We start from the raw sequence: 69,102 nt of genomic DNA on the forward strand, positions 1-69,102 counted from the left end.
CTCTATATTACATTCTTTTTTTCAATATCATATGAATGTGTTGGTTTAGAAATTATATTTTTAATTTAAAAATAAATACATTTATTAATAAATAAGATTTTTATACGGAAATATATTAAGTCAAAATATTTTTTAAGGCTTTTTATTTATCAATTCCTTTTTCTTTTCTTTTTTTAAATTTTAATGAACATATCTAATTACCTAATTTCAGAAGTTAACATGATTCAGACATGGTACTTTTATGCTTAATTTAATATTACATTGTAATTTTTGTTTGTTTGTTTTATCGGCATGTTGTAAATCTTGTAATAGAACATATAATATACTTTTTTTTTAATAATACTTGGTAAAAAATAGATACTTTTATTATAGTTAAAAATGGTAATGGAGGTTACACAATAAATAAATAGTGAGTGGTTTGGATTTTGTTATATTACGAGGGAGAAACAATAAAAAGCTATAGACAGTAGAGAAAGTCATAAAAAGGTAAAAAAAATTATAAAGAACAGAAAAAGTAATAGAAAAGTTATAAAATTTAGAATAAATATATAAATTAAAAATTGACAAAAGTATAAAATTTTAATTTTTCATAGAACTGTATAATCTAAAAGTTCTTATTAAGTTGTCTTATTATAGATAAAAAAAAAGACATGTTAGCTGGTAATCCTAAAAGAAACTAGTAGTACATTTCTAACTTAGTTAAACTGCTGTTTTCAAAGTGCTCAATGTTTAGATTCTGATAAGCTTTTGTTGTTGCACATTCCAATAGCTTATATTGTGGTGTCATATTCAGAAAAGCTTCTTTTTGCACGAACAAATATCAACTCCACCATGAATAATTGCTGTTGAGTGTTCAAACGATGCTTATTTCATTTTCACTCTTACTAAGGTTTGCTACTATATATCTTTTTGTCAATATTTGTAGTCAAGTAATTTTTTTAATTTTTTGTAAAATTAAAAAAAAAATGAATGAAGAAAATAGAAATATGATTATTGAAAAGGAGAGCAGAAAGGAAATTATAAGGGTGAGATAAACAGAAAAAAAGAAATATAAAGGTATGGTGGTGGATTTCGGTTTTCCACAGCGTTAGAGAAAAGAAGAAAAGCGATTGAGAGCGAAGTTTTGAATCAATTATTGTTATTGTGAAGCAAAAGTGGCCTTAGACTAACTCACTCACTTCTCTAAGGTCCACACACCCCACAAGATAGAAATTGTATGCCTCCACTACATTTAGGTCTTCTTCAACAATTTTTTATTTTTATAACACTTTTTAGTAAAAAAAAAAAAAGTATATTTAAATGTTACCGAATAAAAGTGTAGATGTTGAATGTATACTTGTATTTGGTAGCAGTGAAACACTAAAGAAGATTAATTATCGCATGAAATGAGATGAGATGAGATGAGTCTCTTGATAATATGTATGTATATATTACTTGTTTCTATTCCTTTCTTCTTTCATGTGTAACAAACAATGTATGTGTAATAAGTAATATGATACAGAGAGAAATAAAAAAGGAATAATATGATTAGTTGAAGCACTTAACTTAACCCGACTGCTAACGATGAAAAAAATGAAAAGAAGAGGGAATTAAGATGAAGTGACAGTGTACATTATATATTATATATAGATGGTAGATGCAAGGGTAGGCTAAGGAAGTAGATAACAGACAGACATATATGTTGTTTATAAATACTTTAGCTTAATTTGGTATTGAAGAGCGTGAGGGTCATGGATGCTTTTGTGCTTAAAACACTTATTTCAGGCATTGTTGCCCTGTTAGTGTGGCCTTTGTTTTATCAATTTAAGAAAACACTTGGCGGCAATAGAAAGATCTGTAGTGCACCTCAAGCAGCAGGTGCATGGCCTATTATTGGCCATTTGCATCTCTTCGGGAGTCATCAACTTACGCACAAAACACTTGGGGTGATGGCTGAGAAACATGGACCAATTTTCACAATAAAGCTTGGTTCATACAAAGTTCTGGTCTTGAGTAGCTGGGAGATGGCCAAAGAGTGTTTTACTGTCCATGACAAAGCATTCTCGACCAGGCCCTGTGTTGCAGCCTCAAAGCTAATGGGCTACAACTATGCCATGTTTGGCTTCACTCCTTATGGTCCTTACTGGCTTCAAGTACGGAAGCTAACGACCATTGAGCTTCTGTCTAACAATCGGCTTGAGCCCCTCAAAAACACAAGAACGTTTGAGTTAGATGCTGCAATAAGGGGGCTCTACCGGTTATGGTCAAAAGAAGGGTGTCCGGAGGGAGGAGTTTTGGTAGATATGAAGCAGTGGTTTGGAGATTTGACACATAATATTGCTATCAGAATGGTGGGAGGGAAGCCGTATTGTGGGGTTGGCGATGGTTATGCGGATGGTGAAGCAAGAAGGTATAGGAGAGCTATGAGGGACTGTGTATGTTTGTTTGGGGCGTTTGTGCTGTCTGATGCATTTCCATTTCTGAGGTGGCTAGATATCAATGGATATGAAAAGGATATGAAGAGAACTGCTAGTGAATTGGACACTCTAGTTGAAGGTTGGCTAGAGGAACACAAAAGGAAAAGAGCTTTGAATGTGAATGGAAAGGAAGAACGGGATGATTTCATGGATGTCTTGCTGAATGTTCTGCAGGGCACAGAGATTTCTGGTTATGATTCAGATACCATCATCAAGGCCACTTGCCTGGTACGTAAATGTTTTGCTATCTTATTTTCACGGTTTCTTCTTGCAACTATAATTCCTGCATGTTATCCGATAAACATACAATTGGAGTCCAAAACAAATTTAGGACTTCCTGCTATAAATCTTATAATTTAGGACTCGCTAATCAGGAGCCTCTGGTGGTAAAATAAGAGAAATTATACCGTATCTCGCAAACCACCCTTATGGATCAATATTTAAACCACTGCAGTCTTATGTCTGCCTTACAAAGTAAAAAGTTCAAAAGGATTTATTCCTACAGAAACACTTGAGTACAAGACATAAATTTGGAAAAGATTCACTTATAATATTGTTTGAACAGTGATTCTTTAAATGCTAGAAGAGTACAAATTTGTGTTGACTTAAACCATTACCACCATCACCGTGACCTGTGTCAAAATTTCCCCACTTTTTAATTTATTGTACAACTTTGCTTCTAATTATTTGTAAGATCAAACAAACTATTGATATTTCGGCTCGTCTATTCAAGTCTTTTCATAAGGGACAAAACAACATGTCAAAAGCTACTAGTTTTTTTGCAAGTCCAGTAGGGTCCACTTCCTTAAAAGAAAAACTCTCTTCTTTAAGCACCCTTCTGTCTTGCAAATATCCAAAGCTATTAACGCACGTAACCAAATTCCACTTCTCCAATTTTTACGTTATACTTGCAATCCGATTCAGTATAACACCCTTCTTCTGTTCACTAGAAGAAAATATCAGCTTTTGGTGCACATCACCTTTTAGTTTGACATCCAATTTTGAATTACAACCATGGTCTTGTATATCTTTTGCAGAATTTGATTTTAGCAGGAACTGACCCCACCATGGTCACGCTAACATGGGTGCTGTCTCTGCTACTTAACCATCCAACGGAACTTAAACGAACCCAACATGAACTGGACACTCTTATTGGGAAGGAAAGGAAAGTTGAAGAATCTGACATAAAGAAGCTGGTGTACCTCCAAGCCGTTGTGAAGGAAACTCTGCGCCTATATCCACCCAGTCCCATTATCACCCTTCGAGCAGCCATGGAAGACTGCACCTTTTCATGCGGCTATCACATTCCTGCGGGCACACAATTAATGGTGAATGCTTGGAAGATCCATCGGGATGGTCGTGTTTGGAGTGACCCTCACGATTTCAAGCCTGAAAGGTTCTTGACAAGCCACAAAGATGTTGATGTAAAGGGTCAAAACTATGAGCTCGTCCCTTTTAGTTCTGGAAGGCGGGCATGCCCAGGTGCCTCACTAGCTCTGCGTGTAGTACATTTGACCTTGTCCAGACTCTTACACTCTTTCAACGTTGCTTCTCCTTCAAATCAAGTTGTTGACATGACAGAGAGCTTTGGACTCACAAATTTAAAAGCAACCCCCCTCGAAGTTCTCCTAACTCCACGTCTAGACAACAAACTTTATGAGAACTAGATTATATTATACTAGTGGTACACGAAGCCTCTAGATTCTGAAATCCGGGCTATCTATCTTGTAATAACAATAGCCGTTAAGTTGCACTGTGTTATAAAAGCTGGTGTAATTTGTAGAACTCTGATCATTCTGGACTTCAAGAAAAAATAAATAAACGAAAGCAATGCAAGGCCTTCACAAATATTATGTCATCTTTATGCCATTCACAATCAGGATAACGCCATAAAGCCTAGTTAAAATCTTAGGCTTGAATGAAATATCGCCTTAGTACGTGTACTGCACACAAAAGCAGGTTTGCAACTAAACACAAGTTGACAGACTGACAAAATATGATATAAAAATTCTATCATAAAGATGTTACCTAACCATATGAAAAATAAAAAATGAATTTGAACATTACACATTGATCTGTGGTATGTGCTGACTGACTCACCAGCATACTCTCTAATTGCTGGAAACCTTACCTACATGTTATCTACTGAATCTTACAAGTGGAGATAACTAGTACAAGGAACGATCCATTTTACTCCTAGTTAGTAATATGTACACGAACTGATGTCAAGCCATACACAAGTATGAGTAACAACGCTTGCCTGAATCAGCAATCAATGAGAGAATGAACTCGCTTCCGTGCTATACATTGAATATTCACTCAAGCTAAAGTTTGGTCTCTCTTCGTTCCACTTCAAAATCTCCTTGGCGTATTTAAGCGCCGCATCCACACTACCAGGCTCCAACCCCTTCACCAGGGACACATACAACTTTCTTCCGGTAAGAGATGAGTAAAGCCTTTTAAACTTAACTGCTATGTAATGGGAAGCCAGCTGACCAAGGGAGGGATTACTATTAATGCTGTTGCTATTGCTGTTGGGACGGTTGCGACTGATTATTGGATGGAAATCAGAGAACCATTCACACTTGGTCAAAGGAACTTGTTCAATTTTCTCCTCAAACAGATCAAATTTGTTTAATATCAACAAGAAGTCCATTTGCTCAAAGGTTGGATGAGTGACAATGGTTTCAAAAAACTTCCTGCTCAATATCATCTTGTTAGAGGGACAACCATTCCCATCGACAGAAACCTGATCGTAGTCACTCAAGGAAACACAGAAGATAACCATTTCAACATCCTCAAACATATCTAGCCACTTGCAATTTTCTCCTAGTCCCCTTGCATGCACTCTAATTAGTTGATACCTGTTGAGCAGAAAAAAAGTATGAATCAGAAACATCCGATAAAAGCACGTGGTAGGGGACACATAATAAATATCCTTATGATTCAAATTCACAGATACGAAAATCAGCAACATCATAGGATATTTCTGGCATAAATAGATATACATGACAGAACAGTCATATTCCGCCCATTTGAAACAAATATACAAAATGGCGACGCATCTTCCTCATAAGAAACAGAGTTTGCTTTTAACAACTAAACCAAACTATAAAATCTCTACGATAGCCATTAGAGTAGTATGGGCACTACTATCCAACGAATATACAGATTGATCTAAAATATAAAAAATAGAAACACTAAAATTAAAACGTGAGAGCACTTCATATCCATATCCAGAGATGGAAAAACCCTCTACCGTGTTTCTTAAACATCAATACCAGCGAACAAAATATTTCATCAAGCCATAAGCTCCTTACTACAATTCTAGCACACTTATCCTGTATTTTGTTTATTTTGATATTTTTCACCAATGCTATTATTTTGTTGTTTATTTTGGTATTTTAACTGATGCCACTATTTTCCAAGAGAAAACAATTATAAGATCAATTGGGTTTAATCAGAACCAAAACACAATTTTGGTACATAATAGGCGCAGAAATATTTTCACCTACCTAACAAAAGAATCATGGAGATCGGTAGTGTCAACGGTTTCCTCAGAATCTGATTGGGGAAATGAAAACTCCGCACAGGCCACCCCATTAGATGAAGTAACTCCCTCTGCATAAAGGATATCTAAATCTGAGGGTTCATAGTCCGTCCTTAATATTTTAACAGCCTGAAACAGAACAACTTGTCATAGTCAGAGACGATGGTGTCCATGAACAGCACAACTAGTCAAGATACTAGTCCAACCATTTTTTTTCTAGAAGAGGAAATATAGAAATGGAAACCTATAAGAACAGAAGATGGAGCAACAATAAAAAATAATATTGAACAAGCATTCTAATAATGCTTAACAGGTGAGGAGCAGTATTATCTTGTTCTCACAAACTGCTGACTTTGCTAGACTGAAATTTATTTGTTACTCTGCAAGTTTAAAGCTTCTATCCTATGTCCTTTGTACAATACTCGCTACCTCTCCCTGAGAAATTATCCCTTTTTCGAACCAAGCTTCAGCACCAGTCAAACACCTACTAATTCTTAAAACTTATCAAACCGAATGTACAAAATTTTATTCACCCCTCCATTGTTTTCCCAGTACTTGCAGAAGAAATTGACTATAGATAAAAATCCCTTTTAAAAATGAAAAGCGGCCATTCCATAAAGAATTCAACTACCTACTCTTAAAAACGGTTAATGGGTTACAGATAAAAGGGTTTTACACAATTAATTTGATAGCAGCACAAATGCTAAATAATAGATTAAAGAATTATCTTACCCGCTCTAAGAAATAACTGGCAACACTAGGCAGCATTTCCAACTCGCTTCTTCTTTCGTATGTGGCCTTAATTGCAGCATCACCCCATAATTCCTCAATCAGTGGTGCATACTCACGTGTAGCAGCTGGAAAGATAGCATCAAGTTTGCCAGATACCATAGTTTTCAGTAACCAATCAGAGAACGCTTTCAATCTTGGGCCAATGGAATATACAGTCTTGTCATCATGTTTTGGACTACTTCCTGTAGAAAACAATAATTGTAAGACTCAACCTTTAAGTATTAAAAAGCAGAAGGACATATAAACATAATTATGAACTATAACTCCACTCAAACAAACAAGTATGCTGCAAGCCATTTAGAACAAGCTCTTGGCAACTAAATGGGGCGCCATAGGTGCTTTAAAAGAAAGATAGCCAGGATAACAAGTCAAACCTCAATAAAAAGCACATATTTCTGAGGATAAGGGAGAGAAAAAATGCATCCTACCTGTGCTGTCAAGTACGGATGACTGTCTTTTTTTCAAATCCCCCAAACTTTCATCTTCAAAACGCTCCCGTCCCTCAAGTAGTATGCCAAGGTAGGCATAAACATTGCTCTGAATGGTCAACTTTATGTTTTCATGCTCATCTTCCGAGAATGGGACGCTTTTGTATAAAATCTTTGCCTGCAACAGATATATGCTATTCTGTGAATACATTGACTAGTTCCAGCATCTCTATTGCTGACTTTGTTTTTACATTGAGGAGGGGCTTGTCAAAATGTTATTTAAACAATTCTTTAATTTCCCATGAATAATCGCCTACCACATCCAACTTTGAAGTCGGTTATCAATTACTCCTAAAAATAGGCTTTTCTGAACGAGGAAATGCTAGATGACATAATGAGAGTAACATAGTTGTGCGTCCAATTAAAATATATAGCAACCTTTGCAGAATTGACAATATTACTGCGCACAATATATTTTGATTAACTAGGTTAATACTAATGTTTATAGCTTAGAAAACACAGAAGTTTCTTTTCTTTCATTTTTCTGAGTGAATGAAGGTTATACTAATGTTTATTCCTGTAGCAGTTGCCTACAGACCATATTTTATCCAAGTTAATGTAACTATCAATTCAATGAAAATATTAAAACATGACTTAATTCAAAGACTCAATTATCAAGTAAAATGTCACCTGCTTAAAAATAGTGCTCGTTCCAGATCCACTACAACCGACCAAGAGAAGCTTCTGAAGCACCCCATGCTCCAGGTAGTCAGGAATTGTTCTGCTAGCTAGGCTGAAGGGTTGTTCTCCCAAAGAATTTGAAGATTTAGAAGGAACTGGCAAAGACAGGAAAGCACATACAAGCTTCGTTCCAGCCTAACAAGCAGAAATAAAGAAATGCATAGTAAACAACCTTTGGCAGGAAGAACTGGAGGTATTTTCTTTCCCACCTCAAAAAAAGTAAGAGGTTACCTTGCCCCATATATATCCTCTAGTATTCCTCTGCCCCTCTTCTTGGTAGGAACCATCCTCATTGACCCAAAAATGTGGGTTGCCAGCACACTGAACTCCTGCCAACTGCACAACCAAAACAGAATCCTTTCAACGCTTTTGTTTAACAATAAACAAGGTATGATTATTAAGACAGAGACTTTCGGCATTAATCTTCGACCTGCAACATTCGAAGCTCAACTTTTGTTATTTCCCGACCATTGATGAAAACCTGAGTGTTTCCATTACTAGCATCCGGTTGGATGGGGCCTCCAACATTAAGATGTGGACTTATAATTCTGGAAGGCTTCTGTCCCTCCTGTGAAATCATAAACCAGTCAGCACCCTAAATGACACTCAAACTATAATTCTGCATAAATCACAAATGCACGAGAAAAATCAAATAGATAATAATAATAATAATAAATACCTTCCCCCAAAGACCAGATACTTTATCATACCAATAATTTCCCGGCTTCAGCTTCTTCGGAGGGTTCGGGCAGTTCTGCAACGTAACCAGTTCCTCATAAGAAAGCGGCTGGCCATTGACGCAAACATACTCAGGTGGAAGCTGATTGGCTTCACAAAATCTCTCCGCTTTCATTATCTGCCGAACTTCCAATTCGTTAAGCAATCGCTTGAGCATCCGAGAGCACTTCCCCAGACTCCCTCGTTTGGTCTCATCAATCGGGAATCCAATGCAAGTCACACATTTCCTCCCCTCGGGCATAGACCCCATAGCTCTGAGCACGCAATTACTACAATATTTCGCATCACAAACAAGACAAACTTCTTTCTCAGTAAACCTATTCCCCTTGAAGCACCTATAACAAGACCCTTTCTTCCCCTTCGTGAGAGGTGCCCTTTTAACAGGTTTACTCACAGTTTCCTCCACATCAAACTCCTCATCCAAGGCATCGTCATCAGAGTCCACATCAAACTTAACAACCGGGGGGCGCTTGGAATCGATATCCTCAGCCTTCAGCGAAGATACCCGAGTTGACGGATACTCCAAACTCAACACTGACTCGGTGGATACCCAATCTTGCTGATTCAACTCGTTGAAATCCAAACTCTCTTTTCCATCCAAAGCCCTCAGCACGCCAGAACTTCTCCCTGACTTGTCCCAAAACTCAGCCGTACTAGAGCTTCTAGTTTCCTCTAGCACTCTCGAACTTTCGCCCAAATCCGACAGGTCACCGGAGCCGTCGTTCCCGGTGGAGAACTCAAACGCGCCGGAGCTGCTCAGCTCGCCAGAAAGCTCCCCGACGTTGCTCTCCGAAGCTCGGTGCTCGAATGCGATCACGGAGGTGGGAGAGACCGTCGTTTCGGACGCTAACTTGGAACCCCTAGGTTCGGAGCCAAGGGTTCTGAGAGGGGGCTGCGGCGGTGGCAAAAGCGGCTGCACAACCGGCAATGAGAGAGCGTCGGAGAGAGGAACCTGGGAAACGACGGCAGCGACCGGAATGCTGTCGACACTGATGGGCACCGCCCGAGGAAGGTCGTAGGTTAGCGGCGGGCCATCGTACTCAACGGCGAATGAGTAGTCGGCAGCTTGGGGCGCCGCCGGCGACATGGTGAGAAACGGTGACGCGGGGAAACCCTAATCTAATGAGAATCGAAATATAAGAAAAGCATGAAAGCAAAGAGGAAGTAGTGGTAAATGATGATATCGAGAAGGGTTAAACGAAAGGGAATAGTAAGAATAACGCAGTGTTGAGTGTTGAGTGATGAGATTGGGAAAGGAAGGAATGAATGTGTGTGTGTGAGTGTGAAGAAAGCAAAAGGTAATTTTAGGTGAGGAAGGCAGAGAAAGAGAATAACAATGATATTATTATTATTATTATTGGAATATAATAATAAAAATAATAATAATAATAATAATAGAATATGAGAGAGTGGGTGGGTAAGTGTGATTGGAGGAGAGTGAGAGAAGATGGAAAAGGAAAGGGAAACAAAAACGGGACGTGAATTTGGGGAATCTTTCTTCTTTTTTGCGATTAGGAGGGGCACGTGGGGTCTCTGCCGGTGAACGCTTTGTCCTTTTATGCTTCCCACTCCCATTCCTACTCTATCCAATCTAATATTGCTTTACCACACTAACTTCTTCCATTTTATATATAATTACTACCTAATTTTATATTTATAGTTTTTTTATTAGAATTGGTTCATCTGTCATTCAAATTGACTTAAAAAAAATATTTATACGCATAAATTGTATTTTAATTAGTGATAAATAATTCATATTTAATCTATGAAATGACCGGATATTACTTTAGGTTCTTGTAATATATGCGTTTGATTTTCCTCTTCAAAAATACGAAATCGTTGCCAGAATTATGAGTGGAAAGCATATAAACATAAATGATGGAAGAGAGCATATAAGAAAAACCAAACCTGTTCATACATGCTAACTAATTAACGAATCTATGACACAGATAATTATGTCGTTGGAACTAGAATCTCTTGGACCCCACTCTCTTCAACGATGAAACTATAGGGAAGTGATCAACACTATGCCGTGGTGGTTGGTGGTTGTGTTGTGCAGTTGAATTCTCGGAGACCTTCCACATCTTAACGGACTTATCCAAACTACCACTGTACAAAATCCACCGTCGCTCGTTGCACATGCCGTCGAGATCCCTCTCCGCCGCCAGACACTTAACCGGGCCACAGTGGCCGGACAAAACATTAACACACGTGTGCTCCTGACTCAGTGACCTCTTCCACACGCATATGGACATGTCAGCAGACCCACTGAAGATCAAACTTCCTGCAGCAGCCAAACACAAAATGGCCAACTTGTGCCCCCTTAACGTCCCCCTGTGCTCCCAATTTGTCTCTCTCACCCAATAATTCACCAACCCATCGGAAGAACCGGCGTATAAAAAATTCCCCTCGCCGCTCATCGTCAGCGCCGTCACCGCACACTCTTGCTTCAACAACGTGTGCGAGAAAAAATGTTTTGTCCTTTTCCCGTGAACCTCCCGCCGCCAAATCTTAACCGAGCCGTCAGCTGAGCCCGTGAAAACCAAGTCATCCAACCCCACAACAAGCGCATTAACAGCATCCTCATGGGCTATCACAGACTCTAGACACTTGAAACTGGACGCTCTCCACACTTTGAAAGTTCTATCCCACGAGGCAGAGTATATATAAGAATGATCCTCTGTCACGGCCAGACATGAAATGGCGTCGTAGTGTTTAATCCACAACACGTTACGGTGCCGTTTCACTTCCACGTAATTACTTGGTTTCACCGAACATTTTATGTAGTTTCTTAACGTGGGCAACGTTGCCACACGCTTGTGTTGTTGGTCGTTTTTCCCCGAAACTTTCCACACTCTTATCCTTCCATCTTGGTGTCCCGTGAGGATTTTTTCCCCGGCGATCACGATCGCTTTCACCAAGCCGCTGTGGCATTTGAACCCCGTGAACTCCTTTTGGTTCTTCCACACGCGAATATTTTTACTCTCTGAACCCGTGTATAACAAGTCTTTGGTTGCAGCCAGGGAGTATATGTGACCCTCTTCTCGGACTAAGGACCCTATCAGAGCCTCGTTGTCGTTGGAGGTGGAACCTTCTTCGTTCATGTGAGAGGACCATGGCGATTTCGATAAGGGAGAAAGAGAAGGGTCGTAAGCAGTGTGATCTATTGCCATTTGAGGATCCAAATGAGGTGCGTCCAACGTGACAGGGCTATTTTTTCTTAGATGGTTATCAGAGTTATAACCATCGAATTCGTCTTTGTTTAACTTTCCATACTTTTTTCCATGGGAGCTTCCTTCCTCGAACAATCCTGTCATCGTTCCCATGCAAGGGAATGTAGCAGAAGCTTAAGCTTTTAGAGAGGAATTAGCATTGAGGATTTTTGCAGTTAATTAATGTTTGGTATTGGGGTCGTGGTGAATTAATGAGTAAATGTTAATGTTAAGTATCACTTGAGTTACCAAACCGCCCAACGTCGTTGAATAAACGTTGGGAGGTTTGGTATTGAGGTTGACATAGGACTTTGTTTGGGACGCAGTTGTTGTTTGGTAACCTTATGCATCCGATGTTGTTGTCTAATTATGTTGTGCCACGTTTTCTGCGTATATGACTATGACTACGTGGGTTAACTTCCATGTCAACCTTTAATCAGGTAACCAAAGAATCATGTTATCATTAACTTACATTGCTATAATATGAGGAATTCCACTCTTTAGATATGTTGAACCAATGAACCAGATTATTTGACCTGTTAAACGAGTTTTATTTAGTCAATAAACTAAAATTGTACTTTTCACCCACTTCCAAACAAAATTAATTGGTGCTTATTTTTTCCCACAAATAATTTACCCTTTATTTTCTCAACTTTTGCCAAAACAAGAAATTCTGCGATCAATTTTAGTTAAGTCACCATTTGATTACTAGAGAATATACTGGGAACTATTTTTAATTTATTTTCACTAACCATAACAGGATGACCATTTTAAAAACAAATACAAATATTTTTTAATCAACAAGTCTTTGTGACATGCGATAGGAAGAAATGAAAGAGATTTTTTTTTAATCTTATTTTAGTTTAAAACTTTGTAACATATAATAAGAGAAATGAAAATATTAGTAGCTCGTGTTTTTCTTCACAATTATATTTGTTTTCATATTTTCTGCTAAAATAACCAAAATTACACAGAAGTTGATAGGTTGTTGTTTCATGTTTCTTTTTTCAATCTATGGTTTTAATTAAAAGTTTAAAATTAAAATAATATATGTTGGAAGTCCACATCGATTAAAGATAAAGTCAATTTATAATATATAAGTGAGGTGCAAACTTCATCTTAAAAGCTGGTTTTGTGGAGTTGAATTAGGTCTTAAAGACCCATTTTCTAATATATATCAAAGTCATGGTTAAACTCTATCCTAACGAGTTTTAAGTGAATATTTCTTTTTATATTCCATCCGTTGTCGAACTGTTATTGGACCACCCAATTTTTACTACCACTTACAAAATATCTGAGTTAGACTTGAACTCCACATTCTAATAATATATTTTGTTAAAACACTTTTTTTAACATTGTTTTTCAATGATTGAAATTTGTTGAAAATAACTTTCTTTTCTAGGTCACCTCTTATATAGCAATTTCTTTCTTTCAATCATAAACAAAAGTGGATAAATTATTTATTGGTGATAGTCACAACCCAATTTTTTATCCAACCATCCTGCCCCTGTTTTTAGCAATCTTTATAACCAATAATATATCAATTCTATCATGCAAATCTTGAAAAGATTAACTCTAATAGTTATCATTAAAATCTTAAACTTTTGTTTGAGTTGAGTTGTGAGAACTGACAGAAGCAAAGACAGAGCCATTAGTTTACTTGAAAAAGGAAAACTACTAACACAGCCCATTGTTTTTCTACCAACACGTTCCCATCGAAAGAGATCACTGTCAACCATATCTTCAATAATTATAGCTACTGCACTCTACTTCCTACATCTTCTCTCTCTTTTCTTAATTTTTTTTACAGTCATCTGAGTGGCAAAATTTGAATTATGATCCAATATCTGAGTAAGATTCCAAGTTCCCATCTTAAAAATAAAGATAATGAATTTTACCTACAAATTGGTAATACAATAATAAGAATTACTCCAAAGCTTATCTAGTATCATATAATAAACTGGACACGTATTTTTAATTTTATATATATATATATATATATACACACACACACACAATTATTTTAAAGTAAAATAATCATAAAAAAAGTTGCATAACATGACAAACACTCTTAAAAGCTACGTGAGACTTTTGTGTCTATTTTTTGACATCACAGAATACAGGCAGCAGAATATCTTTGGTGGTTTGATGAAAATGCGGTGAATGTATGAAAAACCTTTTATTAGTTAACACGCAGTTTTTGTCTCTTGGACGATACTTACGTCTGCATCCCTTGTTTGAGAAAAACAACAGGCTTTGGTTTGAAGAGAAGCCTGAAAGTGAAGCCCTTCTTATCGGTGATCTGTCCTTATATATTTCAATGTCTTCCACCACTTTAACATTCATGTCCTGGGTTTAGCAGCATTCTAATCAAACAAAAACCTAAACCAAAATGGATTTCGAGATTTCCAGACCCGAAGCAGAGGCTGACAAGTCTAGCCGCAGACACGTGCAAGACAGGGAATGTGACCCAGTTCATGGTGTCTCAAGCCAGCTCCAGTTGAAGTCATCCTTGTCTTCCAAAGCCTCACCACAGACCCTTAACAAACAAGAAGTTCTTCATCGCATTCGACACCGCAAGTCCCTAAACAGAATCAAAGGCGCTTTTGATGGTCTTTTCGGCAGCTCCAAAGGCAACACACCTTCAGCTCAAGAACAGATTTGGCTCCAACAATATGATGTATTCTCTGCTCCTTGAAATACATGCAACCCATCACGCTGAGATATTCCCTTATATTGAATGTGGAAGTACTGAACTACGGTATATTATCATTGGTCAAATTACTAGATTTGAATGTTGAAGAAATGATTGTGCCACTGTAAGTTAACAAGATTTAATTACCACGATCAATATAGATCAGATGTTTGGCAGAACTTTTACTCAAAACATCACTTTACGTGTGCCTTTTTCTTTGTCCTTATTGTCCTTGAGACAGAAACTTCAACCATTTTATGTTGTGTTTGATTTCCATTTTCAATTACTTTATTTAGCTTTTGAAATCCATAAACATAAATTCTTGACTGCAATCTGATAGAGCAAGGGAAAAGTGCGAATTGAAGAGGGTGAAAAGCATAAAAGGAACTGATGATGAGTTGTCTGCTTCTATTTTTTTAAGTTTTGAAACATCTATCACCAAAACCAAAGTTTGAGTTTTTAATAAGAAATTAATAAAGAATAGAATTGCTTAAGATAACAATTTTAATACCAGAGGTGATAAGGAAATCAGACAAGCCCTTGTGTTATTCCTACATCTAAAATAAAAGAAAATAGGAAAACTTGCTATTTGTTTTCAGTACTTTTTACGCGGATAAATAAACAAATTATTTCTGTTTGATTCACTAATGAAAATGTATTCCCGATTTCCCTCGAATTGACATAAATCTCTAAAACAGATTATATATTTGCATACGAATAAAAAAGTTGTTAAGCAGCAAGTTATAGAGAAAAAAAAGAGTTTTAATTCTTATTAAGAAAAATTAATTAATATAACAAGAAAAGACACACCCTCCATTTTCTTCCTATTTTTGTACAATAAAATAATTTTTTACTCAACTTCGATTTCATTTTGCCTTTCCTATTTTTCGTTTGTATCTCACTTATAATCCAAACAAATTAGAATATCTATAGATTACAACTCAGTAGGGTGGACCAACAGCAGCACTAATCATGATAGCTTAAAAGTAAATATTGCAACAATAACCTCACTGGCCAAAAATTTAGACAAATCAATGAACATTGTCATTTCCTGCCAAGAACCCCTGAACGAGAAAGAAGACTGAGTGCTCGCTTGGAATTGTTCAAAACTGAAGACGATCTTCGAACTGACATTTTCCTTTCTTTCAAGAACTCCAGGGCACTGTTTGAGCATTGAGGAGGACCTATTTTGCTCAAAATAACAGGTTTCAAACTGCAAGTCACGATAGGAACACAATAAATACAGGACAAAATGTGACACGAATGCATCGTCACAGAAATGAATGCAATAAAAAAGAATGAAATCTCTAACCCTGACTTCCTTGATTTTCTCTTCCTTGAAGTGGTAGACTTTTTTTCATCTTTCTCCTCCTTAGTGTCAGAAAATGAAACATGACTGCAAGCGAATTATAGCATCTTAGAGATTTGTTCCAATAAAAATGCACATATCGCACAAGAGAAAAAAAAAATGACAGATCTACATACTTCTCACGTGCTGCAAGCATTTGGACGATGTCCTCGGGGAGAAATCCATCGGCTGCTTTCGGTTTTTGCTGAGGTTCAGAGTCTATTACAATTTGAGATTTTTTACCAGCTTTAGATGGTCTAGGAGTTATGTTTTGGGCCCATTTCCTCCTACGCTCTTTTGCTTCGCGTACAACCCTACCAATCAAAGACGTAGAGTCATTTAATTGATGGTTCTGCAGGAGACCAAAAATATATCCTACAAGTGACTAACAGAGCTTAAGAGCATACAAGTATATCACAACCTATAAATGTTCAACATATATCAATCCATAGTTTAAGAAACAATTGATAATATAATATCCTTCCATGAACTTGCAGACTCTTATTTCACTGGTATAGAGCTAAATAGCCCTTTTATATATACCTTGAACAGGCCCAAGTTTGCTCAGTTCTCTTGAGTACTTTTTCAAAAGCATTAAGAACCTAAGTGTTAATCAATGAATAACACTTAACAGCAAAATGAGAACCTCTCAAACTCGTGTCTTGCAATAAAAGAAAGCTAGTGAATCTACTCCCCAACATTTGTAGTCATACTCCCTCCTTACACAACCAACCCCTCAATGGTATTTAGACCAAGCTTGGAATTATCCCAGAATCTATATACATTGGCGAGTTTTTATTCAACTCTACTGAACCATGTTTCAATAAAAAAATTAGGGAAGTTTACCCGTTTTTTATTAAAACAAAAAACTTATTTTTTTCAGTTTTACTCTAAACAACTTAGATTAATAAACAGAACCTCATAACAAATTTAAAGAAATACCTGGATTTGTTTTCTCTTTGAACCCTTTGAATCTCTTCGTCTTGCCGTAAACCCTGCGATGGTCATGCTTGTGTTAAGTATTGATCTTGTTACCAGTCAGGTCACAAAATTGATTGGATTAAGTGACGAAAAAAAGAAGAAGAAACCAGATACCTGTTCTGTTGTGAATTCCTCAGGGGCGTCGGAATCGTTGTCTTCTCTGTCCGACATCGATGCTCCTCTGAGAATCTCTCTCTTTCTCCTTTGAAATCGAATCAGAAACTCTTTCTAGGGTTTAAGCAATGCATATTTTATGTTTTGTACCACGCCGGGAGAGTGAGTGAGATATTTTATTGGGCTATTGGGCTGTACAGGTGAGGCAAAAGCCCACTGAAATTCTCTACAATGGCCCAAAACTAAAAGCATTATAATGTTCAATAAATTAATATTATAATTATACATGTTAACTCATAGATTATTCTACGAATAATTTTAAAAAAAATACTCTTCATTCCAAATATTTATTTCCTTCAATTATAATGATTGTAGAAGGTAAAAAAATAATTTACATTTTTCACACCCGAATTATTGTGCATATTCTAATAGCTTATTTCTTAATATTTGTTAGTTCTATTTTTCTAATTGTGAATTAATATCAAAGGAAAGTTTAAAACGATATAAAATATTCATTCTTCACAAAGAGACATCATTATAAAAATAAAAAAACCATTATAAATTATAGATGCAAAAATTAAATTGCAATATCAGAGTGGTATCAAATGTAGAGTTTTGTTTTAGTAGATGACAATTCTGACAAAAAGGGTCACAATCATTCACTAAAATTTTCTGCATGTTGATAAGTTTGAACAAATTATGGAGTGGCTTCAAAGTCAATAGGCAAATAATGTTTCATAACATCAAAATAACACAAACAAATGATGCAAGATTTTTCTTTTATCGTTAAGAATTTAATTGATTAGTCATGACAAAAAAAAGTCATTGAAAATTGGAAATAAATGAAATGAAAAAGTAGAGTAATTGTAATTGACCGGGAACATTTAATAATTTATGCATATCTATGACTAGGACATGATAATAGAAGGGTAACATGCTGAACTGTTGATAATTTAAATGTTTTTTTTTTATTATTAATCATCATCTTATTATAATTATTCTTTTATCATTTGTATATTCGGAAACCCTTGACATTGGTTTATAGTATAAATTCATCAAAATCACAATGTGAATATACTTCTGAATAGTGATTTTTTTTTTTTCATTTTATCTGCTGCGTGCCCAATTGAATAAATGACTTTTTGTTTCAACTTTTAAAATGAAAAGAAGCCTGTCTTCTAGAAAAAATAAATTTAAAAGCTTCTGCTTTTGACTTGGTGCCACCACGTTTTGAATTTGGGTTAAAAATCAACAAAATTAACCTAACTCTTGAAAATGGAAGCTTTACATAGTTGATTATTAAGGATTAGACTGTTTTTTTTTTTCATTAAAATATACTAGAATCTCATAATTTTCTTTTATAATTCTAATGCATGTGAAAAAAAATGTGAAGAGTAAAACTAACATTTTCTACTAATTTTAGTAGTTGTATTTTTTTTATTGTTATCATGCTTCCATGTACGATTTTTCATACAAGAGAATAATTATTCTTTTTAATAGATATTTAGTATAACAATGTGAAAATGCATAAAAAAAAGTTGTAATAAATGAAATATATTTTGTTTAAACTTTCATGGAGATTATGCGCTGGAAAAATCATATTATCAGTGTAATTTAGAAAATGCCATTTGTGTTCTCTTTAAATTTATAAAGATATTAAAAAAATTCCCTTTTTAAGTAAAATTATATGATTGCGTATTAATGTTAGTTTTATTTTTTCTTCTTTTTTTGTCTTTCATTTTAGTTGTGAATCATTATGTTTTTAGATAAATACACTTCAAACATATTTATATTTATTGAATTAACATGTTTTGCATAATACGATGATTTTAACTATCAAATAATACTTTAACATTTATTATAAATCTTTTATCCTAATATTTCCATCTCAATCTTGATGTCTTTCATTTCTTGTCAACATAAGATTGATTTAGGGAGTATTAATATGAGAATTCTAAGTGTAAATTTGGTCTCACAGTGAGAAAAAAATTAACTTAAAAAATTGTATATAAAAACAAAATATACACATCTATTGTCTTGTTGTAGTTTTATTATTTAAACGATTTGGTACGTTTGTCAAACAGTTAACAAGCAAAAAGTAAAGTGACGACATGCTAGTGAGAAGAATACAATGAGACTTCTGAAACAATGCATGAAAGTTAAAGAAGATGAAAGTTAAAACATGAAATTGTAGTTTTTATAAGTGAAATTGTGACCACTAGTTGAGCGAACTAACACTAGTCATTAGACAAGCGACCTTAGAATCTTAAAAATCCAAACCACATGTCACTCACTAGGTGAGTAACACCTCTTGTTGGACAAGCTTAGGTCATCCAACAAGTGTGTTCATAATGGCATTAATTTGCATGATGAGCATACTAGCCTAACAAGTGTGAAAGCCAATACATTACTTTGTTAAGCGGGTAGATTAGCTTAGCGAGTTTGATAATAATTGTTTATAATTTGTTGGCGAAACAAAATAGCTCAACGAATGTGACATTCAAAAGTTTTTAGGCGAGCATTGTTGCCTAGCAAAGGTTGGTAAAAATAAAATTAAAAATTAAAAACTTCAAAAAAAATTAAAAGCTTAGAAAAATATTGGGTTGCCTCCCAACGAGCGCTTGTATATCGTTTTTTAGCTTAATGTCTGTAAGCTTAAATGTTAGTTCTTTTCAAGTGTTGCCCTATTTCAACATCTCTGAATGGTCATAGTCTTTAATCGACAACTATTTTAGTTCCTCTTAAGTAAGGAGCTTCAATTTGAACACTTCATCAGCTTTAAATTCTTTGATAATCCACAACCATGATCCTTTTAACTTTGTTCTTTCATTCAAAAAGTTTAGCTTGTGTTTCTTTAACAAAATAGGTTGTATTCATTCCTTCCTATCAAAAAGTGGTGGTGATTTGGGACATCCTCATTTGAGTGCAGGGTAAGGACTCCACTAGTCTTGAGAGTCTTTTTTATGTGCTTTTTCACACATTCCCCCTTATTTTATTTACTAATTCTAAAGAGATAATTTTGGCATATTCTCCATATTTCAAACACACTGAACATTATCTCTTCATCCTGTGTTCTAATTTTTAGTTTACCACCATTAACATTTATAATTGCTTTTGTAGTTTTCATGAATGGTCTGTCCAAAAATGAGAGGGACCTCCATGTATTCCTACATATCAAGAATGACAAAAATTCCCCACCTTTAAAAGTACATCTTTAACAACTTCATAAACGAATTTGACAGACTGATTTGCTAGCGGTAAAGTCATCCTTGTTGACTTGACATATAGACACCAATTCTTCTAAGCATAAATAGAAGCATCAAATTTATGTTAGCCCTTAAGTCAATAAGAGCTTTCTGAGCATCTTGGTCACCTATGGTGCAAGGAATGGTAAAGCTACCATAATCTTTAACCTTTGGAGGAAGAGTCTTTTGAATGATGGCATTGTAATTCCCTTATAACTTCAATAGTTTTCGCTTTTATATACTTTTTTTTATGAGGAAATCTTTCATGAATTTCGCATAAGATATTTGTTGCAATGCTTTAGAGAAAGGGATATTGATTTTCAACTTTTTAAACATGTCAATGGATCAAACAAATATTGTTTTTCCTTTTCTTTTTGTGAATGAACTTGCGAATATGGAAGAGACTTTATCACACTTTTATCTTTGTTTTTCTCTTTCTCTTATTTCTTTTCAATTTCTTCCTCAACTCTATCATTTTTCTCTTCACTTATTTTCTCTTCATTCTCACTCTTTTCACTTTACTTTTTTTTCAACCTCTCTTATGAAGAAGAGGAAAAAGAAAAAGAAAACATAATCATGAATTTAATAAGAGTTTAATGATAATTATTAAATGAATATTTATCAACAAATTTTATCATAATTAATAAATCGTAAAATTTGTGATCAAATTTATGACGATCACTTTATCAATAAATTTTTGTTATTCTTAGAAATTATAAAAACAAAATTACGGTTTCATAGTATATAACTAAATATCTATTTGTTTAGTATAAAGTCCCAACATCATTAATATTTAGCAGAAATTTCCATAACGAGAAGGAGTCACAAATGGAAACTACTTAGATTCCCACGTAAAGTTGTGACTTAGATAAACTATTTCTAAAAAACTATTTCACCTTTGATCATGATAATTTCTTGATGTTATTTTAGAATCATTTCCTTTTGTTTTTTTTTCTAAGCAAACCACAATTTTTTTTTCATATTATGAGGATTTGCGAAATATAAATAGAATAATAAATTGACACATCTACACTTATTTAATATAGTTTTTTAATAAAAAAGTTAAACATATTATGTTAAAGAAGTATAAAACTGTGAACCACTAAAAAATCTCATTTATTCATGTTAGTATTGAAATTTTGTGATTCAAACAACACGTGATTGAAAGAATCAAAACTGTTAAATAAAAATATATTTTTAAAAGAATTTTAGGTATTATTTAATTAATTATTTTAGCATATATTTCTTATATGTAATATAAATATTTACTGTTTAATAAAATATATCAGTTTCCTTTTCATTCTTTTCTCTCTTTTATGTTAAAATTCAATAATTGGTATAAAGAGAAAAAAAAAGGATTTTATGGGATCTTTGAGTTAATTCATAAACACCTACAACTATAAAATAGTTCCTGCACATAAAATGGAATCTTAACCATCGTTTACTATTGTTTCTGTATCTGTATTTGATAGTATTAGTAACACTAATTTTCTTTAATATTATATGGAATTTTGAATTTCCAGTAAAATACGATAATAGAATGAGTAACGAATTGAAACTTTACTTCTCTTGTGCAATTGTATGCATGATTGGATTTGCCTCCAAATGAACGATAACAATCATAAACTTGAGTTTGTTTTTTAAAAACAAGTTAAAAGTCCAATTACTTTAGCTTTATTTTTTTATTACATAAATATATACTAAACGCTGTTATCAAAATACAAGCTTAAAACATGAAGATGCATTTTGAATTTAACTTTTTTTAAAAAAAAAAAAAATTAATTCATGAAACAAATATAAACACGTTATCCCTTTTTTTTCTTGGCAGTGTTTGTTTTGTTGACTCTGGATTGCTTTGTCTGTTGTTATCTTTAGATGAGAATAGATTGTTCTAAATAGAATTGACTTGGAAAAATGCAGCATTCATGGCTATGGCTATGGCCTTTAACTACCACTTGACGTAGTATTATAGCATAACACCATTTTTTTTATATTTTTTTCTGGCTTATTATTACATCTTAAAGATTGAAAAAAGAGAGTAAAAGATAGATAGAAAAATGTGAATGCATCCATGTCATTCTTGGTTTCGGATTTCATGCAGCAGCAACTTGTACTGTTCTACAACTGTCACTTACAGACATTGAAATAATATGTTATTATCAACGTCCATTTATGTGCTTGCAAGTAGTAATGAAATGGCAATTCATATAGTTAATTTGACATGGACATTTCTATAAAATTAATGATAGATAATTCTATGAGATTGGATAATCCCATTCTTTGATCTTAACTGGCACAGTGACAAACTGGGTAAAATGTATGAACAAGTCCAAATGAATTCCACACAATGGTATGATTCTATCATTTAACTAAATCAAATTAATCTAATAAAAGGGTGCATTAAATATTTCACATGAAAGATAAAACTAATTTATCATGTATAACTATATATAAAAAAAAATCTCACTTCACCAATTAATTTAAATTTAAAGTAATGGTCAATTTATATCATATGTGGTCAAGAATGAAAGATATGTTATTTTTTATGATTAGAGGAGTTATCATATGAAAATGAAACCTTTAATAAATTCGCTTTTACATAATAGGTATAAGTATTTTAACTATTATTTCTTATCAATGAACAAAATATATAAATTTGTTTGTATATTTTTTAAGAATTAAATGAATCAAATAAAATAAAATTATTAATCAGAAGAGTATTAGTAATTGTTTTTTTAATAATTTGATTATTATTATTAAATTTATGTTTCTATTTAGACTGATTGAATTAATTTTGTTTTAATATTATTATTTCATTTAAACGTTTATCTTGGTGTTTTCTTTCCTAAACAAATATATGGAAATGAATAAATTGATTTATAATTCCTTGAGATCTATCTTCATTAAAATAAAAAAGACAGATATAATCTATTTTAAGTCTTACAAACATATAATTTGATTACAAATAAAGTAATCATGATAGATATGTTGGAAACCTGGTAGCAGATTCGTGGTCATAAGCAGAGGGGAAACAACAAATGAAAAAGGAGGGCACCATTGATTTCACACCAAACAATGTGATTAATTTATAGCCAAACATAAAAGCTTCCATGATTTTGTTATATCAATGTTTCCCCCTAAACTGATATAAGACTGTAAATTATTTTTCGTTAATTCAGTTATATATTGTTTAAAAGTAGTGATTAACGATAATTTTAATATATTTTGAACTTTTTGATATTTTAAAATGTCTTTTAAAAAAATTCTGATGAATTTTAAATTTTTAAAATAGTTTAATTCATCAAATTTAAAGTTGATACATTTAAGAGTTATTTAAATAAATGTAAAAATAGTTTCAAAACGGATCCTTATTTTCTTAACTCTTAATTTACAAATCAATATTAAAGATAAGTTTTTAAAATATTTTTTGAGAACAATATCTGAGAGAACTTCCAATTTTAGAACAAAAAATGATGTGGGAATATATCAAATAATTTTCTAAAAGTTTTACATAAATTAAAATAAAAAAGTGTTATTATTTAAAACCAGTATAAGGGTATTCTTCTTCTTTGTGTTTAAATTTAATCATTTTTAAATTAAATTGATTATGTTATGATTTTATTTTTAAATCATTATGTATTTAATTTTTTTTTTCTAATTAAATAATTATATACAATAAGAAAAGGAGGAAAACAAATGTTTTCACTAGTAATAATAACGAATAGGATCTTTTAAATCAGAACATTTAATATTGAGTTTTATAATATAATATCGTTGAGTCTAAATTTATTTTATAATTAGTTCTTAATAAATAATAAAAATTTGATTAATTTTGGGGAATTTATAGAAAACTTGTGTGATTTTACGGTAGATATTGAACCTATCAATATGTATGTATATATATATATATATAAACTTCTAAAACTTAATTGATGAATAAATTAATTTATTATAATTTTTTTGTTTTCTAATTTTCTTTTAATCCTGTTAAATCATGGCTTATACAGCCATAGCAAACATTTTTAGTAAAAGAGTACAATTGGAAAAAACAATACTGTGTAGGGCTCAAACTAGAAAATGTGTGTTGTATTGTATAAGTCAAACTTCTTACCATTTGCCTTGTTTTGACCAACTAAAATTTTACGTGCAGTGGGCGTAATATGGCGATGGAAGAGGGGCATTTTGTGCAGAAGAAAATTCATTGAGGGGTACATTCGGCATTCCACGTCCAGAAAAAGATGTCGACTGTCACATGTATTTTATTTCCAAAACATTGATCCACAAACAAAGTGTGAATGTGGTGGCTAACTTTCTCACTATTAGAGTATTCTTCAATTCACAACCTAGGCTCTGCTGCAACTTCCGTTTTATTGTTTTCCCGTTGGAGAAGAACGTTAAGCAGACAAAACACATATCTTAGAAGGGTGTTTTGTGTTGTGTGTGGTGTGCTGAATTATTTCTTCAACTGCTACAGTCATTAATTTCAACCTTTGCAGAACCTCTGAAGGTATGCATATTTATGTCTCTGGGCAATTAATTCTTTTTTTTTTTTTTAAATTTTCTCTCAAAGGTGATTGGTTCTCTTGTATGAGAACGCATTTATTGAGATAGATAGCTACCCAACGGCACCGATCACAACCTTTAATTTTCATTTAATCCATCATCTGGAAGATTATCGTCTTACCATGTTTCGGGAGAATTCAAGTTGAATTTTTGTTTTTATAATTTTCAGCTAGGGAAGGGTGATGACAGTGATTACAAATTTGAAGTTAGTTCAGTTTCAATGAGCATCTAAAAATGTTTGTTCACCACCGTACGAATCTCGTTGTAGTCCTCACGATCTTGATAGCGTGCACAGCAAGAGCGCAAAACCTCACCTGCAATAGGCAATGCGGGAAGCAGAGTGTTCAGTTCCCTTTCGGATTCTCCGAAGGTTGTGAAATCATACTAAACTGTTCCGACAACAAAGTTCGTCTTCACGAATTTCTGGTCCAAAACGTTACCAACAGCAACATATTAGTCAATCTCCCTGCAAAATGCAACCGCAGCATGGAATCCATTGAGCCACTTTTCGGTAACAATTTTGCTCCCTCTGTTAACAACAGCTTTCTGGTGAAAGATTGCAGCGATGCGTCTCGTGGGTGCGTTATTCCGGCTTCGAATTTTGTGGAAACCTGCGATAATAAAAGTGGTAATATCAGTTGCTTTTCGAAACAAGATGAGGCGGGTGTTCTGACGTACAAAGATTTGAAAGAAACTAAGTGTAATTACTTGTTCTCTGCGATTTATTTTGGGCAGAGCAAGGAGATTACGCTGCAGTTTCAGGTGGTCGAGTTGGCGTGGTGGCTTCAAGGACAGTGTGATGAATGTTCTGAAAACGCTACCTGCTCAAAGGTCCAAAGAGGGTTTCGGTGCCAGTGTATCCATGGTTTCACCGGCGACGGCTTCATAAACGGCACCGGTTGCCGGAAAAGTGAGTTCACATTATATATATAATCATATATTTATCTATGTACTGGTTTTATTATTTTATTATTATATGGTTTGGTTCTTGCTTGTGGAAAAATTGTGGGGTTTGACTGAGAATTTAACACCTGCTTGCGGCTTTATGTGCTGGATAACCATGTGGCAAGACCCCAATTTTGACCCGTCTGAAACAAATACCCATCTTCTTTAAAATGTTAGGTGCCTAGTGTGTATCTATCACACCATATCCAGAGACTGCACTCATTTTTTTCACATTCTATTTGCAGAAAACATGCACATTTTCTTCTTAATTTGCTGAGTTAACATCATACAAAAGCATTGTTTTCCTTTTTAGCTTGAGAATGACCTAAACGCGATGCATGGAATGGAAAACTTTGTTAACATGTTATAATTAACAATATAATCTCTCTCTCTCTCTCTCTCTCTCTCTCTCTCTTATATTTTATAATTAATTATTTTAGATTTTTTCAATAAAATATTTTATCATGTTTTATAACTAATGTAGAAAATAATACTTATATCTTACTTAAATATAAACATTGACTTTATATCCGAATATGTTTGTACTCGTCAAATATTTGAGTGCATACTACTGAATTACTAATGATGTATTCGAAAGTTTTAAAAAAAAAACAAATATTTTTTAAAACAAAAGTATGAAGAGACGTACATTGTACTAGCTCACCTAAACACTACCTGTAAAACCACGTTGACTTTCCCTTTCTGATAAACTACTTGCTTTTTTTTTTTTTCTGGTGGTCGTGTAGATCACAAGGCATTGCAGGTTCCCTAATTTTGCATAGATATGGAAGAGCAGCTATTGATAGCTTTGCTTATAAACCTATTTAATTTTTTACCCATTATAATTTTCGTGTTACTTCTCTAAGGAATCCGATCTCATGGAAGATGGGGAGTATGGCAATTGCATAGATTATTGGCGTTATGTTCTGAATTTTCTTTTATTTGAGTAGAGTTGGAGGGAATAACGAACGCGTTATTTGTTTTGAATGGTAACTTAATGGAACAGAATCTTTGAGAAATAAAAAGTCAACATGTTTTGGCTGCACATGCGTGGTTGAATGGATTTGAATTTTCAATGTATTAGACGTGGTCAAACAGGAGATATTGCTCAACGTGAGCAATTAGTATTAGGAACTCGCCAAATTTAAGGTGGTAATTACTACTCGTAACATTAGGCATATGGCATCACCGACAATTTATTTATCATCCATATGTTGACAACGCGAATTGAATGTTATTCGAATTACCTTTTCTAATAGACATTTTCTCAATATAGACATCTCATATTGATATAAGAACCTTAGTTGGAACATTTTCTTTCTGTGCCACATCTTGACGATTTTGCCTATTGCACGTGTTAGGTTTATTTTTATAATTCAGACGGGTTTATAATTAAAACTTTACAGAATTCAAACATTAATAAAAACTGAAGCATTTTCTGATCAATAACAATCATGTCTTCAAAAGCTATAAATCAAATGAGGAAGATTTTAGTAGATACTGCATATCCAGAAGATATGTTTTTTACCATCTAATGTGATATATTAGTTCTTTTAGCATATATCGTCATTGATTTTAATCTGTTCCTACGGTTGCCTTGTCATCAGCTTCGGCTTCAAGTTGCAGTGCATCAACACTGGCTTCCGGGGGATGTGGAAAAGCAACCAAAATCGGCGTTGCTGTTGGAGGTATTATAGAATAGAACCTTAACATCTTAATGTCCTACTCGTTTCACTGTATATAGTCATATGTTGGAAAATTGTTTCACACGAGAATCTTTGTTAACCTGTCAAACATTCATTGAATGCATATTTTTTCACGTTCTTGATACAAACATGAATACAGAAGAGAAGTTCTTATATTTCATATTTGGATTAATTCTGCATGATTGTCCACACTTGACAGCGAGCATAGCTGGAGCTTTGGTGGTGGCTGGTCTGTTTCTTCTATGCTACTGTGCTAGGCGCCGCTCTATTTGGTTGGGAAAACATACCAGAGTAAAGCGGCAATTACGTGAAGCTGCAGGAAACTCAAGTATACCTTTCTATCCCTACAAAGAAGTAGAAAAAGCCACAAATTCTTTCTCTGAGAAACACAGGCTGGGAACTGGGGCATTTGGTACAGTTTACGCCGGAAAACTGCACAGTGATGAATGGGTTGCTATCAAGAAGTTAAGGCAAAGAGACACCAACAGTGCTGACCAAGTCATGAATGAGATCAAGCTCCTTTCTTCAGTGAGTCATCCAAATTTAGTTCGCCTCTTAGGTTGCTGCATAGAGAAGGGAGAGCAGATCCTTGTTTATGAATATATGCAAAATGGAACACTTTCTCAGCACTTGCAAAGGGAGAGGAGTGAAGGACTGCCGTGGACAGTAAGACTTACCATAGCTACTGAAACTGCTAATGCTATAGCATATCTCCATTCCGCAATTCACCCCCCAATTTACCACAGAGACATAAAGTCTAGTAATATACTTTTGGATTATCACTTTAAATCTAAGATAGCTGATTTTGGGCTTTCTAGGCTTGGCATGACAGAAACATCTCATATCTCAACCGCTCCACAGGGGACTCCGGGTTATGTGGATCCCCAATACCACCAGAACTTCCATCTTTCTGATAAAAGTGATGTGTACAGTTTTGGAGTGGTCTTGGTAGAGATAATAACTGCCATGAAAGCGGTTGATTTTTCTCGACCTCGGAGTGAGGTTAACTTAGCTGCACTTGCCGTAGATAGGATTAGGAGGGGTGCTGTAGATGAGATCATAGACCCCTTCCTTGAACCACACAGAGATGCTTGGACACTGTATTCTATTCATAAGGTAGCTGAACTTGCATTTAGATGCCTTGCTTTTCACAGTGACATGAGACCTACTATGACGGAAGTGGCAGAGGAGCTAGAACACATTAAACGCAGTGGATGGGCAACTATGGAGGAAACTGCCATGACTTCATCGAATGGATCCACTTGTTCATCACCTCGCAATGGAAGTGAGAAGTCATTGAGTGGTATCAAAAAGGCTGGCCAAGGGAGTTCGAGATTGATAGTTCCCCAGAAGATTGAGAGATTTTTTCATTCTGTGGAGGTGAAAGATAGCTCTCCTGTATCAGTGCATGATCCGATTCATTGGTCGAGTGGACACAGCTCACCTTCGTCAAACAGCTTGTTGGTAAATGTCATCCCTTGACATGTATACTTACTTTGGGGTGGCTAGCCTCCATAAATGTGAATACTAAAGGCAATATAACACTTCCTTTTCTCTGTCGCAGTTGTTGCTATACCTATTTTTGTGTATGATTAACTTCCAAATATTATATTCATAAAGCATCAGTGATCAATATGCAGAATTCACTACTCAGTCAGGATCAACATTATGACTAGTTACTGTATATAATTATGGCTGAAAGAAACCACCTTTGGCTACAATTGTCACATTGGGTGTCTAAGAATAGTCCAAGTTGTGCCAAGGTATAAGAAGCTAGTATCATGTATGGTTTCAGTATATGAAAAAAATATATTTGAATTTAATTTTAAAATAAAATAAAAACATTATTTCTTTTAAAAATATACAAGTTTTAAATTATTCGGAACCAACTTTTGAACCAAAACCAGTTTTAAACTAAAAGTAGCTGGAATACGAAAACCCCCAGGGATCTTGGGCTGTGTTTGCAGACATTATCGGAGAATTTGGAGTTAAGGAAGAGGCGAACTGGTTAACTTATACAATAATAATTTGAAAAGGTGAAAAATCCTAATTTCACTTCATGCTATCGGATCTTACATATAGTGTGCAGGAGGAGAGCAAGCATTGTACTAAAAATCTCTTTTAAAATCAATTAAGTGAACGGTTAAGAAATAAACCAGATTAATTTAAAAATGTTTTCATTACTTGACTTTTTAGAGGTGATTTAGTTTGGATTAAGATTTTATTTGGGTTAATTAGATTTTCTGCACTGCACCATAGGCAGCACTTGAGGCCACAAGAACACATGATCCACTTTTATCTCAACCCTGCTTGAGTGAATTTTCATTTTGAAAAAGAACAAAAAAATATATATTATTTCTATTAATCTGGTGATGTTTTGAAACACCAAATACATCGAAAGTTTCAGTTATGTTCGAAAAGTTCACACTAAAACAGTTGAATCTTAAGGCATTGGCCACTAGAACTTGAAGAGTGTCCAACGAAAACAGCATTGACCACTAGAACTCTAAGGGCGTCCTGTAATTATTGCAAACGCCCTGTATCAGCAAATGTCATTTAAATCTTAGTCGTGGTTATTGAGTGGTAAACCCTGATAGGAGCAGAAAATTCATTGTTTCCAATAAAAACATCACTTTCTGATAGACTGAGAATTCCGTGCATTTAGAATTTGAAGGGGGGGTGGGGTGTACATATATAAATTGTTAGAAAACAGAAAATGAATAGAGTAACAGGTCTGTAAGCATTCAAGTGAATTTTAATTATAAGAAGACTAAGAATATAGACACATTTGAGCTAACATTTGTGTGACTGATATCTAGATTTTTAGATCCTGATCTATGACAGACTTGCACAATGTTCATAATAAGATTGTGATGTGGATAAGAAAAAATAAATGTAAACCAGAGTAACAAGTTGTTTGCTCACTGACAGATGAAACTGGTCATCTAACCATGACTTCTTGGATCAACAACTTGATGCACCCTCCTTGTTTCAGCACTTGAATATTGACCTACAACACGAGCGTGAGGAACGGATGCTTGTCCACGAGCAAGGGCATCCACATTTTCAAGCAGGTACTGTCTTGGAAGTCTACCCACAACATTACCCTCCTCATTCCCTTCCTTATCAAGGAATGCAAAATGTGGAATACCCTCCACGCCAAACTCGTCAAGCTCTTGCTCCCACTTTGTGTTATCAACATTCAACATTACAAAATTAACTTGATCTCTGTATTGAAAATTATACGGTGTCAACACTAATTAACACTAGCAAAATTAAGGGCCTCTGTTTACTTCTGTTTTCATTTCTTATCTTCAATTTTAATTACAAAACTATCATATTTTTTCAGTCTGGATGTTTATTTCTCAAAAATTATACAGTAAACTTAAAAAAAAAAACAAAAACATTTTTTACCAAGTGCAAATATTTGGAAACAGAAATCAAAGTAAAGATAACATAGAGTTTTGTGATTCAAAAGTAAAAAAGAAAAAAGAAACCAAAACTCCACATTTCCTCATGTAAAATGGCCTTAGTGTTCTGCTTAATATGAGTGATCATAAATAGGGAAGCATGTGTTTTACTTAAAAGGTGATTACTTGTATTGCTGCTCAACTTTGTATACGTCGGGAGCTAATTCCCGACATACCTCACACCAATCTGCATAAAACTCGACCACAGTGGGTTTCCCATTGGAGAGAGCCTGGACCATCCAATATGAAAGCACAAGTATTATAAAAAAAAATGGTGCCAGATACTATGTAACTACACGGCTTGAAAACCTTCGGAACACTAACAGATATATTGACATAATTAACACAAGCTAGTGGAGGACATAACCAAACCTCTTCGTAAGGCACTGCAGTGGTAGAGAGATCCTTGAGAGAAACACCTAAATCCAACCTGGCAAACAGGAAAAGTCCCAAAGCCGCTAAAGTAGAAACAAGTGCGATTTTGTTGTTGACATCTTTGTTTGGCAATTGAGGAAGTGAACTTGTTGTAGTCTTAGTGGTCTGAGTATTAACTGTCGCAGGCTCAACCGCCAGTTTTTCTTGTTCCTGAGCAGAGGTTAGAGGAAGTTAAGGTACGAAATAAAGAACCTGGTCTGTTGTTCTGTTTTGCAGATTCACGGAAACATACCGTTGGAGAGACATCCTTTTGATCGAGGTTAGGATTTGTTTGGCAAGCTAAGGTCTGAAATTTGCGGGTGTTGATGCGATGGTGTTGAGGGTTTGCAGCTAAACGAGTAATTGGAAAACATGGACGGAATCTGTGCAGTGCGATGGGGTTTGGGGATATGAGACGGGCCATCCACGGAACAAAAATTTCGTAGCTGCAGAATTTCCTATTGCAACACCCACCCTTCACAATTAACAAAGGAAGATTTTTCTTTCTATCAGGTAATATGGAAAAGAAACAAGATAAATTCAACTTCTATTTTATAAATATAATAGAAACTCCTGTTGGATAAAAGTTATATCCAGCAAAAAAGGAATTGTCTAAGTTATTTAAATTAAAATGGAAAGTTATAAGAAATAAAATAAAACATTTTTAATTTAAAATGGGATATGATTTTCTTAGTTTTAATTTTTAAATATTCTATTTAAAATCTATTTATTGTCATAATTTTTTTAAAGACATGTAAAAGGAAAAAAAATTGTAAATGAGATTACAAAAATATTAAACAAACTTAATATATTATTTCGTTCATATTTTTTAGATTGTTTTCAATTTCGTTTTACTCTTTTAAACTTGTTAATTGGGTTATTTTATATTTAACTAATATTTGTATTTTAAATGGTCAAGAATAAAATTGTGTTACAAAATACTAGACATACAGAACAACTGAAGTGGGCTATGGTGGATACATTCTCACAGTCTTCCCTTCTAAGGGGTTACCAACCCTCTGTACAGTCTGCTCCGTTTCCTTTCATTTTCTTTAGACTCTTTGTATCCCAAACAAGAAGGAATGTCCTGCGCAGCTGATTCTTTGGCCGTCAACCCTGTCAGAAAAAAAAAAAACAGCAACTGTCTCCGCTTTGGCGCTGGAAAGTGTCAACAAAGGTTTCACAACACACGGTCACAACCAGCTTTGATCATGACGAGATTGCACAAACCATGTCACTACCTCACTGATCCTCTACCTGTGTGGCCATGGTTTGTTCCCAAATTTAACTGATTTATTTAATTACTAAAATGTCCCTTCTACCATTACTTCCACCACGTGTCAAACTGTCAATACCGAAATGGTGTCAAGCGGCGAAATTGGGTACTGAAAAGATGCGGGTATAAGGCCCATTTACTACTCGGGTTTCTTTTTCATTTTCACCATTTTTGCGCCAGAAACCAAAATCTCAAATCAAAACCCAAACCCTTGCCAATTGAGGTCACTTCAGTTTCCATCTTTTCTTTTTCTCCCGTCTCTGAAGCGAAATTCGAGAATGGCGGAAGAAGCTCCTGCATCTGAAACCTCTGTCACAATGCCTCGGCTTGCGGAAGCTGTGGCAGTGGACGAAACCCTAAACTCTTCTGAGAACGACAAGAGCGGAATCTCTGTGGATGCTTCTACAGCCCATGGTGTTGAAGAGTCTGTATCTAAGGCTGAAGCTTCAGTTAGCGATCCTCAGAAGTCTCTGGAGTTGGCGAATGAACTGATGGAAAAGGGGAATCTGGCAATAAAAGAGAACGATTTTGGAGAAGCAGCTGATAACTTCAGCCGTGCTCTGGAAATCAGGTTTCTTTGACCGTAAAATACATTCTCTGTGTTAATTGAGTTTAATCTTTCTGCTAAAAAGGTTTGAAGAAACTCTTTTTTAGAACTGTATGGTTTATGCATGAGTGAATCTTTGTGCTTGATTAGTAGAAAATGATAGTTGATTTGATGTTTCATACCCTAAATTTATATATATATATATATATATATATATATATATATATATATATATATATATATATATTTATAATGCTCTGAAAGAATTTTAAAATAAACAGAGTGTCTCATTATGGTGAACTTGCTCCTGAGTGTGTGCACACATACTACAAATATGGGTGTGCTCTTTTGTACAAGGCTCAGGAGGAAGCTGATCCTTTGGCTGATGTGCCCAAGAAGGAGGATGGATCTCAACATGACTCCACAAAAGAAGGACCTGTGAAGAGTTCTGTGAACGGAGAATCTTCCACTGCTTCTTTTTCGAGCAATGCTGTGCAGGATGTGACTTCGGCTGACAAGGGGGAAGCTGTGGATGATGGTCAGTCTGTTGCCTCTAGGGCTTACTGCTTAATTGTTTTTTATTTTTGTTTATAATTTATTGCTCCATTTTTTTAAAGTTTTTCAGACCATGACTCTTTATAAGATGAATTTAAGATGAATTGGACATATATGTAAAATGTAATGCAAATTTGAAATTGTTTCAAAAAAATTGTTATGTCTTACCTAGTTTGCCTTAGAAAGCATGCGGCCCTACTCAACCGTCTTCGCAGACAAGGGAAAGTGTTTTGAGGCATTGATTATGTGATAGATAATATACGAGATGTGCATTTTATTTAGAGTTGTCAGAACATTCTTTTATATCAACAGGTGTAATTGGCTTGATTTATGAGCTGTTTAATGACAAATTGAAAAACATTGTTTAAGCATGTTTATGTGTACTAATCAGATGTTTATGCATGGCACTGATGTTGACATTTATAAGTCAATTCTCTCCTTCCACTAACTAAGCCAGTGAGAAAAGAAGGAGTTCATGGTTGATACAAATTATATAAAGCAGGATATTTATGAATAAAAATATGTATAAAGCCTCATGAAATTGTTAGAAATAGACACTGGGTGTCTGAATATCAACCATATTTGCAAATTTGGAGGAGCTAGCATACAATCACGTTTGTATATATGTGCGTGCATTATGTTATTCCTTTATGTTATTCCTTAATCAAGATGAATTTTATAATTTTATAACCACAAAAGTTGTAGTCTGCAGATAAATCAGTTTCTTAGGGTTAGTTCCATTTTCAAACATGAAACAGGGTCCACCAAGAACGATGAGGAAGAAGGTGACGAGACTAGTGATGCAGAAGACTTGGCAGAAGCTGATGAAGATGAGACTGACCTGGATCTGGCATGGAAAATGCTTGATATTGCTAGAGCAATTGTTGAAAAACAATCTGTCAATACAATAGAGCAGGTGGACATACTATCAACATTGGCGGATGTTGCGTTGGAAAGAGGTATTTCCATATTCATATACTCATTTTAAATTTTACTAATTCTTCTCCAAAAAAACAAAAAGGTGGAATATGATTATATTGATAGCTGGATGGATTATTTCCTGGTTCTTGAATATGCAGAGGATTTTGAAACTTCACTGTCAGATTACCAGAAGGCACTGTCCATCTTAGAGCAACTGGTTGAACCAGATGATAGAAAAATTGCTGACTTGTATCCTTGGTTTAATTCTTATCTAAATGTGTGGTTTTTATGGTGTCTGTAAACTTTTCTGGTTTCAATCTATGTGATAAATTTAAGAACATAAGTGGTTACAGTAAATTACTGAATTAAACTATCAACAATGTCTGGAATTTAAGCAAAGTAGATAACCGCATATGTCATCTGCTGCTACTTAACTCCTGAAAATAGAAACTTTCGCATATGCTTGTGTTTGGAGGTTAGTTCCAAGGCTCAAGAAGCAATTGTCTACTGTCAGAAGGCTACATCTGTTTGTAAGGCACGATTGCATCGACTTACAAATGAAGTAAAGAGTTGTTCAGATTTGACATCTGACTCTAATAACTCAATAGTGGATAAGCAATCAGAGATTGAAATTCTGAAAGGTCTATCAAGTGAGCTGGAAAGAAAGGTAGACTTGGTAAATTTTGCTGAGATAACTAGCTATCCTATGCCTTTATTTTGATATAAATGGGAATTTATGAAATTGCAGCTTGAAGATTTGCAACAGTTAGTCTCAAATCCAAAGTCAATTTTAGCTGAGATCCTAGGAATAGCTGCTGCCAAGGCAGGCAATGGGAAGGAATCATCTCTGGGAATTGTGAGTTCCTCACAGTTGGCTACTGTAAAAAACAATGGAGGTTTTGACTCTCCATCCATTTCAACTGCCCACACCAATGGATCGGGAGGAGTCACACACCTTGGTGTGGTAGGAAGAGGTGTTAAGCGAGCATCAAATGCCAGCTCGTCAGAAGGAAGCACACCAAAAAAACCAGCCTTAGAATCAACTGAAGACAAGGGTGATGAGAACGCCTGCTGATGTAATTCTTGGTTCGTTTGTATGGTGTGTTTAATTTGAACTTTGAATGCAACCATACAGTTTGATGACACTAGTGAACTATTGATGAGAAGATATTTTTAGAGGATTGAATGTTTCCTGAGAAAGTGTTCTCCTATATAATCTCCATACTGGCTTTATGTGCAGCTAATTGATATGGTCACAAATTTATGAATACTTGAAATGACATTCGTACAAAAACTACGATATTTTTGTTTTCAATTAAAATCACTCAAGGTATTTTTACTCTGGATTTGGTTGAATGAGTAATAGTTATGATTTTGGGGGGCATGGTAATTAATTAATTACTGAAGCATGCTACAATTTTTGTTTAACCAAGACAAAAGGTATAATGAAACATCCATATCATAACATCCCAGCCCAAAAAACAGGATAAATAAACAATGATTGCGCGGGTCTTTCCACCGTTATGAATAATAAATGTTTCTGTCGATCGAAGTGAATACTGTTTCTTGGATTCTTAGTTTGTTTGGCCAAATTCATTTATAACCTTGCTCATGCATGTAAACCATAAATTAGGAGTTAGAATCTGCAAGCTTTAAAGGCTGTGATTGATTTATATGTTCTCTACCGAATTGTTTTGGTTGTATTTCTGATACCTTATTATATTGACTTCGATTTTTTTGTATAAAGTATTATCTTTTTTATTTGTCTAAATAAGTTTGAAGTTTAATCGAAGTACCCATCTCCGGGTTCTCTGCTATTTCTTTCACCTAGGATAAAAAAACATATTTAAGATCGCGAAACAAAGAGACAAAGGATGCGGCGCAGTGAAAGGAGTATTTTAGCATGGTAACCTAAAAAATAGCTCTTTATATTGAGCACCCCTACTCGAAGCTGTAAGATCAATTACTAGTTACTATCAACAAATGAAAGAGACCTAGGAAAAGAAGTGAAAGCGATGTATTATGTCAAGCGGTTATTCCTAAGAAGGTGGCATAATGGTAGTCGTTGAATGCAATATCTGGTCCATAGAGGTTTTGAAAGGCAAATTAGGAATGGGAAGAGTGACCTCTAAACAGAATCTCTGAAATGGAATAACCGAATAACTATGCCAGGCGTTATCTTCAGTATAGAGGTGGCCCCATTAGTGTGTGACACAAGAGAAACTAAACCAAGAAAGCGTTGATGTTAACGAGATGATAGCATTAACAATGTGATCTGAATACATTCTTTATAAAATGGGTTTGTTGTGTCATAATACCATACTCTGAAGCAAGGCATCGTTGGAATTGTTCAAGTGTACAAGAGTTTCAACTTTCAAAGCCAAAATCATGTGCTATAGGGTGGAGTGCAGAACCTGCGGGAGGTACACGTGGGGAGGATGTGGGAACCACCTGACCACCCTCTACGCCAGCATTGATGAGGGAATGCACTGCACCTGCCGCTCATGGCCCGGCGTTACCATACCTCCCAGAAGCACCGACACGGCTACTCAGCAACCAACTCAGTCCAACAACTCTTCCCAAGGTAAACCTTTTCAACTTCCTCTTGATCAATTACGTTACTTTAAACTTTATGTAAATACCAATTCATTATGGAGATGGAGTGTACCTTTCTTCTAAATGTTGGTTTCTGCAGCAGGCAACGGGAATTCTCAGAGTTGATGGAGCTGCGTTGGATTCTGATCAGTACAAGTTCTTTTGGAGTTATACGACGACGTGCAGAGGGGTAGTATCGTGTTTTAAAACTGTTTAAGGAGGTTAATACTAATATAATAATGTAATGTAGCGTTGGTCATGTGAAACTGACCAACATGAACCTGCATTCTTCTATGTTAATGGATCCATTAATAAAGAATAAATTCCTCTGCTCTAGTGCCCTGTGTAATAAACTTCAGATGCTTTTTTATTCTGTCATGGTTTTGGATCCCTCTTTAACCCATACTCTATAAACGTGGCGTGGGTCTGAGAGGGGAGAAATTTGGTAAAGGAAAAAAAATTTTAATAATATTTTTTTAACAATTTTTTAACAAGATACGTAGTTTTATGATTGATCTATTTTAAATATTTTTTAAACTTAAATTTAAATAAATCAATAAAATAATAACACATATTTCATTATAAAAAAAGTGTTATCAAAATATTATCATTCATATTTTTTTTCTTTTTGTGTATAAGCAGGTTCTGAACTTTCAATAGATGTTCTTGAACGTTTGCTCCTCTTTTTAGACGCATTTAACCTGGGTTCTAACGACTTGGTTATGTTATCTTTATCTTCGAATGGATACTATCTGCAGGGTTTTTACGATTTTTAAATGCTTATTGAGAGATATACTTTTTAATTGTCATGTTTTATTATCCATTAATTTGACTTTGAGAATTATAAATCTCAAAAATTTTCTATATATTGTCATCTACGTGAGAAACCATTTAGAAGTTAATTCAACGGTTTATTAAATTTAAATTTTCTAGGGTGCTTAAAATTTTGGTGTAGAACTACAACGAAAAGTTCTGCCAAAGTATATGTATAGACTAAAACGATTTTTTTTTTCTTTTTATATAGTAAAAAAAATGATACATTGGAATTACGACCAAAAGTATAGTGTAAATACCAAACCTATTCTCTGTAAAAAAACGGAGACTAATCCATCTAATGATTAACACTTAGAGAATAAATGAACAAAACTAAAAGTAATACTCAGGAACTAATTCAGATAACAAGCCGTAAGAGTTGCAGATAAGACTAACATTTTCGAAATAGCAAATGGACGATGTTAAGTTAACAATTTTTCCACAATAAATTATGTATTATTATTTTAATGATCTGTATATTAAACTCATCAATCATAAACTCTCGTATAAATTATTATAAAAAAAAAATTATAAAAACAAATAGCATCTAGTAATGGTCTATTAATGTCCAAAAACATAGCAGTGCAAATAGGCTATATTGATAGTGTCAGTAACTGATAAAGAAACTTCTACACCCATCATTTGAATTAACAAGTAATCTAGGTAACCTGATCCGTTGGAAGGTATTTGAAAGGGCAAGGTCCGAATTTACCTTCGTATCCTTTCACTTTTAGCTCTTCATCTTTAAAACAAAAAATTCTATTTTATTTTGAAGAAGTTCTTGGAACGCTGCACTGCACCTTACAGTGGTTGTTTACTCATTAAAGGTAGCCGTAAATTCTACCAAAGTATGAGACAGAAGATATGCCACGATAAATGAAGACAGCTCTCAGTATTTGTCCTTCTCTTTACTCAATTTTGTTTAGTTTATCCTTTAAAATGTATTCCTCAACTTTAGGAAAATAAATTTCATTAACAGTAATAATTTATACCAACTTTCTGATATATATATATATATATATATATATATATATATATATATATATATAACCTTAATCTGAATTTTACTAAATTTACTTTGATTACTCTTAATAAATGACAGATAAGAGGAATGCTTACATATTATTTATGTGTGATCGAGTTTATAATTATTATTATTATTGGTTATAAATTAATTTTAAAACAATTACATAATATGATTTTAAAATTTTGTTAAAAAATATTGTCAAAATATTATTATATAATTTATTAACATCATCCGAAATGAAGGTACTATTAATAATTTCTTCAGCTTTTAGTCTTTATTATTTTGAATTTTGTCATGTTTTAACCTATATTTTAATAGTGTTATCATCAATTAAATTTAATTTAACATTAAAAATTAAAATTACTAATTAATATAGTGTAGTAATAAAGAACATTTTAATTATAATAAATTGAAATCTTTTTTATTATTTTAATTAACTTTTTTTTATTTTAAACATCACCTATTTATATCTAATAATAAAGATTAACAAAAGAACCAGTAAAGAATGTTGAATCCTAAACCAACTAAAGACATTTGGAATTAACATTGCATTTGTTAACTCGGCCATGGCAGATGATAAAATATAAGGTTGGTAGGAACCCGAGCGAAGAATTGGAGATCCCGCTGGGCCTTTTAGAGAATTATTTGACAGGTTCCGTCTAAAATAATGATAGGATGATCTATTAACTAAGCAAAGCAACACTCTGTATGTGAGAAAACCAGAACTCTCATTCCTAAACTAAATTATTCCATCATTTGCGCAAAAAGTAATAACCTGGCTGGCAAGCAATGCTATATGGGTAATGAGTGAATTTTGTCTTTCCAAAAAGAAAAGTAATCAATGGCACTTCCTTTTTGTTGAGTCTATTGCCATCTTAATTCATGAGTGAGAGAAACAGTAGGTGATAGTGAAGTTCTGCTGAAAGTCAGAGAAGAAGAAAGAAAAGGAAGTTCTGATAAAGGAAGGAAAGGGATCCTATGGATCCCCTTTTTAGGAATTTGGTCTAGGTCTATTTGTCCGTTTTGAGTTTGTAGATTCCATACTGTTTCACCCGGTCCTTTCTTCTTCTTTTCACTTCTTATATTAAGCTTTCATGTGTTCTTTTCCACATAAAACCTCCAAAAGAAAGCACAAAAAGACAATCTTTTTCTTCCTTCTCATCTATCTATATTTCGCAATTGGTTGTGCCAGTCAAATCTACTTTCTACAATTCGTCTATAATTCAGGGTGATAATAAAATCACTGTCCCACAACCCCTTACTCACATTATATATGCTTAGTTTTCAGCATCTTCAGAAGTCAGTTAAACTGAAATCTGCTTGTATTTTTGAATCCTGGTATTTTTCTGAGGAAATGGCAACAGGGGAGCAACCGAATTCCAGAGGGCAAGCATGGTTAGATGAGTAACTTCTCTCACTGCTACCTTTGAACTTCGCTTTTCTTGATCCAAAAGTGACCATATTCACAACAATTCCTTATTGCAGGTTTTGCACAACGGAATTGCCAAGTGACCTTTTGGTTGAAGTAGAGAAGATAAACTTCCATCTTTACAAGGTGAGAGCTTCCGATAGCACACTAAAACCAATATTCTTATCTTGTGCAAGCACACCCGTCAATTCTCTGTACTTGGTTTCTCTAAAATTTGTCCCGTGTCGTGACATGTTTCATTTCAGTCTCCTATGATGTCAAAAAGTCGAAAGCTTCACCAGCTAATAACCGACCAAGAAGCAAATCATTCCACTGCTACCAAACCTGAAGCAGAAGAGGGGGGCAAACACTGTCATTTGGTATTCGCAGATTTCCCCGGCGGCTCCGAGACCTTTGAATTAGCCGCGAAATTCTGTTTCGGCGCCAAAATCGACTTATCTTCTTCCAATGTGGTTCCTCTCCGCTGCGCCGGGGAGTTTCTCGAGATGACGGAAGAACACTCCGAAGAAAACCTGATCTCCAAGACGGAGACCTTTCTCTCTCAGTCCGTGCTAAACGGCCTCAAGGACTCCATCATAGCTTTGAAATCCAGCCAGCGCTTAATGCCTCTCGCAGAGACTTTAGGAATCCCCCGGAGGTGCGTCGATTCCATCGTCTCCGAAGCACGGTTTAGGTGGCCAGTGAGCGATTCCGCTTACACGCTGCGGGGAAGAAGAAAAGGCGTGATCGATGGTGAAGAGGACTCTTGGTTTGGGGAGCTCACGCTTCTAGGTTTACCTTTGTTCAAGCAATTAATTATCGCCATGAAAGGATCTGAGTTTAGGCCGGAGATAATCGAAACATGTCTAATGCATTACGCTAAGAAACACATTCCAGGTTTGTCGAGGTCTAATCGGAAGGCTTTGACATTGTCTTCTTCAGAAGCAGAACAGAAAGAGTTACTTGAGATTGTGATTTCGAACCTGTCATCCAAGCACTCCACGCAGGTGAGGTTTCTCTTCGGACTGTTGCGAACCGCTACCATGCTGAGCGCTTCCGAAGCATGCAGAGACATGTTGGAGAAGAAGATAGGATCGCAGCTCGATGAAGTTACTCTGGATGACCTTCTCATACCTAGCTATTCATACCTAAACGAAACTTTGTACGATATCGATTGCGTAGCGAGGATTTTACGTTACTTTTTAGAAGAAGAACGAAAAGCGGCTGCAATCGACGGCTGCGAACCGACGTCGCCGGCGATGATGCTCGTCGGAAAACTCATCGACTGTTATCTTTCAGAGATCGCTTCCGATGCGAATCTCAAGCCTAAGAAATTCTACGATCTCGCTATCTCAGTTCCTGATCAAGTGAGACTGTTCCACGACGGTCTCTATCGTGCCGTAGATGTCTACCTCAAGGTACCTACAAACTATTCCGATATTAAGTGCTTCTATAAGAAACATAATTGGTTATTGAAAATCCTAATTTCGGATCGCTAATTGCAGGCGCATCCATGGGTTTCGAAATCGGATAGGGAGAAGATTTGTGAAGTGTTGGACTGTCAGAAACTTACACTGGAGGCGTGCACGCACGCCGCGCAGAATGAAAGGCTCCCGCTGCGAGCGGTGGTTCGCGTGCTCTTCTTCGAGCAACTTCAACTGCGGCACGCCATCGCCGGAACGCTGATGGCAGCGGAGGAGCCGGCAAGGCCTTCGGTGCCGTCAGCGGATGCAGACGAGGGTGGAACAGGGGAAGGATGCACGTACGATGGCGGCGATATTAACACGTGGCAGGTAACGGTGAGGGAGAATCAAGTGCTTCGCTTGGACATGGATAGCATGAGGTCGCGGGTACATCAGCTGGAACGAGAGTGTTCTTCGATGAAACGGGTGATTGAGAAGATGGACAGGACGGGCCCACAAGGTGGCGGGGCGTGGCTCGCTTTGGGTAAGAAGTTCGGTTGCAAGTTCAAAACGCAGGTTTGTGATTCCCATGAGCGGACAACGGTGGTTGACAAGCGCGAGGGTAGGCCCCACCGGCGTCCTCATCGTGAATAATAAGCAGATTAGCACCCTATTATAGTACCTTTCCCGTGTTTTTTTTTTTACCAAATCAGGCAAATATGAGTAGGATATTAGGAGAATAGGCAAATGATTTTGCAACTAAGAGAACGACAATAATGATTGACAACTTTTTTGACAACGGGACACATGTCATTATTTTATTGGTCTATTTAAATTTATGTTCAAAAAATATTTAAAACAGACCAATTACAAGCTACCACGTATGCGTTGTCAAAAAATTGTTAAAAAAGTGTTGTTAAAAGAAGTTTTTCCTTAAGAGAATAGGCAAAAGATTTTGCAATTACGAGAATAGGTATCTCATGAGGGTTGATTGAAACCACTTCAAATGAAAAAGTAGTGTCTTTTATAATCTTGTAATTATGATTAAAAGTGAAGTCATGTAATAAAAAATGACTTTTGGTAATTATAATTAATTATCAAGCATTATAATCGATTACAGTAGATTGAAGTTGTGTTTTCTTACACGACTTCATCTTTCATAGATAAAAATATTTTTGATAATCGATACTATGATTGTAATCAATTACCAAAATCATTTTCATATTAAACGAAATACTACTTTTAGTTCTTTTAAGTTAATTTTTGTGAAATTGTTTTAATTTTTATAAAAACATGGTTGTTGATTAAATTAACATGTGTTATTATGTTTCGAATGAGTGATATTTTTAATGTCAATGCAAATGGAAAACATAAAACAGTTATAAATAAAATTTCAACTATTTTATTAAATTGAAAATGCATTATAGAAGGAAAAGCTAAAAATAAAATAAGAAGAAAATACAATGAATGAAATCTAATCTATGAAAAAAATTGGTTTATGTAAAAGTCATTACGAATATTGACGGAAAAATGATATGTGAAAATCATTACGAATTTTTTTAGACTTCGATGTAACAGAGAAAGGAGATTGAAAATAAATACTTCTTAGCTTTGTATATCGTATATTATTTTTCTACGATGAACAAAGTTTTCAACCCTTCCCTCCACCCATTTATTGACATTGAGCATTGATGTACCTCCACAATTTCACATGCTTGAAAAGATTGCATTGCATGCAAAGAAGGAATCTAAAATGGTTGATGAAATAGAATGTGTGAGTGCATGCTTCAATAATGAAAAGGAAAAAACAAATGAAGAAATAAATACTTAAATAATATCTGGTGCAAAGCATTCATGACGTGAAGAAATAATGCACACATGGAGAATGAATAGAAAACCTAAAAATAAACTATGAATAGATAAAGTGCATACTTATATTACCTTATTATATATTTAAATTATTAGGTTATTTATATTAAAATAATTAAAATAGGTTGATTGTTCTATTTTTTTTTATTCAAATAAAACATTTATATTTTTTTTATATTTTTCACAAATTTTTTCGAATAAATATTAAATAAACACATAATTTAGTAAATAAAATGATTTAATATAATTAAAAAATTAAAAAAGTGAAATTGTGGGTGACGAATTTCAATTCTCCATTAAAAACCAATCCTTCAAACTTTGCCACTCCCTCTTACGCCATCACGCGTATTCCATAACTACTAAGTTAAATTTTTTTAAAAGGACAAAAACTCGTTATAATTTAGGGTTGGTACTGTTTCACATTCCTTTTCATTTTATTTTTGAATTTCACAAGAGTTTTTTTTTTTTGACCTTTTAACTTTGCACAATTATATTTTGACACCAAATTTCTTTTACACATTACCTTTCTTTATCTTTTTTATCCATTTTTTTCTTTATAAATATAAAAATTTTACACCTACAAAGACACTTTACTTAAATTTTTTTCATATTTCTTAAATCCATAAGACTTCTTTTTAGTGTTTAAGTATGAGTAGAGTTTGAAAATTGAGGTTTAAGCACTTTATGATGGACGAAAGACCCAATGTTGGTGTCATGACTAAGTTAGGTGGAATCCTCAAACAAGTGTAGGTCATTTTGGTCATTGTAATCAATTACAAGAATCTTGAAAACGATTACACGAAAAAAAAATGGTTTTGTACAAAAACTTGTGTTGTAGGAGCCCGTTATGGGCACACAAGTAGCCAAAGGCAATTTGAGTGAGATAACATGCTGTCAATTTTGATCTTTGTGGACTATTTTAATCATAACTTTTTCCACACACCTACGATGATTTTTTTTAATAGAAAATAGACTAAAAAATCTTTCCAATACCATCTAATTTGTTATTTTTGGACATCTGAGTAGTACAGTTTATTCGTTAAAGTTAACTCTTTTATATATTCCTGTCAACTCTAACCTTTGCTAGTTGTTTTGCTCTTAACTTTCTTCACTGAACTCCAAATGAGTTGATTTTTGTCTTGTTGGAATCTAGACTCAAAGAGCTTTCAAATGAATGCCAACCTATAATTTTTAGACCATCATACTAGAAGCAACTAATTTCCCAAAAACAATGTTTTTCTAAGCTTCCTAAATGAGTATACTTTCTAGTTATTGTTTCGTGTTTCTTATTTTAGATGAATGAGTGAGTTTAATGGTTATGGGTGGTGTTTAGTGCACCAATTAACCCATTAAGCCATTGAATTATTAAGTAAAAAATCATTTAGACGTTTTCCTATAAATGCTTAAAAAATAAAAATCTTTATAAAAAAGTTTAAAAATATAAAATTTTAAGCTAAGATTAATATATATATATATATATATATATATATATATATATATATGAAACTCAAAATTTAGTTTCAAAGAAATCGAATTTTAACCTAACATTATAAAAAAATAAAATAAAATATAACTTAGAATTCGGTTTCCCGCAAATCGAATTCTCAACTTAAAATAAAAGTTTACTATCTATGTACGTAAATATAAGACACAACATGCTATATGCGTAATATTAAATGCTTTTTGTGCTATGTCAGAATAAAAAAATCATCCCATAACTACCAAGTTAAATTTTTCAAAAGGACAAAAACTTATTATAATTCAAATAATGATACTTTGACAATATTTTTTTACAACATTTTAATACCATTTACATGTCATATTAAGATTGTAGACGTAGGCCCACAACAGTTTAACCAAGGCCCAAACACCCTCTGGCCCAGAAGCGAGAAACAAAGTTTCTCCTAGAAGCTTTCCTGTGTTAGATTTCTTTAATGTGTCTTGACTTTGTGTGAGACGCGAGAAAGAGAGGGAGACCATGCGATCTTCAGAGGGTTGCTCCGATGAAGCAAACAACAACGACGGAAGGGCAAAAGAGTGGGAGCGGAAGACAGAAAAAGAGGCACATTGACGAAGGCGAGTAAAAGCTATAAACTTTCTTATTTCTCGTTATATTGTGTTGCTGAAAATACACTTCTTTCTTTCTTTCTTACAAAAAGGAAAACTACTGGAATCATAGAGAACGACAATAGCATTAGGCTGAACTTGAAGGTCTTGAAAAATGTAGTGAAGCCACTGCATCTCACAAACGGTGGCGGCAAGAGCTCGATATTATGCTTCAATAGAGGATCTGAAGACTATGCTTTGCTTCTTTGACCTCCATGAAACAAGGGAGGACCTTAGGAAAAACACAATAACCAGTGGTTGATCTTCTGGTTTTAGGGCATGTGGCTGAATCAGAATCGTTGAACCCCTTGATTTGTATGTCAGAGTCAGCAGCAAAGAAGAGTCCTTCTGAAGGACTGGATTTAACATATCTAAGGATATGTTATAGGGTCTGATAATGATAGTTAGTGGACTCGTGCATGAATTGACTTAATAAGTTAACAATAAAACATAAGTCAAGTCTACTATTAGTAAGGTAAAAAAGCTTCCCTATTAATCTACGGTACATTCTGTGATTGGTCCATGGTGATTTTTATGATTATTATTGATTGTAAAGTAATTTTGAACTAATTACATAATGATACGTAGATGATATTAAAATATTATCAAAATATCATTTTTTTTATACGGTTTCATATTCCTTTTCATTTTGTTTTTGAATTTCACAATAGTTTTTGTTTAGACCTCATGGTTTTGACTTTTTAAGTTGCACAATTATATTTTCACACCAAATTTCTTTTACACATTACATTTCATTATTTTTTATCCATTTTTTTCTTCATATTACTTAATTCTGTTTATTATTTTATTGATATAATGTTTTTTATTTACTTGAATCAAATGTTATTTTTAAAATTTTTAACTAATATATTTACTAAATTCTTATATTTTGGCTTCGGGGTAAAATAATTGTTATCACTTTGATTATTCTTTTTAATCCATGTCAACGGGCCAAAGATCGACAAACTCGTAATTATAGTTATGGATTATACAAAACAAACAATATAATACTCAAAATTCACTTTATACAGGCAATATTTATCAACAAAAGAAATATTTTCTCACAATATATTCATTTTTTTTCACTTAAAAAGTAATTGTTATGGATAATATTATTAAAAAATTTGTTATTGAAATTTTTTTCTCTACTTTACACTTTTTGGTGCAATTTCATGCCGATAAATTAATTTTGCCGCTAGGCCCAATAAGCCCAGTTAAAGGCCCATTAAACTCTAAGGGTAATGCAAAACCCTAATACCTCAAAACGGAACCTGCTGGCCTATAAAGTCGAAGCATATTCTGCATCTCAAGGAACCGTGACCACCGTTTCTTTCTACTAAATCCAACCTCTGCATTTGTGCTTGTATTCGTGAGATATGTTTGTGTTTGTGTTGTGATTTTTTTGTTTTATTACTGTGTTCGATTTTATTATTCTTGTTTGGGGGTTAAATTTGGGTTGAGGAACAGGATGCGCTGCGTGGTTTTCTCTGTGATGATGAAAATGATGACGAGTCCGATNTATATTCCATTCTTTAAAATTGTGATGACAATCGAGGCATTTGTCTGAGAGGTTTCCACAGTTCTTTGCATCCTTTATTTTGAGGGCGTGGGGTCTTTAATTTTTTGTATGCTTCTAGTTATTTATTTATTTTTTAATTAAGATTAGGGTTTTGTCTATAATGGCATGGTGATGATGTTTACGAATATTTTCATATGATAATTCATATGATGATAAAAACCTCCTACTCATTCTGAATGCCTATCATGTTTTCGTTCATGGTGTATTTTCTTTTAATTTTTTTCTCCAATTTTACATGGGAAAGATAGAGAAAGACCATTAAGTGGCTGTGATGAGAACGAAATTTTGTTTCTGTTGAGTTTATCTATGATTACATTTCAAGCACTTTTGAGCTACTGTCTTTCTCTTTTATAATTTTATCCCCTAAACATATGTTAGATAACACTAAATGATGGTTTATTGAAAATTAGATTCACTTTTTTTGTTTAATTTCAAATTCTCTGTTATTATATTCAAACCGAAATGACAAGTAAATATTTTTATTTTTTATGCGTTTTTGAAGTTGATAATATTAATTATGATCTGAATATGTACTTAAGCCAATACTTTGCCTGAGTAATAGTTAAATTATCTGGGTGATGGTTGTTTACATTATTATTTCATGAAATCTTTAATTTTCCATCACCTACCAATTAAACATGTTTGGAAATATATTTCGATCTTACTCTATTTGATCCTGTATCATTAGAATTTATTCTGATTTTGAAGGTTAATAATGGCCTTTGAACGCAGAAGGGAGCTAAATTGGAGTTGGGCCTGAATCTGTTATAATAATGAGATCAATTTTTCATTATCCCTATTAAGATGCCACTTCAAGCATAAGGTGTGGTCGAACTTTGTTGGGCATGATGGATCAAGCAGGGGATGTTGGATCACCTGTGTTAGTATCAAAATGGCATAGTTGTTTCAAATTTGGCTAATATTGAGAGTTTTAAGTTAGTGTGCCTTTTGAATATAGAAGGAAGTGAGATAGAAATTAGACTTAAATCCATTGTTGTTATAATCATATTTATCCTCCTTAAAACATTGTCTAGGTACTAAATTAAATCTCGTAAGTTGAATCAACGCTTCATTTGGATGGCAAAGGTTTATTTATCAGTAAGAGTGCTTCAGAAGACGGTCATGCATGGGTTATGTGCATAGACTACGAATTACTTTCCAGGACGATGATATGGAGGCATAACTAGTTCATGTGATGGATGGTGATCTGGAATTGGGCTCCCTTTTTGTATTCTTTTTAAGCTCCTCTACCGAGGATTTGATGCTTTAAAACTTTCTATCAGAACGAAGGGAAAAATAACCATATTTTTCTTGTTTAGTGATGTTAAATACTTTTGGTAACACAGTGATGCAAACCAGTTACTCCTAGCCTGCTTTTTTCTACATACATGATTACTTTCCATTTCCCTCGAAATCAATTTCCCTCCACAAGATACCTAAATTGATTACGACGAAAATTTTTATTTTTCTAAACTTTTTATGTAAATGTAAGAATAATTTATTTATTTCCGTAAGTCAAATAATTATAAAAAGTTACTTTATTTTATTTTTGTCACATGTATGTGTTAAATAATATTTCCTTTTTAGCAATCATTTGCTCACAAAATATAGGCCTAGTTCCTGCTGTGCATGAGGCTGATTGAGTACATCTATATTATCACGGTGAAGGGAAAACGTACTTATCCAAAGTAGACTTTGTTAAGCTCTATGGACTTTGTTAAGTTCCTTTAACACCATTTGTGGAACGAAACAAAATAAATGATGAATAAGAAGTTTGTAAAATAAAAATGTGTTCTTAAAAATTGAGATATTTTTCTTAATCATATTGTCAGTCAAGAAAATTAGCCGATTTTGCTAAGAATTAACCAATAAAGATGATTTATTATTTAAATAATAATAATAATAATAAGTTGTTAGGAGTAAAAGTGTAAAGGGAAAATTGGAGAAGTTGTTACTGAGTTTATCTGTGACAGAAACCACATTTGATCCTAATTGAGAAGGTTGTAACGTGGCAACAAGAAAAGCATTGACATTAGCTTGAGTGATCCAATAAGAATTGGCCTTATCCTATCGGAAATCTTACTCGCACCACAGCCACCAAATACTCCTACTACCTCCATTTTCTGCCATTCATCATCACTCACAATAACCACTCAAATCTTTCAATCTCAACACAAACACTTTGGTGGCTGCACCTACCACCAGCATCAATGGCAGCCTCACTACAAACTGCAGCTACCTTCATGCAACCCACCAAGGTTGGCTTAACCTCCCGTAACCTCAAATCTTCTCAATGCATCTCTAAGGCTTTCGGCTTGGAACTCGCCGGACCTAAATTCACCTGCTCTCTTCAGTCTGATCTCAAAGACCTGGCTCAAAAATGCGCCGACGCCACCAAACTTGCAGGATTCGCCCTTGCCACCTCGGCTCTCCTAGTTTCTGTATGTTTTACTTGCTTCCCTTTCTTTCTCCTTTACCATCTTCAGTTACTGCCCTTTTATTCAAACAAATTAAACCAGCATCACAATTTCCATTCATTCGCACCATGCATACCAAGTTAGAATTTCATGAAATGTTGTATATGAGAAATGATATTTGTAGGATTCCTTATTCAGCAAACTATTCAAGTAATAAAATTAGGTATGAATGAATAACAGAAGTGATTGTGAAATTTCAGGGAGCAAGTGCAGAAGGTGTTCCAAAGAGGCTAACCTTCGACGAAATCCAGAGCAAGACATATCTGGAAGTGAAGGGAACTGGAACTGCTAACCAGTGCCCAACCATCGATGGTGGAGTGGACTCATTCGCCTTCAAGGCAGGCAAATACAACGCCAAGAAGCTGTGTCTGGAACCCACTTCCTTCACGGTGAAGGCAGAGGGTGTGGCCAAGAACGCCCCTCTTGAGTTCCAAAACACCAAGCTCATGACCCGTCTCACCTACACCCTCGACGAGATCGAGGGCCCCTTCGAGGTTTCACCCGACGGAACTGTGAAATTCGAGGAGAAAGACGGGATTGACTACGCTGCTGTGACTGTTCAGCTTCCCGGGGGAGAGCGTGTGCCGTTCCTCTTCACCATCAAGCAGTTGGTGGCCACTGGGAAACCAGAAAGCTTCAGTGGGGACTTCCTTGTTCCCTCTTACCGTGGTTCCTCTTTCTTGGACCCCAAGGGAAGGGGTGCCTCAACCGGTTATGACAATGCTGTTGCTTTGCCTGCTGGTGGCAGAGGAGATGAGGAGGAGCTTGCGAAGGAGAACAACAAAAGTGCTTCATCTTCCAAAGGGAAAATTACCTTGAGTGTGACCAAGTCCAAGCCTGAGACTGGAGAGGTTATTGGGGTGTTTGAGAGTATTCAGCCTTCTGATACTGATTTGGGGGCTAAAGCTCCTAAGGATGTCAAGATCCAAGGTGTCTGGTATGCGCAGCTTGAGTCATAGACATGTTTTTTTATGCTGTAATTCTATTTTCTTGTAACTTGTTGCGAAGCACTCAGAGCGTTACCATGTATGTATATTATAACGACTTCGATTATAATAATGTCCAAAATTAAATTCTCTCCAGTTACCTTTTCGAGAATTCATACTCACTTGTCGCAATTAGATGTTGGGAATCCTCTTTATATGTTTGATATCAACCAATCTTGGTTTCTGATTGCCTATGAGTGCTTCTTGTTGGAAGTATCTTAGATTGTAGGAAACAATCGCGTATTCTACAAAGCTGTCGTAAAATAAGCGATTGGTTCTTAAACATAAACGGAATGACATGTTGGAGAGTCTGTCATGACACCCTAGGTTGGATCAGTTTCTTCAACATGGACATTTGGATACGGTGATGGAATCAACACATGAGAAGAGAAAATTAACGAGGAAGAGTAGCATGACATATCGACAACATATTAATAAAAGAAAATAGTTTTAAAAAAGTAAATTTTTGTAATTTTTTAAAAAAAAGTAAAAAGTAAAAAAAGATAGTATAAAATGAATATGTATGTAAAAATATCATGTTTTAAAACTAAATAATTTCGTCCTCACAAAAGAATGGAGAAAACGAAAGCTCAAACCTGATCTTAGTCTCAACCTTACGCACATTATACACTAATATCTTGTTTTATTCAACCTAAATTATTACTTACGATTAATCTATTGAATCTTATAAGTATTTTTTTTTTTTTTTACTTTTAACAATTCTTTTTGGGCTGAAATTGAATCTATCTTTTTTTTTAAAGGATCCACATTATTAATTATATAAATTAAGGCAACATTTAGTTAAGATAATACTTGATGAGGAAATTAAAAGAAATACAAACCTAAAATTTTTAATGACTTAATCAATTATAATACTAATTATTCAAAACGAAGTGTTTTATTCTCATGTTAAATCCTTCTATAGCTCTTTGATAAAATATAACATTAGATAATAAGTAAGATTCAGTTAATCCAAAGGAGAATTATTCATGATGAGTAAGATAATTACTCACGATGTACAAATACAAGTAGTTAACAACCAACTATTAAATGAAGTGATGGCAAAACCTACCTTGTATGAATGAACATTTTAGTATTCATTACGACAGAAAAATGAATACATAGGTTGATATAAGAACATTTGGTACCTCAGTATTACTGGGTTTGATAATTCAGTTTGATGTTCTCCACTCTGAAACTGAAACACGCGACCGTTGGTTCCCGCCTTTTCTGCGTTGGCTCTCTACAAACACAGATCAGCACAACCATATGGCACAAATTGAAGTCACCCACTCATCAAACCCTTCACCATCTCCTGGATAAGAGCACCTCCTTTAGACAACTCAAGCTTGTACATGCCCAAATCATCCTCCATGGCCTTGCTGAACAAGTTGTCACCCTAGGCAAGCTTGTCTCTCTTTGCGTCCAAGAGGGAGATCTCCGTTATGCACACATCCTGTTTGATCGAATTCCCCAACCCAATAAATTCATGTACAATCATTTGATAAGGGGTTATTCGAATATCGATGATCCAATAAATTCTTTGTTGCTCTACCGCCAAATGGTGAGGGCGGGCCTTATGCCAAACCAATTCACCTTCCCCTTTGTTTTCAAAGCTTGCGCTGCCAAACCCTTCTATTGGGAAGCTGTTAGTGTTCATGCTCAGGCCATTAAACTCGGAATGAGGTGTCATGCATGCGTGCAAAATTCAATTTTGACTGTCTATGTTGCTTGCCGTCTAATACCAAGCGCACGGAAAGTGTTTGATGATATTTCTGACAGGACTCTGGTATCCTGGAATTCTATGATTGGTGGGTATTCTAAAATTGGCCACTGTTCTGGTGCTGTTATGTTGTTAGAAGAAATGCAACATCAGGGAGTACGGCCTGACGTGTTCACCTTTGTTAGCTTGCTTTCTGTTTCCTCAAAGAATGGTAATTTGGATTTGGGAAGATTTGTTCATCTTTATATCGTTACTACTGATGTTCAAATTGATTCAATTGTGAAGAATGCCCTAATAGATATGTATGCCAAGTGCGGGCATTTGCAATGTGCTAAACGTGTTTTTGATCGAATGCTTGATAAAAACGTTGTTTCTTGGACATGTATGGTGAATGCTTATGCCAATCATGGTCTTATTGATAACGCTGTGCAAATTTTTAATCAGATGCCAGTGAAGAACGTGGTTTCTTGGAATTCAATAATCTGGTGCCATGTTCAAGAAGGGCTTTACACGGAAGCTATGGAACTTTTCCACAGGATGTGCATTTCAGATGTGATTCCTGACGATGGTACTCTTGTTAACATTCTTTCATGTTGCAGTCACATGGGCGATCTGGCATTGGGAAAACAAGCCCACGATTACATTTGTGGTAATAGTATTACAGTGAGTGTGACGCTCTGTAACTCCCTAATAGACATGTATGCAAAATGTGGTGCTCTTCATACTGCTATGGACATCTTCTTTGGGATGCCTGAGAAGAATGTGGTGTCATGGAACGTTATTATTGGGGCACTTGCTTTGCATGGTTTTGGAGAAGAGGCAATTGAGACGTTCAGGAGGATGCAAGCTAGTGGGCTGTGTCCCGATGAGATTACCTTCACAGGGTTACTTTCTGCTTGTAGTCACAGTGGTCTTGTGGACATGGGACGATATTATTTTGAATTGATGAGTTCTACGTTCGGGATTTCTCCAAATGTTGCACATTATGCATGCATGGTTGATCTTTTAGGGCGTGGGGGATTCATAGGAGAAGCAGTGACCCTGATACAAAAGATGCCTGTTAAACCAGACGTTGTAGTTTGGGGTGCTTTGCTCAGTGCTTGCAGGACCTACGGGAATTTGGAGATTGCAAAGCAAATCATGAAGCAGTTGCTGGAGTTGGGACGATATGACTCTGGCCTTTATGTGCTTCTCTCAAACATGTATTCGGAGTCTCAAAGATGGGATGACATGAGAAAGATCAGGAAAATAATGGATGACGCTGGGATACAAAAGTGTAAAGCGATTAGCTGCATTGAAATCGATGGCTGTTGCCATCAGTTCATGGTGGATGACAAAACACACGACACTTCAGCCAGTATATACTCCACGCTGGATCAATTAATGGATCATCTCAAGTCTGTACATCATTGTAAATCTTTTGATGTGGAGGACATACACTATTCTACAAATCTTCAATAATTCATCATCAAGTTTGATGGATGGAATGGTAATTTCTTACAATGAAATGATCATTTCCTCCCAACTCTAATGGCATCTTCTATTGAAAGAAACAAACAAAAGTTTTAACTTTTTTTCATATATATAAATTATAAACCATTACGGTATTATCATGGTTAATTTACTATCTTTCAGTTTTAAAATTTGGTAAGATAAATTTTAAATTGTAAACATAAACCTGTACTAAAATAATTTAAAAACATTTATATGGAAATCAGTGTTTTCCATTGGAAAGTAGTGGGATATTCGATTTTTCATCTTCAAAATAAGCAGGAGCTTAACTTCGTGTTTTTACTCAAATTCGTACATCCCTTGGCATGTGTTGTTACTACATAACCTGTTGATGAATGAATCTGGATAAATTCATATACTTATAAAGTAAAAGGAATCCGACAAAAAATCCTCCAGTCCAACAATAAGTGCATATAATATTGCAGTATATATATATTTATGCAGCATGTCCAAATTAATTGGATTTGGAAGCACACATGTGTTGGCGAAGCTTATAATCAATTTCAAGTGTCGGCGATCACAAATTAAGCATTATAATATTGTTGTGTTTTGTATTTAGACTGAAAAGCATACCATGAACAACAATACTAATCTTTGTTGTGTCAGGGTATTAGATTTTTAAGTCTCATAGCATGATGACAATTTCAATGTGCCTTTTTCGTATGTTTTTGATCGAATCTGATATTTGATTATATAATTGAGCATAGTTGGCGTGCCCAAAATTTGACCTCTCAAAATATAGGAGACTTTTTAGAATGGTCAATTGGAGAGAGTACAAGATGAGTACAATTGCTCCAACACATTCATATCAAATCTGCATTATGTTCCTGCATTCAATGCATCCTTCGCACATCACCAATTTCATACTAAAGCTGCTCTACACTAAGCATTCCTATTTATCCCCTTCTACCAACACCGTCACAACATAAACCAAATTATTCATTGCTGTAATCAAATGTATTTCCACAAAAACCTTAAAACAAAATTGTTACTGAATGTTTTAAAATGGAATTAAATATGTTTGTACTTCCAAAATTTATTATATTTTAATTTATACATTTTAAAAATGAATATATATAATATTTTTAATTCAACATTATTAAATTTTATTTATTTGCTAAAAACTTTCTAATACGACATTTGAATTGAAATGTGTTAAATGATGTATTAACATTGTAAAAAAAAATAATTAAAAAAATTATATTTATTTATTTTTATAGTTTAAAATTAAACTGAAGTAAAGTTTATGACAAAGACAAGTTTTAATTTTATGTTAAGATTTAAAAACTAAAAATATATTAAAAGATATTTTGGTTGGTAGACATATCCTTCGTATAGATGCATCTATTTTGAAGATTAAATTCAAGACTACTAGTAAATTTGTTCGTGTTTCTTAAACATTATTCTTGTTTAATATTTTAACTCTATAAACAAAATTCTCTAAGCCACGCTTTTAAAATTTTACTGAATTGTGTCTCTTTTGTGAATTATAAGTAACTGTAAAATATATTAACCAGTTTCTTAAATTATGTCAACCCACTAGTTTTTTAATTTTATAATTGAATTTAAATGAATGATTAAATTATGAATGCCTTAAATAAACGAGTAAAAACTTAGGTCTTGTTCACTTGAGTGGATTTAGGAGAGAGTAATTGAGAGGATTTGAAGATAAATTTGTTTGTTGTTTATTTTAATAGATTTGGAGATAAATGAGAGTGAATTTGGAAGTAAATTTTTTTAATCTGTCACATAAATTAAATTCTACATTAATTCTCATAAACTTTACTTCTAAATCTACTCTCGTTTACCTCCAAATTCACTCAAATAAACAAAAAAAAGAATTACTTTCAAATCCTCTAAAATCTAGTTAATTACTCTCCTTCAAATTCACTCAAGTGAATAGGACTTTAATGAAAAATGTGTTAAATTAAGTATTAATCACATTGCAAGTTCTGAAAAAAGAAAAAAAGATAATATAAGAATTTAGTTATGTAAATTCAATGAATGGAATCTCGTCTTGTTTTTCTTTCACACGGCAAAATTTAAGGATGTTTTTTATCTCAATGGTATGCATGTGCATATCTAACCTCGTTTTAAAATACTAAGTACAATCAAAAGGAAATTAAAGAAGAGATATAAAAATGGACCAAGACAGTTTTGTCAATTTTTAGAATGTATCCACTTGCACCAATTTAACTCCTTTTCTTTCAATAATATTTATCCAATTTCAAAATTATCTACAAATATCATATTATTGAAAAAAAAAGATACTAGAATTTTATTAAATGCTAAATAATTAAGGTAGGTAGCGTTTGTCCTTTATAAATTTTGTGTGGCTATAGATTCTTCCTCTCACTACCCCACCACTATTAATTCATGCCGGAAATGTGCCACAATACTTCCAATTCAACCTTCAAACCATGTAACTGGTAACGCTAGAAACTACTTATACCATATCAATTTTTACAAAAATCATTTATCTTCTAAATAACTATAGTGTAACAATAATGTAAGCATCCATTATAATTAATTATGACAATAATATGATTGTTTGTGTAAAGTTAGATAATTGGTTATTTATAGAAATTTGACCTTTAATACGACTTACTATATTTTGAACGAAGAAGGAATGAATTATCACCGAACCAAGAGAAAAAAAACACATGAAATTGAATTAAAATTAATATTAAAATTAAAGTTAGGTCTAAACATCTAAAGAAAGTAGAATTTTTTAATATGCATGTATCAAAATAAACATGAAATCTTATATTTGGTACCATCTACTTCTAAAAGTTATACTAACTTTAAAATATATCTGTCGTAAAGGTCATATCTTAAAACAAATCGTAAAAATAAAATAAAAAATGTCTTTCAAGCAACTTTTTCTTTCAGAGTTCAAAGAGTGTTATCTTATCAGATTATTCTTGTCAGAGATTCTTGTATGAGAGTAGAATTACAACGAAGTGTTAGAATAAAACATAAAAGTAAATTACACCTTACATCATAACCTTGATTATGAAGATGGTTTAATAAATTAAAAGTGACTATGAATTGAAACCTGAGTATATATTAACTACAAATATACTAATTCAAATTATCATTCTATATATACATATATAATGTCTTTAACATTAGAAAGTGAGTTTTTAGGCCTAATTCAACATGCCGAGGTAATCTTGAGCGTGAGACGAAACTGAATATTAATAGGTGGTCCGATAACGATCCAATAGTGGATAGAACAATATGTTCAACAATTGTTAGGATAGACTCCAATTTGACTCTGAAACCATATTAGAATATGGATTTTTAGGCCTAACTCAACCCCACAAAACCGGTTTGTAAAGTGAGGTCTGCATTCCACTTATATATTATAAATTGGTTTTATTTCTAGTCAATGTGAGACTTCCAACATTTAATATAAATATTTATTTTTCTAAAAAATGTAATGTTGCGGTTTATGCTGATCCAAAAATATTATTTTGACTAAGAAATGGCAAAAGCTTTAACAGGTAGATTATTTTGAAGAGTAAAAACGATTAGTAAAAGAATGAATAATATACTTTTAATAAGAACATAGAAATGAGTTTTAAAAACCGATCATATGATCTACATGCATATTAAAATATTAAAAAGAAATCGAAAAGAAAAAACAAAAGAAGAATGAAATTGTATGGGATCAGAGTTTTAAAAAAGGTGTAAAAGGAATATGATGATTATGAAAAAGAAAAAAGAAAGTATTGCGAAGTGGACCATGTATCACGATAGAGACCATGATTGAGTGGGGGGAGGGAATGAGTGAAGAAGCTTCATGGTATGGTTTCAGGGTGGGTCACGTAATGACCATCATTATTAACATAACAACCAAATATTATAAAGGTAGAGAAAGACAAGTCCTTTTGAACAACATCATGCATTCAAAAAAAATATCACTTCACTTCAGATCCCCACTCAAACCAACATAATTCTACTTTTCCTTTACTTCTTTCACAAGAATTTCTTCATTAGATTAAGCATAACATTCAACAAATAGTGAACTAAACCACCATCTTTTCCTGTCACTGTTTCAAAATAAAGGATAACAAATAACTTAGTTTAATTTTACATATTGGGTCCTCATAAAGGAGCAAAATTGTAGCAGGAATGGGTTATGTTATGGTGCTGCTGAGGCTGCAGGGGTTCAACCCAGATCACCTTACGCCAGATTCTGTCGGAGTGTTTCTGCTTCTGCAATCTTACTTTATTGTTTATTTTTTTATTTTACACTTTATCAATTATTATTGTTTTATTTGTCTGGTTTTCGATTTCCAGTGTCTTTTTCTCCACGTGGCTTCCTAGCTGCCTTGCAGCGAGGCACCATACACTTCTCCACTTGCCACGTCTTCTTCACACGCCAATCTCCACATACTTCTCCAAGTAGTAATAGCACACAACATCCCATACTATGCAATATCATCGAACATCGAATTATCTAAGTCAAATAAACAACATTAACAGGAGAAGGAGTGCTATATAGAAGCTAGTGATACTGCAAACTGTTTCATATGGGAGCATTAATATTGACCAAACTGTTGTCTAATTTTTTCAGCTTTCTTTTACCACCAACTTTTAATTTTTATTTATTTATTTTTTTAACAAGGAAGAAAAACAGAACACTAAAGGCGGTCTGCCAAATCTCTCAACATCGTCATTATGAAGAAAAGTGCTCATAATGCACATAGCGACTGGCGAGAGAGGCAGATATTTATTTTCACGTGTTAGAACAATAGCTAACGACAAAAGAAACAAAATAAAGAAACACGAGGCATACATGGTTTATTTCGTATTATCCTTCTGTCGAAGGCAATGACGTGCTATGCATCATACATGATCCGATTAAGTAATGATGGGATTCTTTACTAAAGAAAAAAAGCACCAGACACTGTTTCTGTGTGTGATTAAGTTTTCATGGAAAGGTGTGAACAGGAGCAGCACTTGCATTTTGTTACATTAATTTTTCTTGAAGGTGAAAAAAAAGAAAAACACCGCCTCCACGAGATTTCACGTGATGTGCTTGCTCCTCACACTTGTATTGTTCAACTTGATTCAATTCAAACTCAGCCAAAAACAAAGGCAGTGAGTGGCATGAGTTGTAAATACATACAGGATCTTGAGAATAGGGTCAGTTTGGCACACTAATGCGAGTAAGTACTACAACCTGTCAACACCAACTTACAGCCTGGAAAGCCTTTGGCACTGTTCCAAAATTTCATAATTAAATCAATTCAAAATCCTACGTGGCAAAGTACTTCATTTCACTCCTTATATATTCTCTATTCTTTTTCCTCTTTCTCCAAACAAACAATTACCACCATTCCTTATTCCTTATTCCGCCCTCACCGAGTCACAGTCATGGGAAACTGCAACTCCTCCGATTCAACCCGGGTGGCCACGGCCAAGCTTATTCTGCAAGACGGAAAGTTGCAGGAGTTCTCATATCCCGTGAAGGTATCCTTCTTGTTGCAGAAGTACCCCGCCTGCTTCATATGCAACTCCGACGAAATGGACTTCGATGACGTCGTTTCTGCCATCGACGAGGATCAGGTCCTGCAACCCGGTCAGCTCTATTTTGCACTTCCCCTCAGTCGCTTGAAGCAGCGCTTGCAGCCTCACGAGATGGCCGCATTGGCAGTCAAGGCCAGCTCCGCACTCATGAAAACAGCCGACAAATGCGGCTCTCGCCGCAAACAGATTTTGTTCTCTAACGAATATGACTCTAACCCTAAGCGTGTGTCTCCCACACTCGCTGCCGGTGCTGGAACTGTACATAGAAGAGGAAGGGCCGCCGCTCCCGCCGGTAAGGGGAGGTTTGCGGCCTTGTTGAGTTCCATTCCGGAGTAGGGGTAGTTTCGGAAGAGAATATATACGCGGGTGATTTTGTTCATTTGTACATAAAAAGTTTTATTAAAAGAAGAAAAAAAAAGTAATATAAAATTTTGGACTTGTAGAGTTGTTTTAGGATCAATGGAGACAGTCGTGATGGATATTCATTCATATTCCGTTCTATTCTGCCTCCTTTCCTTATATTATTAACACGAGTTCCATTTTAGGTTTTGACCGCAAAATAGTATATTTCAGCATGAAAATACATATTTATAGACTTTTTCATTCTTACGACATCAAATTATTTGGGTTACGAAAAATATTTATCTATTCACATGGTCAACGATTAACTCCACAGGAAAATTTGACTAATTAGTTTCATTCATACTTCTTTGTCCAAGTTTTTTTAATTTTTTTTATTTTCATTTCAGAAATTGGTATCTTTTTACTTAAACCAACAAGTTGCTGGTTAAGAATAATGAAGTTATTTATGGGATGGGAGTCGTTAACTAAATTGTTTTCATCCAATGAAAGTAACGGCCTTTGGTTACATTAAATACAAGTTGAGAGGGTTAAGCAATTACGATAAAGATTGGGTGTGTTGCGACAAAAGTAGAAGGTGGTATGGTAGTGGACAGCGCAAGAAACAGAAACAGGTGAGATTGTGAGAAGAAGCAAGGAATTTGAGAAGGATAGTGAAATGGGAGAAATGACGGAATAAATACTAGCAAAGGTGGTTATGATTGAATGGGTTGACGAATGTAATCTTATCCTTATCCAATCCTGGAGCATTTGTTAAAGTTAAAATCCAAATAGATGAGACAAAGATATATAATTATGCGTGTAATGTGGTCTTTCCTGGTTTTGGAGTTTTCGTATGGATCCAATTCGTATCTTTGATACTGCTATACACACAATTAAGCAAAGACAACAATAATTTGATTGAGCAGGAGAGTACGAAGTAGACAATGAACAGAAACCAAAGGGGTGAACGTTGAATAAGAAATCTTGGTTGATGCAATGAAATATCCCCATTGTTGTGTTGGTAATGTAAAAGTGAGTAGTGGTGGAGAAGCACGTAAGGAAATGCATGCTGGACCCAACAAAAGGAGTCAGAGTGAGCAGGTTGGGGTTTTAGGTGAGTACTGTTTGTTTGTTGGGTTGTGGAATTGTTTACAGCTGTAACAAGCCTGGTCGTACGGTAACAATAACACCAAAAAATCCTATCAATCTGGCTTCGATTCATCATCATCACTCATGAGTCATCACATATGAATGCGGTGTACGAATGGGTCTCCAAAACTCCAATGCGACTCGATCGAAATCAATTTAGAATAGATGTTTCATAAATATAACCCTCTTGTTATTATGTGTGCATTGTTTGTGCATTGGTGGTGTAGAAATGTGCAGTTACAGTGGTGATGTGGAGGAGTTCCGAAAGAAGATAGAGGAATCCTGGAAAGCTTGTGCAAATAAATGAGAAATGTGAGAAGTACTACTACTGCTACTACTACACTCGCCCAACCTGAATATGGTTCGTTTCAACTTTGGACCATGCTATTTGGTTTTTGCCCATTCCATACTTCTTCTATTTTCGTTAGCTCTATGTGGACCTCATTCCAAAGTTTGGCTAAAAACTTAATTACATATTAGGTTGTCTCTAATTAATTTTACAAATTTAGGGCATGGACAAATGCTCTTCCTTCTACAACTGTCATCACCCATGATTTATGACTCCCCTACCCAAAAGCCAAATCAAATTTAATTTCCAACAATATGTGCCCGCATCCCATAAATATTTTCATCACCACAAAATAATATCATATTCTATTTTTAAATTACATTAAGCATTCAAATATCCAAATAACATCCCTCTCATTTTTTTAAGAAATATAATATTTGTCTTGCTGTCCTTTCGTTTATGTAAAAAAAAAAGCTTATACACTGATTCAAAGATTTATAATGTGATTAGTAAAGAAAGAGAAATAGATAATGTGAATAGAGTGATGAATGTGTCACACACCCAACCCATGTGTCGGTGTTCTATATTTAAAAATTCAGGCAGCATTGAGAGAAAAGTGGCATGCGATTTACGTAGCATAATGACAAGGTAAAATAGAACACACGTTTGATTTAAGGTTACCTCTTAGTTGGTGGTGTACCATACACCATTGTTGTGGGTCTCTAGCTCTTATATTATTGCACATATGATAATGACAACCAAAATAAGAAACGAGACTCACATGCTCAATGAAATTTAGGTAAATTTCACCTAGTAGAGGAAAGTACATGAAAAAAGTGATATATAGAGTAAATGTTTTCCTATTTCTGATTATTATTATTATTATACATTGGATGCATTGGCTGGCTGTAAAGTTCAGTAGAACAGGTAAGATGAAGTAATTATTTATCACATTGCAAACTATTACTTAATGTCCAAAAGGTCTACCTTTTTATTGATTCAATTGTCAACACAAGGTTAAAGAGAAGAAAAGAACTTTTATTCTCTCATTAGTGAGACAAATTTTATAAGTGAACTTTTATGAAAGTTTCTTGTGAGAATTGTTGGTCAGCAATGTTTTAACTCTTTTGGATTAATCAATTGTGGAGGCAGCTGCTATAATAACAAGACAACTGTGTGTTTGCAAAATCAATAACGGTGTGACCTTTTGAGAAGTTTAATTACATTTTGACAATGGATTTTATATGTAGGTAGAATGTTTGAATTTGTTTTCCTTCAAATTAATAAATTGTAGCTTAAATACTCTCTTTTTCTTTCAATAATGTGAATACTGACTTATATGCTTGGGTGGGTTCCATCTCCATTTTAATTTTCTTTGTACCCTAATCAACCTCAAATAATTGCAAGACTTTTTGTGTTTAAGTTAATTCTAAGCATGAGTGCACTTTTGTTCTCTAGTAATCTCCGAATAATATGAAATTTAAAATTCCAATAGAAAGATAAGACTCTGGTAAAGTAGATATGTTGATTTTTTGGATCTAACTTTAGCTGAATGCGGTTTGATGGTAATGTAAGAGTATTATGATAAACTTTGTCTTAGATTATATTTGTTTAGATTTAACATAATCCCCTTTATACTTTGAAAGAAAAAACGAATAGAGAAGAAATGAGCAATGATAAAAATAGAAGTAAATTGTAATTTAATACATAAAATCATAATTCATTAAGCTATATATAAATTACTTTTCTAACTATTTTTAGAGGTTTTCAAAATAATCTAATGAACCAATAATGCAAACTCGGTTAGACGTGTTACCCGAGCTAGTCGTGTTAAGTTGTTTGAATTAGTTTTATCTTATTGAATTTTGTTTGTTGGGAATCTAAGTGTAAGTTTAAGTTTCGCATTGACTAAAAATGATAAAGTAGAGTATAAAGGTGAAAGACCCATTAATCCATTGTTTTAGGTGAAAGTGGTGTCGATCCCTCGTATGATTGAGTTCATATCTCATTGATGGTTGTGTTTCTCTAGCGAACCTCTTTCTCGATAGACCCAACAAATTTTTTATAACCATTTCTATAACAGGTATAAGTGAGCTGAGTATTACATTTGTTGATGTGTGGAATAGGATCTAATAACATGTGATCTAACATTTGTGTATTATTCATATACACCTTTAAGGAAGCTGATCTCACTTTTTCTTTAATTAATCAGGATAATCACTTCCACAAAAACGTTTCTTAGTATACTAACAAACAAGATCGAGTTTGAACTTGTCTATCTCATCCTAGATAACACATAATTTAGTGAAGAATTCAGTTACAGTGTGGATTCACCTTGTTTCATGAAAGTTACTTCATATTGTAAGTCAAAGATGAGCACGAAATCACCTTTGAAAATATCTCAACTTCAAATCATTTCATATTGCTTGTGCATTGTCCATCTACAGAGTGGTTTGTTGAATTGAAGAAAAGTGAACAATCTAGGAGATGATCATATCGTTGCAATGCTTCCACGGTTGATACAAAGCATCTTTCTTTTCTAGTTCAAGAACAGTCTCATCTAGGAATTAAAAATATTGTTCTTAGCACTCAGTGTCGTTATGGATCTGCACATAATTGTTTTCATCAAGGACGAGAGAAACCAAGATAGTCCCAAGATTTTCGTTTGGGTGCAAGAACAGATGAGCGAGTATTGAAAGTTGAACATAAGTCATTTTGGTCATGGAAGAAAGAAACAAGAACTAACAAAATAAATGCACCAAGAAAATATATAAAAGATTTTAAGATAGTATGAGAACACTTAACTAATTTTACAAAACTTGAATTTAAATCTTATTTCTTAACAAAAGTTGAAATTCAAACATGTTTTTTTCTGGAAAACATTCAATGCGCTAACAACCACTTTTTATGCTTAAATTTTTGATAGTTTGTTAGGCTTTATGTTTGAGTCAACGAGGGAAAGTTCAGAGAAACACCTACGGTTGGACTTTCACTATTCCAGCAAAGAAAGTATATATACATAATTATGATAGGTGGTTCAGGTTAAAGAACTTTGCATTGCAAAGGAAGCCAGATAAATCATTAAAACGAACATAGTTATAAATTTGTAGGGTTGCAGTTGGAAAGTTGATGAAGCAAGCAAGTAATAGCTGTTTTCTGTGTGCTGATCTTCGCCCATAGTAAACCACACAACACGTATTGGCACCTAGGAATCACTTTATAGTTTATATATATTTTTTAACTTATAATTCTCGTATTCTCTTAATTATATTTTTGTGTTAGAGGCAACATGTGTTTGTATAATATATTATTTGAGTTTAAAGTTTTTACTGAAAAATCATTTCAACTTATAACGATAAAAAAATTTGTTGTGACAGTCTAATTTGATTGTTGTAGTTTTTTCCTGGGACGGTCGTATTTTTTTTATCTACATTAATGAATAAATATGTTTTAAAAGAGAAAAATATTAATTTAAATTTTTTACATTTTTACTATATATAAATGAGAAATAATATTATCAACTAGTTGAGATACATAATTTCTCTATTAGGAATTATATTGGATTCCATTATTTTATCTCCAAGCCTATGGGAAAAACATCCATAAATATTTGGTGATCTTTCAAGTTGATTCCAAAAACTCGAAGTTTGAAGCTAAGATGCAAGAAAAAATTGTCAAACTCCTTTTTCATTGAATTGAGCTGTCATAGGTTTCACTTTATGTTGCCACTTGCCAAACAAAAACCTTAAAAGTTAAGTTGAGAGAGTCAAGCATGGCATTGCATCATGTTGGTCAATGGTACGAATGTCAATTAACTTTATGTGTATATTGGTGCACAACAGAATAAATTTTAAAATTATTCATTATTTTACACTATCTACTGAATAATGAAAATATAAGTAAAATGACTTGTAAATATTATAATATTTTTCATATTAGTTATGATTATATTGGTGATAATTGAGAACATGATAAAATAACATCGATAATAATATTAATACCATAATTATAAACAAAACTTAATTCATTTTTCATAAAATTTATCAAGATATAAATAGTTTTTAAAAATATAGATAAGAATGATGATTTAAGAAGAATAAAAACCTAATATCTTGGTAGATGGAAAAGAGAAATATCACATGATTGGTTGAAAATTAAAGGGCTGGCGAGTAATCAAAATGACCAAATTTGATGTGTTTAAAAAATTAAATTTAATGTTTTTAAAAAACTAAAGAATTAAATTGCAAAAATCAATAAGTATAGGTCTTTTTAAAATTTGAATGAAATTAGAAGATCAAATTAGAAATTAAGTTTCCTTTTAATAATAAAAGTTGTTATAAACTATGACTTTTTATTCTTTTGAACATCATTAATATATAAAAAAAAGTTTAAATATTTTTATGTATCATTTATATAAGTAGTATATATGGTTAATCATAAACACTACGTGGTTAGTAAATGTTCTATCAAAGTTGAGATGATAGTCCATTCACCTAAGTCGCATATAAAATGTATGTATATTTTAATGATAAAAGTTATGTTATAAACTATGACTTTTTATCTTTTTGAACATCACTTATATAAAAAAAAAAAGTTTAAATATACTCATATGAAAAAAGTTTAAATATTTTCACATATCAGTTATTAATTATATATGGTTAGTAATGAAGAATAAGAGATGTGTGTGTTAGCACATACTTGTATGATCTAACACAAGCTTTACTACAAAAGCTTAATGTATGAACAACCATGTCTTTGCTTGATCATATACTCTAAAAATAGAAATGTCTCAATCTATTTCTCAATAACTTAAATATTTATGTTATCTCTCAAACTATAACGAGTGATGTATATAGTCATCATTCATAAAAAAAAAAAAAATCTATTTAAAACATATTTTAAAATTTACAAATTACACTTCCTACTACATCAAATATTCACATTTAAACATGTATAATGTTTCAAATATACTTCACTTATCTAATCAATATCATATTAAGTTTATATAATTAAACTATGCTTATGTAAAAAGTTTCAGATCGACTAAAAATAAGACCAATTTATAATATATAAGTGAGTGTAGATCTCACTTTATAAGTTGATTTTGTGAAATTATATTAAGTTTAAAGTTATTTTTTAATATGATATCAAAATCAGATTAAAGTTTATCCTAACAAAATTTGTATAAATTGATTATGTAAAATTGAGTTAGACTTAAAAGTATAAGTATAATTACTAACAAATATTTACTTTTTCACTCTACAAATATTGTTCAAGTACTAATAAATTTTCAAATATCAAATCATAAATCAAAAATATTTTCTAACGATAAAATCTTTGACAAATAATAACTACTTACCTTAAATAAAAGGAATAAAAAATTTATCTTTACTTCTCACATCTGTAAATTTTTTTTTTAATAGTACACCAATAAACATAAAAGAAAATTAAAACACATAAATTAAAAGAAACAAAGAAAACGCATACACATACCCACACATATATGCATGCACATATATAAGTTATTTACCCAGAATCCGATCTACAAAATAAAAATTTGATTTGTAATTTGTTGTTATTCAAGTAGATATTAGTTTAAAAATATTTGCAGATATTTTAAAATTCACAAATACATACAATACTTGTAAAAATTTAAAAATATATATTTTATAAATTTTTAAAATAAAATTTAAATAAAATTACAATATATATATATAAATTAAAATTTAATTTTAGTTAAATTTAACCTAACAAAATATAAATTAGTTTTATTTTTAATTAAATTTAATTAAAAAAATATAAATTAAATTTATTATTATTATTTTTTGCGAATAACGGAAACTTGCAGGTTGGATGGTATAATACTTGCGCTCAACCTATCTAGAAGCGAGTATAAAAATACATATTACTCGTTATGCGCAGATAATAAAAACGTTATGGATTTTATTCGTAAATATTCATATCTGTGAATTTTTTTATCATCACTAATCTTGAGCCTTAACATAAAATTTTTAATTCAATCAAACATTTTTCACTAGTACCATATTAACACGTTTAGAAATAGTTTTTTTTTATTGAAATTTTTAACTTTTATTTATTTGTTTTTTTAAATTGTCATATGTTAAACTGATATTAATAAATAAGTTTAGCATATTTGTTATTTGAAATTAATTTCAAACTCTTTTTAGTATTACTTTCAATTAACAACTTTAAAACAATTTTGAATAAAACTTAATATAAAATATAAATATAAATAAATTTAATCTTATTAAAAATATTTAATAAAAATACTTGTATAATATTTATATAAAGATTAAATTTCATTTGAATCTGACAGATGTATTTTTTTAATTTACAAACAAATTGAACTAAATTAAAACAAAATAAATTTATAATAATTAAATTGAGAATAAGACAGTAATATATAACATTAATATATGATACTTTTTATATCACATACTGTGACATGATATCATTTTAATGTGACAATATTTTTTAACGGTAAGAAAATAAATAGAAATAAAAATAATTAAAAAACATTGAGAGTGTTAATACTGTGCAAACAAAAAGCATCTAATTCCATCAAATTTTTTAAAATAAAAACTAAATTGAGACATTAAAAAAAAAAGCAATTAAAAGAAAACACTGTTTGTGCAATGTATTTAATTCCATTTAGTTGACTACACCAATACATTGTCCTATTTAATATGTTTTCCATTCAAATTAGATATCAGCCTGTATCCTCTGATCTCCACAATTATGTTTAATACGAAAATGTTGACGCAAATATTAAAAGAAAATGCCAAAATTCTACTATTTTTAAAACAAGTCTATCTTAGAATAATCACACTATATTAAACCTATCACTATTGTAGCCTTCACCACATAATCCCTACAATTAACCGGTTATAATCGAGGAAGGTATTACATCTTAATTATAATCTAATTTCACATTAGAGCTCCTACTTTATCTATTTAGTCAAATCATTGTTTCCCACATATATGCATATTTAATATTTTGCTCACCAGTATCTTTAAATATTATTTAAGAAACAGAAATACATCTTAAAAAATATAATATTTGACTAAGAAAAATAATATTTAGGCAAAACTTACATATTCTTTTTTTTACTAGCCAAAACCTTTATAACATTCCAATTCTCTAGTTTTAATTCTATTAAAACATACAATATATATTTATTATATATCATCTAAATAAAATAACAAAACAAAACAAGCATCTAAAAACCATTAATAGACCTTATTTACAGTTTTAAAACTCATACGAATAATTCATTTTCGTGTTAAAACACTGTCATAATAAATTATATTACAAACAAAAACTAAAAGGTGAGTAAACTGGTTAATTCTACAAATATCGTTCTTATACTATGGTATAACTATCATTTTAACTTTTTCAACTTGTACGTGTACCATATTTCAAAGGACCAAATGTGCTAAAAGTAAATATTTGATGTTTTATCATCATGGTGATATATATATATATATATATATATATATATATATATATATATATATATATATATATATATATATATGGGGTTTTTCAGTTGGTACGTTTTAAC

The 69,102-nt window shown here is 33.5% G+C and overlaps 12 protein-coding genes across 13 annotated transcripts; 8 read left to right on the forward strand and 4 right to left on the reverse strand.

Moving 5' to 3' along the window:
- The first annotated feature begins 1,662 nt into the window (after window positions 1–1,662).
- LOC106777599 (cytochrome P450 CYP82D47-like) lies at window positions 1,663–4,315 on the forward strand. Its single transcript, XM_014665246.2, has 2 exons — window positions 1,663–2,684; window positions 3,494–4,315. Exons 1-2 carry the CDS (start codon window positions 1,731–1,733, stop codon window positions 4,121–4,123), a joined length of 1,584 nt encoding a protein of 527 aa, XP_014520732.1. The 5' UTR covers window positions 1,663–1,730; the 3' UTR covers window positions 4,124–4,315.
- Window positions 4,316–4,453: 138 nt separating this feature from the next.
- LOC106777598 (extra-large guanine nucleotide-binding protein 1-like) lies at window positions 4,454–10,009 on the reverse strand. Its single transcript, XM_014665244.2, has 8 exons — window positions 8,647–10,009; window positions 8,398–8,535; window positions 8,199–8,303; window positions 7,917–8,102; window positions 7,227–7,404; window positions 6,739–6,980; window positions 5,972–6,135; window positions 4,454–5,320 (listed from the first exon to the last, which is right to left on the reverse strand). Exons 1-8 carry the CDS (start codon window positions 9,790–9,792, stop codon window positions 4,729–4,731), a joined length of 2,751 nt encoding a protein of 916 aa, XP_014520730.1. The 5' UTR covers window positions 9,793–10,009; the 3' UTR covers window positions 4,454–4,728.
- Window positions 10,010–10,502: 493 nt separating this feature from the next.
- Window positions 10,503–12,320, reverse strand: LOC106777418 (protein JINGUBANG). Its single transcript, XM_014665002.2, has one exon. The coding sequence runs from the start codon at window positions 12,029–12,031 to the stop codon at window positions 10,673–10,675; it is 1,359 nt and encodes a 452-aa protein (XP_014520488.1). The 5' UTR covers window positions 12,032–12,320; the 3' UTR covers window positions 10,503–10,672.
- Window positions 12,321–14,033: 1,713 nt separating this feature from the next.
- On the forward strand, window positions 14,034–14,944 carry LOC106777453. Its single transcript, XM_014665035.2, has one exon. It carries the CDS (start codon window positions 14,310–14,312, stop codon window positions 14,613–14,615), a length of 306 nt encoding a protein of 101 aa, XP_014520521.1. The 5' UTR covers window positions 14,034–14,309; the 3' UTR covers window positions 14,616–14,944.
- Window positions 14,945–15,439: 495 nt separating this feature from the next.
- On the reverse strand, window positions 15,440–17,210 carry LOC106777280. Its single transcript, XM_014664850.2, has 5 exons — window positions 17,056–17,210; window positions 16,903–16,955; window positions 16,098–16,274; window positions 15,925–16,008; window positions 15,440–15,825 (listed from the first exon to the last, which is right to left on the reverse strand). Exons 1-5 carry the CDS (start codon window positions 17,110–17,112, stop codon window positions 15,657–15,659), a joined length of 540 nt encoding a protein of 179 aa, XP_014520336.1. The 5' UTR covers window positions 17,113–17,210; the 3' UTR covers window positions 15,440–15,656.
- A 7,372-nt stretch (window positions 17,211–24,582) lies between these two features.
- Window positions 24,583–29,147, forward strand: LOC106776391 (wall-associated receptor kinase-like 14). Its single transcript, XM_014663838.2, has 4 exons — window positions 24,583–24,807; window positions 25,033–25,773; window positions 27,416–27,496; window positions 27,714–29,147. The coding sequence occupies exons 2-4, from the start codon at window positions 25,098–25,100 to the stop codon at window positions 28,994–28,996; spliced, it is 2,040 nt and encodes a 679-aa protein (XP_014519324.1). The 5' UTR covers window positions 24,583–24,807; window positions 25,033–25,097; the 3' UTR covers window positions 28,997–29,147.
- A 1,102-nt stretch (window positions 29,148–30,249) lies between these two features.
- On the reverse strand, window positions 30,250–32,451 carry LOC106777704 (thioredoxin-like protein HCF164, chloroplastic). Of its 2 annotated transcripts, XM_014665416.2 has the most exons (5): window positions 32,350–32,451; window positions 31,652–31,873; window positions 31,357–31,569; window positions 31,111–31,214; window positions 30,250–30,742 (listed from the first exon to the last, which is right to left on the reverse strand). In XM_014665416.2, exons 2-5 carry the CDS (start codon window positions 31,820–31,822, stop codon window positions 30,460–30,462), a joined length of 771 nt encoding a protein of 256 aa, XP_014520902.1. In that variant the 5' UTR covers window positions 31,823–31,873; window positions 32,350–32,451; the 3' UTR covers window positions 30,250–30,459. The 2 variants fall into 2 exon arrangements, with proteins under 2 accessions (XP_014520902.1, XP_022643276.1); XM_022787555.1 differs by lacking the exon at window positions 32,350–32,451 and having other exon boundaries at window positions 31,652–31,945.
- A 257-nt stretch (window positions 32,452–32,708) lies between these two features.
- On the forward strand, window positions 32,709–35,897 carry LOC106777703 (NASP-related protein sim3). The gene is made up of 6 exons (XM_014665415.2): window positions 32,709–33,245; window positions 33,503–33,759; window positions 34,535–34,735; window positions 34,856–34,946; window positions 35,145–35,364; window positions 35,446–35,897. The coding sequence occupies exons 1-6, from the start codon at window positions 32,953–32,955 to the stop codon at window positions 35,770–35,772; spliced, it is 1,389 nt and encodes a 462-aa protein (XP_014520901.1). The 5' UTR covers window positions 32,709–32,952; the 3' UTR covers window positions 35,773–35,897.
- Window positions 35,898–39,643: 3,746 nt separating this feature from the next.
- On the forward strand, window positions 39,644–42,962 carry LOC106776490 (BTB/POZ domain-containing protein At5g66560). Its single transcript, XM_014663967.2, has 4 exons — window positions 39,644–40,527; window positions 40,618–40,687; window positions 40,807–41,958; window positions 42,046–42,962. Exons 1-4 carry the CDS (start codon window positions 40,406–40,408, stop codon window positions 42,595–42,597), a joined length of 1,896 nt encoding a protein of 631 aa, XP_014519453.1. The 5' UTR covers window positions 39,644–40,405; the 3' UTR covers window positions 42,598–42,962.
- Window positions 42,963–49,566: 6,604 nt separating this feature from the next.
- On the forward strand, window positions 49,567–51,076 carry LOC106778062 (oxygen-evolving enhancer protein 1, chloroplastic). The gene is made up of 2 exons (XM_014665950.2): window positions 49,567–49,938; window positions 50,175–51,076. Exons 1-2 carry the CDS (start codon window positions 49,708–49,710, stop codon window positions 50,931–50,933), a joined length of 990 nt encoding a protein of 329 aa, XP_014521436.1. The 5' UTR covers window positions 49,567–49,707; the 3' UTR covers window positions 50,934–51,076.
- Window positions 51,077–51,924: 848 nt separating this feature from the next.
- LOC106776639 (pentatricopeptide repeat-containing protein At2g22410, mitochondrial) lies at window positions 51,925–54,282 on the forward strand. The gene has a single exon (XM_014664119.2). The coding sequence runs from the start codon at window positions 52,141–52,143 to the stop codon at window positions 54,142–54,144; it is 2,004 nt and encodes a 667-aa protein (XP_014519605.1). The 5' UTR covers window positions 51,925–52,140; the 3' UTR covers window positions 54,145–54,282.
- A 5,221-nt stretch (window positions 54,283–59,503) lies between these two features.
- On the forward strand, window positions 59,504–60,296 carry LOC106777361. The gene has a single exon (XM_014664941.2). It carries the CDS (start codon window positions 59,584–59,586, stop codon window positions 60,070–60,072), a length of 489 nt encoding a protein of 162 aa, XP_014520427.1. The 5' UTR covers window positions 59,504–59,583; the 3' UTR covers window positions 60,073–60,296.
- The last annotated feature ends 8,806 nt before the right edge of the window (window positions 60,297–69,102 follow it).

Source organism: Vigna radiata, chromosome 11 (assembly GCF_000741045.1).
Source record: "Vigna radiata var. radiata cultivar VC1973A chromosome 11, Vradiata_ver6, whole genome shotgun sequence".
Classification (NCBI taxonomy): domain Eukaryota; kingdom Viridiplantae; phylum Streptophyta; class Magnoliopsida; order Fabales; family Fabaceae; genus Vigna; species Vigna radiata.

Bases quoted from the DNA above. Each gene is read 5' to 3' on its own strand.
- LOC106777599 (XM_014665246.2), top strand. From the start codon at position 1,731: ATGGATGCTTTTGTGCTTAAAACACTTATTTCAGGCATTGTTGCCCTG. The intron at 2,685-3,493 runs GTACGTAAATGT...TATCTTTTGCAG, and splicing joins TCATCAAGGCCACTTGCCTG to AATTTGATTTTAGCAGGAAC.
- LOC106777598 (XM_014665244.2), bottom strand. From the start codon at position 9,792: ATGTCGCCGGCGGCGCCCCAAGCTGCCGACTACTCATTCGCCGTTGAG. The intron at 6,136-6,738 runs GTAAGATAATTC...GTTCTGTTTCAG, and splicing joins CCAGTTATTTCTTAGAGCGG to GCTGTTAAAATATTAAGGAC. The intron at 5,321-5,971 runs GTAGGTGAAAAT...TCTGCTCAACAG, and splicing joins CTCCATGATTCTTTTGTTAG to GTATCAACTAATTAGAGTGC.
- LOC106777418 (XM_014665002.2), bottom strand. From the start codon at position 12,031: ATGGGAACGATGACAGGATTGTTCGAGGAAGGAAGCTCCCATGGAAAA.
- LOC106777453 (XM_014665035.2), top strand. From the start codon at position 14,310: ATGGATTTCGAGATTTCCAGACCCGAAGCAGAGGCTGACAAGTCTAGC.
- LOC106777280 (XM_014664850.2), bottom strand. From the start codon at position 17,112: ATGTCGGACAGAGAAGACAACGATTCCGACGCCCCTGAGGAATTCACA. The intron at 16,275-16,902 runs GTATTTCTTTAA...TTTGATTGGTAG, and splicing joins CAAAGAGAAAACAAATCCAG to GGTTGTACGCGAAGCAAAAG. The intron at 15,826-15,924 runs GTTAGAGATTTC...CGTGACTTGCAG, and splicing joins AGAAAATCAAGGAAGTCAGG to TTTGAAACCTGTTATTTTGA.
- LOC106776391 (XM_014663838.2), top strand. From the start codon at position 25,098: ATGTTTGTTCACCACCGTACGAATCTCGTTGTAGTCCTCACGATCTTG. The intron at 25,774-27,415 runs GTGAGTTCACAT...CCTTGTCATCAG, and splicing joins CGGCACCGGTTGCCGGAAAA to CTTCGGCTTCAAGTTGCAGT. The intron at 27,497-27,713 runs GTATTATAGAAT...CACACTTGACAG, and splicing joins AATCGGCGTTGCTGTTGGAG to CGAGCATAGCTGGAGCTTTG.
- LOC106777704 (XM_014665416.2), bottom strand. From the start codon at position 31,822: ATGGCCCGTCTCATATCCCCAAACCCCATCGCACTGCACAGATTCCGT. The intron at 31,215-31,356 runs GTTTGGTTATGT...TGGATGGTCCAG, and splicing joins CTGCAGTGCCTTACGAAGAG to GCTCTCTCCAATGGGAAACC. The intron at 30,743-31,110 runs GTAATCACCTTT...TTTTCAATACAG, and splicing joins AAAGTTGAGCAGCAATACAA to AGATCAAGTTAATTTTGTAA.
- LOC106777703 (XM_014665415.2), top strand. From the start codon at position 32,953: ATGGCGGAAGAAGCTCCTGCATCTGAAACCTCTGTCACAATGCCTCGG. The intron at 33,760-34,534 runs GTCAGTCTGTTG...AACATGAAACAG, and splicing joins GGGGGAAGCTGTGGATGATG to GGTCCACCAAGAACGATGAG. The intron at 35,365-35,445 runs GTAGACTTGGTA...ATGAAATTGCAG, and splicing joins CAAGTGAGCTGGAAAGAAAG to CTTGAAGATTTGCAACAGTT.
- LOC106776490 (XM_014663967.2), top strand. From the start codon at position 40,406: ATGCTTAGTTTTCAGCATCTTCAGAAGTCAGTTAAACTGAAATCTGCT. The intron at 40,688-40,806 runs GTGAGAGCTTCC...GTTTCATTTCAG, and splicing joins TAAACTTCCATCTTTACAAG to TCTCCTATGATGTCAAAAAG. The intron at 41,959-42,045 runs GTACCTACAAAC...CGCTAATTGCAG, and splicing joins CCGTAGATGTCTACCTCAAG to GCGCATCCATGGGTTTCGAA.
- LOC106778062 (XM_014665950.2), top strand. From the start codon at position 49,708: ATGGCAGCCTCACTACAAACTGCAGCTACCTTCATGCAACCCACCAAG. The intron at 49,939-50,174 runs GTATGTTTTACT...GTGAAATTTCAG, and splicing joins CCTCGGCTCTCCTAGTTTCT to GGAGCAAGTGCAGAAGGTGT.
- LOC106776639 (XM_014664119.2), top strand. From the start codon at position 52,141: ATGTTCTCCACTCTGAAACTGAAACACGCGACCGTTGGTTCCCGCCTT.
- LOC106777361 (XM_014664941.2), top strand. From the start codon at position 59,584: ATGGGAAACTGCAACTCCTCCGATTCAACCCGGGTGGCCACGGCCAAG.